General features: G+C 37.6%; 5 protein-coding genes across 8 annotated transcripts; 3 read left to right on the forward strand and 2 right to left on the reverse strand.

Moving 5' to 3' along the window:
* The first annotated feature begins 24,668 nt into the window (after nucleotides 1-24,668).
* LOC110891561 lies at nucleotides 24,669-25,871 on the forward strand. The gene has a single exon (XM_022139265.1). It carries the CDS (start codon nucleotides 24,669-24,671, stop codon nucleotides 25,869-25,871), a length of 1,203 nt encoding a protein of 400 aa, XP_021994957.1.
* Nucleotides 25,872-28,711: 2,840 nt separating this feature from the next.
* Nucleotides 28,712-29,155, forward strand: LOC110891562. The gene has a single exon (XM_022139266.1). It carries the CDS (start codon nucleotides 28,712-28,714, stop codon nucleotides 29,153-29,155), a length of 444 nt encoding a protein of 147 aa, XP_021994958.1.
* Nucleotides 29,156-47,214: 18,059 nt separating this feature from the next.
* On the reverse strand, nucleotides 47,215-51,797 carry LOC110891589. Of its 2 annotated transcripts, none has more exons than XM_035974648.1 (7): nucleotides 51,750-51,797; nucleotides 50,514-51,055; nucleotides 50,299-50,425; nucleotides 49,913-50,211; nucleotides 49,589-49,804; nucleotides 49,245-49,412; nucleotides 47,215-47,471 (listed from the first exon to the last, which is right to left on the reverse strand). In XM_035974648.1, exons 5-7 carry the CDS (start codon nucleotides 49,766-49,768, stop codon nucleotides 47,286-47,288), a joined length of 534 nt encoding a protein of 177 aa, XP_035830541.1. In that variant the 5' UTR covers nucleotides 49,769-49,804; nucleotides 49,913-50,211; nucleotides 50,299-50,425; nucleotides 50,514-51,055; nucleotides 51,750-51,797; the 3' UTR covers nucleotides 47,215-47,285. The 2 variants fall into 2 exon arrangements, with proteins under 2 accessions (XP_035830541.1, XP_035830540.1); XM_035974647.1 differs by having other exon boundaries at nucleotides 51,161-51,790.
* A 2,036-nt stretch (nucleotides 51,798-53,833) lies between these two features.
* Nucleotides 53,834-54,938, forward strand: LOC110889111 (dormancy-associated protein homolog 3). 3 transcript variants are annotated; one of them, XM_022136615.2, is made up of 3 exons: nucleotides 53,834-54,028; nucleotides 54,392-54,526; nucleotides 54,612-54,938. In XM_022136615.2, exons 1-3 carry the CDS (start codon nucleotides 53,911-53,913, stop codon nucleotides 54,716-54,718), a joined length of 360 nt encoding a protein of 119 aa, XP_021992307.1. In that variant the 5' UTR covers nucleotides 53,834-53,910; the 3' UTR covers nucleotides 54,719-54,938. The 3 variants fall into 3 exon arrangements, with proteins under 3 accessions (XP_021992307.1, XP_021992308.1, XP_021992306.1); XM_022136616.2 differs by having other exon boundaries at nucleotides 54,392-54,510; nucleotides 54,605-54,938; XM_022136614.2 differs by having other exon boundaries at nucleotides 53,835-54,028; nucleotides 54,605-54,938.
* An 8,963-nt stretch (nucleotides 54,939-63,901) lies between these two features.
* On the reverse strand, nucleotides 63,902-65,453 carry LOC110889113 (retrovirus-related Pol polyprotein from transposon RE1). The gene is made up of 3 exons (XM_022136617.2): nucleotides 64,696-65,453; nucleotides 64,385-64,629; nucleotides 63,902-64,187 (listed from the first exon to the last, which is right to left on the reverse strand). The coding sequence occupies exons 1-3, from the start codon at nucleotides 65,370-65,372 to the stop codon at nucleotides 64,048-64,050; spliced, it is 1,062 nt and encodes a 353-aa protein (XP_021992309.1). The 5' UTR covers nucleotides 65,373-65,453; the 3' UTR covers nucleotides 63,902-64,047.
* Nucleotides 65,454-71,461: the final 6,008 nt, after the last annotated feature.

A 71,461-nucleotide genomic window follows, 5' to 3' on the forward strand; every position in this document is an offset into this window, starting at 1 on the left:
AAACAATTAGTACCGAAAGAAGATGGAACTTTATACCATGTGGGTAGAATTTGAGTTCCACACTTTGGCGGCCTTCGAGATGTTATTTTGAGGAAGTACATAGGCCCAAGACTTGAAAGAGCACTATTGGTGGCCTAACCTCAAAAAGGATATCGCGACTTATGTCGGGAAATGCTTGACCTGCGCAATGGTCAAGGTAGAATATCAGAAACCCTCGGGGTTGCTACAACAACCCGAGATTCCTGTCTGGGAATGGGAACAGATATCGATGGACTTCATTACGAAGTTACCCAGGACCTCAAGAGGCCACGACATGATATGGGTAATCGTCGATAGGTTGACGAAGTCCGCACACTTCTTGCCGATTCGGGAGAAGGACAGTACAGAGAAGCTGGCGGAACTCTATCTTAAAGAAATAGTGACCTGTCTTAGAGTGCCTATTCCAATCATTTCAGACCGAGACAGTCCCTTTATTTCATGAATTTGGAAGTCATTCCAACAGACCTTTGGATCTCATTTAAATCTAAGCATGACCTTTCATCCACAAACTGACGGCCAGAGCGAATGGATAATCCAAACACCCAAAGATATGCTTCGTGCGTGTGTTTTGGATTTGGGCGACAACTGGGATACTCATTTACCTTTGGATGAGTTTTCCTACAACAACAACTACCATACAAGTATACCAACTGTACCGTTTGAAGCTCTCTATGGTTGAAAGTACCGCTCTCTGCTATGTTGGGCGGAAGCAGGCAATAAACAACTATGTGGTTCGGAATTAGTCCAAGAGACTATGGATAAAAAATTTCAGATTAGAGACCGTATCAAGACGGCTCGCGATCGATAAAAGAGCTACGCAGACAAGAGACGGAAGGCATAATCTTTCGAGGTCGGAGACAAAGTCTTATTGAAAGTCTCGACTTGGAAGGGCGTAGCAAGGTTCGGTAAGCGTGGAAAGCTTAACCCATGATATGTAGGACCATTTGAAATCTTAGAGAAGATTGGCACTGTTTCCTACAAACTGAAGTTACTAGAAGAAATAAGTAGTGTACACGACACATTTCATGTGTCTAATCTTAAGAAGAGTCCGACACAAGAAACGGTTATCATCTCAGAGAATGAGATTCACATTGATGACAAACTCCAATTCACAAAACACCTGTTAAGGTCATGGATCGGAAGGTCCAGAAGTCGTAACATATTAGTAAAAATTCGTTTGAACTCTCAACACAGACCCGAATATACTTGGGAACGTGCAGATCAAACCAAAACCAAATAACCCCGCCTGTTTGAGAATACTCCTGCAAAGGATGACTCAGCTTGAATTTCGGGACGAAATTCTCAATAACAGGGGGAGAATGTGACAACTGCCACTTTTCGGTAACTTTCTTACAGTTAAAGTACTCATTTTAGCTACATTTTTATGCATTTTGAACAATCGAATTGCGTATTTCGTGACATACACTTAGAATACTCATGGAATACTTACTTAGGATGCATATGATTCATTTTTATTAAGTACATTTGAAACAGTTTAAACAATGCATCGAAACTACTAGAAAAGCATCTAGTAAACTAGTATTCTGACGAAAACGCAGGATCCGCAGAAATCATCTAAACAACATCTTTAGGACACAGACGAAAGTCCAACATCTAATATATATTAAACCCTAACTAGGAATGCAAGGTTTTGATTTAAAACCTTTCCGAAGTCCAATAACACTAAAAATTGCCCGAAAAGCACTAAAAGCGACGATTTCAACACTTTTCCGGTAAAAATTCTGTATAAATCAACTTTATAATATTTTACGACATGTAAAAATGCTATTTAACATAGAATTCATATGAGAATACATTCGGGTATCATCCGAACCAATAACTACATCAATTCATACAAGTTACACAACTTAGCGTTCAAATAACGTCTAACGGAAACAATTCGAAACGAATATCCGAACGATATCAAATCTTTTTTTTAATGGTCATCTAGTGTTAATTGGATCATTATGGTCTAGTAATGGTCACTTTACACCTTCTAAACACTTAAGAACTTGAACATCTAAAGCTTTCCTAAACAACACCTAATAAAAACTAACACATTTTTACTAAGAAAACAAGCTTTCCTAACATTTCACCTAATAAAAACTAACCCTTGTGGGACCCACTTCTTTTTTTTACCATTGTTTCCATAAATATCTTGATATTTTACCATGGTTACAAGTTGTTTAACCAAGTGGCCAAGTGGTGAAGTTAGTGAAAGGCTTTAACAACTAGTTACCATAATCTTCCAAGCATTTCATCTCATTTTTCATGTTCACTTTCACATAGTTAAGAAATCCTCTCAATATTCATATTCTAGCCAAGAACACCCACCAAAATCTTTCACCATTTTAACACTTTTTGATGATCAAGATGGAGCTTGAAGATACTTAAGGTAATCTAAAGCAACAACAAGAAGAAGCAAGCCTTTCCATCCATTCAAAAGCTTTCAAAACACCAAGATCAACACTTTTCTTTTCTTTAATCATCATCAAGATCATCCCTAGCCATTAGTGCTAGAAGTAAGCTTCTAAAATCTCTTTTTCATACTTATTTATGTATTATTTGGTTAAAGAACATGTAATAAACTAAATAATCATACAAAATAATATGAAAATACAAAGAAGCAAAATAATAATCATGATATAAAAGTGTGTTTATGTTGTGATTTAAGGATGAATACTTGCATATTTGATCTAGTTTTGATGATTAGCATATGAATAACTTGTTAGATGATGTTTAAAAACATAATCTAACAAGTATACAAGTTAATGTTTAAGGGTTTTGTTAAACATAAATGTTTAGATGGATAATCATAATCTTGGATTTTGTTAAAGTACAAGAGTTTTTCACTAAAAATAATACTTTTACAAAGTTATGAAAAGAAACATACAAGATGGGTTTTTATAAAAAGTTTGTTAAAACTAGAAGTAAATCATGGATTTTGAACTAGTTAACTTATGTTATGATCATACCAAAACCCTACATGTTATTGATTTCATCTGGTTAAAAATTTTGATATAAATCTCATAGGTTTTTGTAAGAATGATATGAGAACTTGTTGGTGATTTTTATAAAGAAAAAGATATGTTTTTTTTTTAAACATGGCAAAGTATATATTTCAATGGAAATATGGCCATTTTTCTTAAAAATCATAAGTTATAAAAACTATTATTTTTGACAAAATCTTTATGAGATTAAAAAGATTTTAAAGAATAGTTTTTATAAAAGCAAAGTTTGTTATAAATATATATTTTTGAGAAAATATATATTTAGTTAACTTAACAACTTATGTGCTATGTGTTATTTGTTTGTATTAGTTATATGTATGTTAACTAGGAACTTGAATACAATGGTACAAATAAACACAATGTACATCTCGACTAAAGTCTTACAAGACTACACGTAAACACGTCTTAAAAACAACTTACGGACATTCCGAGCTTTCAGACACAACTTATGGTCAAAACGGACGACGGGCGAATCTATAAACATATCGCCAATCCAAGGACTTACTACGACGTATAGGCGATCTTTCGACGCGGACACAAAATTTACGTTAACATTAACAAAATTCGGACATTTATAAAAACTATTATGTTTTTATTAACTAAAAAGGATACTTAGTTATTTTTATAAAAATGTTTTTATAAAAATGAAAGACTTATATTTTCAAATGGGCTTACACTTCTTAATGGGCTAGTTTATACAAATGGGCTATCTTTTACAAATGGGCTATTATTTATAAATGGGCTTAACTTCATAATGGGCTTATCAAACATATGGGCCAAGGCCCAATAACATTAGGCCCAATACTATTGAGGCCCAACACTATTTAGGCCCAACACTATTGAGGCCCAACACTATTGAGGCCCAACACTATTGAGGCCCAACACTATTGAGGCCCAACACTATTGAGGCCCAACACTATTTAAGCCCAACACTATTGAGGCCCAACACTATTTAAGCCCAATAACATGAATTCTTGGATTAAGCCCAATGACTTATAATTGATAAAAACACAATTATACAATTTACTTATATGAGACACGAAATCAAGAAGACAAGACCTGATGATACAACTCACAAGATACAAGATTACATATATATATATTTGGTGAAATGTATATATGACAATTTAACAATTCATACATCTAATACACAAATCAATGAACAACAAAGACATACAAGTCTTACACATATTTAAGACACGAGACTTGTACTCAAGTCATCTATAAAGACCGAAGTGTCTAACAAATCTAAGAACATTTGTAGGTTGCAACACTATTCAGGACGACCGCACGTGAGATCATAATTAGTTACTATTCACGGACGCAATTCTGTGAGTTCATGTCCCCTATTCATTTAAATGTTTTACAACTTTACAACTATCGGGGAAAATACATGTTCAACGTATGTTAAAGTTAGGGAATGAAACACCTTAGATCATGTGCGAATTAGGGTTATACATCTAAGCACCATTAATCCAGTTTGGACCTAGGTACAAGTGGTTAGATCTAATGGGTTTTGGCGAGCCCCACTCTTGGTCGTGAACCCATACAGAAGAGTGCGTTTGTGTCCCAGTCGATAGTAGTCGACACGAAAATCGTCTAGGTTTGGATTGCTTCCTAATTCGTCACACATATTAATGTCCTCGCGAAACATTAATGATCAACGATTTCATTGACGCTTTACATACTACATCATTACATACAGATACATTTTATACAACTCACATTTTATGGATACATTTTATACAACTCACATTTTATGGATACATTTTATACAACTCACATTTTACAGATACATCTCATCCAACTAAACTGCATGAACTCGCCAACTTTTGTTGATGTTTTCAAACTTAACATGTATTTCAGGGAATTAGTGGACCATGCAGACATTTCAGTCAAGGAAAGCAAGTATCAAGACTCCATGCCACCATTTAAAGGGTTTGCCCGTTATATACCGCCTCTTTGCGGTGATATAGTGGTCAAAGCCTTGACATTTTAAGACTTACATTTCGAAGTATAAAACAATGACAACTTATTTTCATTTGATGGTTTGTAACCAATACATTTAACTTATTTGCGTTCTTTTGAAACGATTATGACAATGGCATTGGAGCTTGTTTTTATTCATTTAGTATGTTCACTTATATTGTTATGCAATGAGAACCGATCAGATCACACCTCGCGCTTCCGCTATGAGTGGGTGTGACAAATACAATACCATTGCTTTTTACCATCTATAATACAATATTATTACCAATATTTCACTTTATTGTATGTACATCAACACCCTTTATACCATTCAAACAACATATTACATCATAAAGTGACAAATATAATCAAACCATCAACCACTAGATATAACTAACCAAAACACATGTATATGGGCCTACTTCATCATTTAAAATCACAAACTTTTTGTACCAAAACACCTTATTTCATGTTGATACATATAGATACACATGTGTATTTCTAATATTGGTAATGTAAAAAGTAGTGTATTACATATGGTAGTGTAAATGAAAGTGCATTTTTCTACTACTGTTAATATATTATGGAATTTGTCCAAGAAATGATACATATGCACATGTGCATCCATAACTGTTACTCGAAAAAAAACATTTTTTTGTAACAAAATATAACGTTTTTTATTAGAAAAATATTAAAAAAAATTTGTGGTTTTTTTGGATTTTTTAGGTATTTTTTTGTGTTCATATTGGTTCTTGCGATTCTCGCAATAAGGGTGGTTCTCAAATGAACCTTACCCTATATATATATATATGGGGTTCAGGAGTGAACACTAGTGTATTTGTGAACTTAGTGAACAAATCCTGGCTATTGATTTACATCATCAAATCGTAAAATATACTAGTATATTTTCATCATCAAATCTTGGCCATTGATTTACACTTGTGTATTGATAATCAAGGGCTAGGATTAATTTACACAGTTCACTATCAAGGGGTTTGTTCACAAATGAACATAACCCTATATATATATATATATATATATATATATATATATATAGGTAAAGTATAGCATGAAAACTTACTTGAATTGAAAGAAAATCAAGAAAACTCTATGTAACATTTTTATTTTTCTAAAAAAAACCAGGGAATGTAACATGCATATGTATGAACATTTTTATAAAAAAAAAATATAAAAAGCACTGACTAGTTTAAAAAAAATGTTCAAAATCTGTATGTTACATTTTTTTGGAAATATAAATTATGTAACATGGAATTTTAAACATTAAAAAAAAACTACTCGACATTTTTTTTATTTTACAAAAATGTTCAAATATATGTATGTTACATTCCCTATTTTTTTAGAAAAAAAAATAAAAATGTTAGATAGGGTTTTATAAGGATTTCTTGAATTTTTTTTAAATTAAGTGAGTTTTCATTTTATCCTTGTCCTATTGTGTCAAATGTTAATAATGGAGTGGAAAAAATCATCACAAGTCATCACTAAATAGCGTCGAAGGTTCGGATGAAGATATTAATCGCCCTTCGACTAATTCAACAAAACTCACTTGCATTTGTTCTCATAAATTAAAGATTCTTACAAAAGAAGTTAAAAGTATTTGTAAAACATGTTAAAGGAAATCTAAGGGGTGATCAATGATCATTATCTTGTTGCTAAGATGGTTGTTGTTTCCTATCTATTTACCATTACCTTCTTAACAAAAATTTCCTTCAACAGTCATTACAACCCTACACAGATATAAACGTGATATTATTGGAGGGGGGGGGGGGTTAGTGCACGGACCTCCCGGCCGCCGGAGTATTTCAACTCACGCAAGCTAGCTCAGCTCCATAGCTGCCTGGCGGTGATTATCCCACCCGGAATTCAATACTTGGGGTTGCCAAGGCTCGAACCCGGGGCTCTACTGAAAGAAGGGATGAGGCTGGCCAACTGGGACACCCCAGTTGGTTAAACGTGATATTATTAGTCGATTATAAATACCAATTATGTTAAGGTTTGTACAAATTTTATAAATAAAAGGTGTTTTTTTTTATAATTTTATGTCCATTATGAAGGACCCAGCCGTCATCCGTGATTGAACTCTACCATCATTTGATACAGCAACCATTACACAAGGGTATTTTTTGGAGTGAAGTTTGAGTGGATATTCAATTATTCATTCCATTCAATAAACAAAAAAGGATGGGGCTTGGGCGTGACCATCATCATGGTGTTCTTGGGTGGCCCTATACCCACCAATCAATACATGTAAGTTCGTTTATTAAACTGATATAAAAATCATCCATCAATTTAAATTCACAAAAATATATAATATAATGAATAATTTTATGGAATCACATGAGGGAGACGTAGTGTAATTTTCGAAAGTAACCGTACGTGTCAACATTCTTGAGACTAGGGGTGTTCAGAATTCGATTCGAATTCGAAAAATTCGAAATTCGACTCGATTCGAATTAAATTAAAAAGGTTCGAATTCGAGTTGATTCGTATTCGAGTCCAGTAATCAAATTAGAATCGAATAGTCCATGCTACTTATTTCTAAATTTTTAGCTAACTTAAATCGCTACCGTTAGCCTACCTATCTTCTAATTTTTGGTGTTTTAAGATATTGATAGTTAATTATTTTTGCAGATTATTATATTTTATGTTGAATATAATTAGTTTGTAGTATTTTAAAAAATGAAAGTTAAATCATTTATTGTTTAGGGTGAATTTGAATTAAATAGAATTCACTTCAAATTCGAATTCGAGTTTAAAATATTAGTTAAATCGAATCGAATACGAATTCAGATAAAAATAATAAAAAATTAAAAAATTCAAATAATACAAAAATTATTCGACTGCCAAATCACCATCCCATCTTTGTAATTTCTGCACAGATCCAAGGGTAATTATAAAGCTACCTAAATTCCATCAAACTGTAGGGCGCACGTGACTTATTTAACCTCTAGGAATAGGCCCATCACGTGTCAACCTCATTTATATTTTACTTTGAAGTTTGATCTTATCTTTGAGTTTTTTCTCATTGGATAATTCTAATAATTTAAATAACTATTAATTTAATCATGATATTATGTCTCTCACCTAACTTATTTTCTTTAAGAATTTTAAAAAAGCCTATTTTTTTTATATATCAATTTTGTTAACTTTTTTTTATTGTACAAAGTTACCCTTTTTTTAAATTAAGTTTTAAGGTTTGAGTTACGCAATATTTATCCCCTCTATTAAAATAAGATAAATAAAAGTTACAGTTTAAGGTAAATAAAAATGCTTTTCTTTATTTTTATTTTTTTCTTTACAATGAAACAGTTAATTAATATTTTTTCTCATGTCGATGTGTTAACCATCCCACTAATATGGATGTGGACAGGGGCGGATGTACCTCTTGATAAGGGGTAACCTACGTTGCCTTTTGACACTCCGACGGTAGTATAAATTTAGTTTAAATTTTGTAAAATTTTGACGTTTTTTCGATTGTGTTACCCATTTTCTTTGAAACGTTACCCCTATAAGAGTTTTCTAGATTCGCTACTGGATGAGGATACCTATATGTCGTAACTTGACAAAAAAATAATGCAACAAAATTAATGGGTTGTATAGAAGAAAAAAAACACGAATAATATTCTGAAAATGAATTTTTAAAGTGTTTTTTATACAAATCAATCATATCAACTAAAGTTCTTATATAATATTCAGTTTTTTTATTAATTGTATAATTAGGAGGGTATAATTGTGCATAGATAAAGTTCTTAAGATCACACGAAGGTCTTTTTTATATATATATAAGTAGGTTTGATAAAGAAAAAAAAGCTTTTTAAGATTTAAAAAACAAATAAGTTTAGGGAGAGACACAATATCATGATTAAATTAATAGGAGTAAATTACAAGTTTTGTCCTTTATGTTTACACCAAATTGCAGGCGGTGTCCTCTGTCTTTAAAATTGACGGGTTTTGTACTTAATGTTTCAATATCTTGCACGGTATGTCCTTTGAGCCTAACCCAGTTTATTTTTTTGGTTAAATTTGGTCATGTGCCTTGCACATGAGGGCATTCTTGTCATTTCATCTTTCCAGAGACTAGTGTGTAAATAATTAATATTAAAGGACTATTTTGTGTTGATGCAGATTTTGTGTCCGATGCTTGTCGAATAGATTAGTTATTATTGTACGCTGAATTTGTAATAGTTAGTGAAACGGTCAAACAAACGTGTATAGACCCGCTCGTTTGAAGTGGTCAAACGAGAGGGTTATTTGGTTGACCGTGTGGGTTTTGCTAGACAAATTATGGTTGTATAATGTTTGGTGTCGAAGGATAAGGCATCGAAGGATTGTGTATATCCTTCGATGAGCTCGAAAGATATCCATCGATAGATGAAGATGGACCTCGAAGGATATGTCATCCTTCGAGGTATATGTGTATCTTTCGATAACTGGATGATCGACAGATGATCTATCGATCGGTCAGTTTGATCCTTCGACCATACAACCTGTGTTGGGTATAAATACCAACACCTTGTCATTTGCAAACTAAAGAGAGAAGGGGAGCTCATTTGAGAGTTCCCTGTGAGCTTCAGTGTGTCTGGGAGAGATCACCACTTGATCTCTCCCCGAATGTATACTCCTTTGGTATTAGTTCGGTTATCATGTAATCGGGCCGACTTGTAATGTTTTATTACCGGATTAATACAAAGTTGTTTGTTTATCATCTCTTATCTCTTCCGTCTTTGAACATAATCATGAAAATCACGGTTTCGATCCCGAAACCCGGACCTACAATTGGTATCAGAGCCATGGTGCCCGATTTAGTAAATCTAACCGTTTACTAAGTCACATGTGCTCTAGATCTGTGATTTTTGTGCTTTTTGTTCAAGATGTAAAAATGGTGAAAATGAGAAAAACTCAGATCTGGACCCGAATATTCAGATCTGTGCTGAAACGAGTGTTGAGTTTTATGTTTTTCACCTAAATGTTCAAGTAATCATCATCAAAAATTATATACAAAGTGTTTTCATCAATCTGCAAATTTACACAGCCTCCTGTGTTCTTGATGTTCTTATCATCTTCATGTTTCGAGAGATGTAAAAGTATGCTCGAAAGATTAAACTGATCTCGAAAGATCAATCACAACCTCGAAGGATCAAAACAGTACTTCGAAGGATCATTTATCTTTTCGAAGGGTCATCTCACAAGACTTCGAAGGATCAACATCAACAACTTCGAAGGATCTTCTTGCCCCTCAACAACTTCGACAGATCACTTGTACCCCTAAATAACTTCGAAAGATCACCTTGTTGTGTATCGAAGGATCATCATCTGGATAGAACAGAATCGGAAGATCAGTTTCGAATTTCGAAGGATCATCATTTTGTTCATCGCAGAAAGAGAGAAAGAAGAATGGGGGCTGTACATGAGTGATGTCGGCTGGTGATGTTTTTTTTTTAAAAAAAAAAATTAGGGTTGTTGACCTTTGGGTGGAGGCTGTACATATGTCGACATAATCAGGTGGATGGCAGACTAGGTCTTTCTGATTGGACCCACTTAGTGTGATCAAATTGATATATTGATCTAGACTTTAGTTGTTCATAGACAACTCTTAGTGGGGGCCCAGTGTAAAACGGGTGGAATATCAGTCTTTTAACCTTATCTCCTTTTAAAACAAAGGTATGTTGGCGGCTGCTAGGTGGGCCTCATGCATGTGATCAAGTTGGTGGGATGCTAGGTGGGCTCATTAGTCAACGAAGAAAGTTACTGGACGAATACTCAAGCCCAACTTGAAGATCCACTAACTTTTTGTTCAATTGAAAATTAAACAAAGACTAAAAGTGGGACCAACAGTCTTCATGGCACTACAATTTCTCTTTAATTGGGTCGGGTGTTCGTGAAGTTGTTTTGAACCCGTCTAAATGTCGACGCCAAATCCGTACGGGTTTTGGGAGCGCGTGGGATGATGCGGCATGATGAAAACAAGAGATGATGAAAACTTGATTTCTGAAAAGTGTGGGGTAGTCCCGGTTACCGATGCAAATGGCAAAAATGGTAACGCGACTATTATGGGCCAAAAACAACACGGTATGTTCACTTCCGCGCGTCAATATTTATGATTGTTACCGGTTATTCGGAAATGTTCGAAAGCATTTTGTTTATTGTCATATTCTCGCATTTGAAAACGAACGTATGAACCTGGAACGTCTATACCGGTCCAAACGAGTTCACAAAGTCTTTGGAGGGATACAAGTCGGATCCTACGGGGTACTAGGCGAAATTTCTTTATCAACTAGAATATGCAACGAAGAAATCTTTTTGTTTATTGTCATATTCTCGCATTTGGTAACGAATGAATGAACCTAGAATGTCAATACCGGTCCTAACGAGTTCACAAATTCTTTGGGGGGATACAAGTCAGATCCTACGGGGTACCAGGGGACGCTCTTATTCAACTAGAATATGCAAAGAAGAAAGTCGTTTTCGTGATTTTTCGGAACTGAGAACATTCAATGAAGATTGACGATAGTTCCGCTCAGTGGAGGGAATTGGTGAACATTTGACGACAGTTTCTTTGAAGTGGAAAGAATCTGTTAAGGTTTAGAGATTTTACCAAAGAAATGGGGGGATAAAAATTTTCATATGTTGAATTTCTTCGGTAAATTTCTAAACGCAATCACAGGTGGTAGAGTTTGTGTTTTTTCTGGTGATACAAACGGTTCTGCGTGGAATGTTTTGCACAGACACATAATTGAGGATTTTAATTAATTCTCCAGCTAGCGTGAAGAGTTTTGCACGGAAACATACAGGTATCTAAAATCGACAGTAGTTTCAAAGCGCTGTTTATTGAAGACCTGGGGGAATCCTTATGGAAGTTGATAGTTCAAGGCTGAAGACCTGCTGGATTCGGTTTTGGGTTTGATGTTTCTTTGGGATTTTACAGGGATCTGGGGGTAACTCAATTCGTTGAGTTTGCAAACGATGTACTTGGTCAAGCTGACTTCCTGAGTACTGATGCTGAAGATCCGTAGTGCATTACGTGGTCAACTTCACAAAGGCGAGACAATGAGATCTGGATGTAGTTCAACTAAGCGTGCCGTTTGGTTGAGCTTGCAAGGGATACACTTGGTCTAGCTGACTTTCCTGAGTGTTGATGCTGAAGATTAAAGTGCATTACTTGGTCGATTCCACAAAGACGGTTTACAGAAGACAGTTCACCAGAAATCTCTATCAATGTAGTATGCTTGAAGATCAAGACTTGATGCAGTTGTGAAAGAATGGAACCCTTATCAAATGCCGGTTGGAGTATTGGAAGATCAGCGGAAGATCGGTCAATTGAGCCTTTTGAGGAAATTGCACAACACCCAACACGGATACGCGTACTTTGAGGGGGAAATATTATACAAGGAGCATCAAGATACTACTTACCTGGATCATCGGTCAAGGGGGAATTTGCTAACACAGAGAAGATGAATACTTGACTGAAGATCGATTGCAGTTGCATTTTCAGCATTCGACAGCAACGGACAAGGGGGAATTTGTTGATGCAGATTTTGTGTCCGATGCTTGTCGAATAGATTAGTTATTATTGTACGCTGAATTTGTAATAGTTAGTGAAACGGTCAAACAAACGTGTATAGACCCGCTCGTTTGAAGTGGTCAAACGAGAGGGTTATTTGGTTGACCGTGTGGGTTTTGCTAGACAAATTATGGTTGTATAATGTTTGGTGTCGAAGGATAAGGCATCGAAGGATTGTGTATATCCTTCGATGAGCTCGAAAGATATCCATCGATAGATGAAGATGGACCTCGAAGGATATGTCATCCTTCGAGGTATATGTGTATCTTTCGATAACTGGATGATCGACAGATGATCTATCGATCGGTCAGTTTGATCCTTCGACCATACAACCTGTGTTGGGTATAAATACCAACACCTTGTCATTTGCAAACTAAAGAGAGAAGGGGAGCTCATTTGAGAGTTCCCTGTGAGCTTCAGTGTGTCTGGGAGAGATCACCACTTGATCTCTCCCCGAATGTATACTCCTTTGGTATTAGTTCGGTTATCATGTAATCGGGCCGACTTGTAATGTTTTATTACCGGATTAATACAAAGTTGTTTGTTTATCATCTCTTATCTCTTCCGTCTTTGAACATAATCATGAAAATCACGGTTTCGATCCCGAAACCCGGACCTACATTTTGTTAAAAAGAAACAAAAAACATATAAATAAAAAAATATAAAAAAAACTTTGCCTTTTCTCTCTCTACCCTCTCTCCTCTCTCTCTTCATCATCATCATCATCATCAGTTCATCACCATATCATCTTTCCAGGGTTTCTCATAAATTCAAATAAATTGTATTACCGGAGCATGACATATAGTTGGGTCGCATCCGTGATTTTGGGACCCGGTTTGTAGCAAAACCCATATATTCAAATCATCTTCCTAGGGGTGATGATGATAGTTGAGTCGCCGGAAAATCTATATATTTGGGTCGCCAAAAAATCGATGCAAAGGAATGAAGAATAAGTGGTGTGACAACCCTCACCAAATCAGGTATCCGTACGAATTAATTAATATTTAATTACTGCTTAATTACTGTGCTTGCTTACAATTCTGGATAAACTGCTACTTGACTTCTGATAAATACACATACTTGCATCAAACTTTATTAACTGTCACTCCATTTGCTTACACAAAACCTTAGTGACAAACTTGATGCACAAAAGCACAGTAGTACAATGAACGGATAACCCATTAAACGTGCCGACATAGCCAGCACCAGGCAGACACTGCCTCTAAGGCCTGTATAAGCCAGAGATAGTTTACTACACCTGTAGAGAGTGTAGGGAAATGAGGGTTGTAGAACTGCGTCACTAGGTGATAGTTATAGTGACCGGATGTGCCTAAAACATATTCTAAACACAAAATCCTGCACTTTAATATAAAATTCAGCATTTTAGCAAACTGGTAAAGTGCAAAAACATGGGAAAATAATACTAGACACTTTCCAAAGTGTCGGGAATTCTTTGTGTCACTAAAAATAATAATAAAGACACTTTAAATGTTTATTAAGCACTTTAACGGATCAATATCCAACCAAACAACCGGACTTTACCCGGAACATAAAAATATTGTCAATAACATTGCTTTTCTTTTTCTGAGCCAGTTAGGATCCCCAAATACCCTAACACCCGCTATAAAGCGCCACACATTAGAATCTAGCTTAAACTCCTAATTAAACTAACTAGTTACTAACATCTAACTAACTAGTTAAGATCTAACCAAAAAAAAAAAAAAAACCCCAACTGTCATTCCCCCTAAGGGGACACACCCCATTCACCTTTGATTTTTTTATTTTTCCATATCTAATATCACAAGGACATTTTATACAAAGGATAAAAGTGAATGATGGATTATAAAAAGGCTTAGGGGTTAGCCACATTCAATCACCAAAACACTTCACAACAAAAATTTCTCTTCCTTTCCCCTTGACTCATGGCCGAGAGCTTTCACATCCATCCATCCACTTTCAAAGTTTAATCTTGCATTTCCAAGTTTACTCAAGGGTGAAGGATCACGTGTAAGGAAGCTCGGTGCTTACAGATTGCCAAGGACCTCACCACAACGCTATTAACCACCCATTTTTCGTCTAGTTTCTTCCCTAGCCTCGAGCTAGTAGTAAGTGACTCTAAACACCCTATTGATCTTCTTTAAAGTGGTTAATAAGAAATTTATCGGATAAAAATTATGAACATATAAGATCAAAGTTTAAAAGTCTACTAAAAGTAATGAACAAGGTGGTCAAAGGATGAATATTGGTGTAAAACTTGTTAAACTTGTTTTGTTATGATTATTTTGTGTTGTTAGTTGCTAGTAGTAGTTCGGATCGTCATCTAACCCGGCTAAGTCATGTTCATAGAACATGAACTAGTGTATGTTAAAGTGTGAAAGTGGTTAGATGAAGAACACTACTACTTATAATCATGAACTTTTGTAAAAGTGATTTTTCTTATGAAATAAAGTTCTAAACTAGTAGATCTAAGGATCTACAAGTGGTATTTTCGAAGAACCAAGTGTAAGATGAAATCATATTTTTAAGCCGGATCTTTCATAAACTAAAGGTGATTTTGTGAATACACAAGTGTGTAGACACTTGTGTAACGAAAGGTTTTAACAAAGAATTATCTTTGTAATATTTGACTAGAAGTTGTATAAATACACCTCCTTTAAAAATAAAGCTTTCGAGAAACCCATTTTATTTACAAAGATAGAAAGATCTACTAAAATTATTGGAAGGTTACTACACACTTTTACATAACCCACAAGTTCATGTATTTGTGATTTACGTATATTTGAACTAGTAGATGTTGAAATATTGTTTGTTGATGTTGGGAACATTGTTGATTGAGTTTTGAAAAGAAAATGATACGCTTGTAAGCGTGGCCACCTCCAGTTACAGAGGAAACTCTGGCGAAATTTTTCCAGAAATATAACACTTGGAAATATTTTTACAACAAGTGTTATGAATATCTTTTTAACTTGTTTTCCCAAATAAATTTCGCCACGATTTTTATTACAAAAAATAACCAACTGTCGGAGGTGGGATTTTCACAAATAAAACTTGCTAAAATATATATTTTCATAACAACACTTGTGTAAATTTTTATGATTATTTTGTGAACTACGTAAATATTATTTTTAGGGTAAAAATAATATTACTGAATATTAACGACTCCAAAATAATTCTAACGCCCTCACAATGAATATTTAAGTTACAAGGGTATTATTATTACCACCCGATCTTTATCCGTAACTTACGTATTTTCAGAAAATACTCTTAAACGCGTATTTTGACAAAAGTATTATTTTGGGAAAATTATATGTAATAGAATATAATATTTTTGGGAAAAATATATTTTGGAGAAAGAATTAAAATATATTTTAAGTGTGACTTAATAATATATTTTCGGAATTACAAGAAAACGCACATGTATTAAAGCCCCAATCCTTGGGAAGGAATATATTTACCAAATAATTACAAAGTGTAAACACGAAATAATTGTCTAACTATTTCCCAAAAACATAAACCTTAAGCTAAGGCACGGCCTTCCGTCTAATAGAAGTTAGTACGTGTAGGTCGTCGCACAGCAGATTGACCAGGAGATTTTCTTGTTAGAGACGCACTACTATGAGTTCATGTCCCCCTTTTTTCTTAACTGTTTTCAGTTTTTCTAAACTGCGGGGGTGAAATACATGTTACTATGATTACAAGTACTTTTACACATGGTATGATTAGCGTCAGGAGGGTTACTACTTAGATCATGTGAGTGGGTTGGCGGGAACTGAAGGCCATTAGTCCTCATTGTAGGACCGAGGGACAGTAGCGGTAGATCTTTCTGGGTGTAGCGAGCCCAGCCCCAGGCCCATCAGAATAGACCTCGGGGTGACTTTGTACCCAAGGCAAAATCTGCTAGGTTTGAGACTTCCTACTGCACATCACACATATCAATGGCCTTGCAAACCATTGGTGATCTCTTTATTTCCTTATTTGCTACATACCAGGGTTTTTATACATACAAAGGTTTTACTTACTCACTACACATGAACTCGCTCAACAATTTTTGTTGATTTTTCCAACTTACATGTATTTCAGGGAACTTAGGATTCTGGCACGATATGATTCGTTTTCACGCTGCAATAGAGTTACGGGATCATCCACGATTAGGGATTGCGACTTTTACCTGGACGAGTCGCAAGTCTTAAACGGTGTTTATTTTATGTTGTGGTTTTGTCTTAAGAACAATGTTTTTATTTTGTGGTATTGTAAACTCGATGCATGTGTCTGCATTTCAAAACAATGTTGTGGTATTTTGTTTTTAAGACTTCAATTAATGGATGATCTGCATGGTTTTAAATTCATATAGCTTTGTTGTGATTAAGCTATGGTATTAAGAAGTCACACCAAATTAACCCACGCTTCCGCAAAGCCAGGGTGTGACAGCTTGGTATCAGAGCTCTGATCATAGCGAACTAGGATTCCTTCTCGAGTCTAGACTATGATCACTAGGGCTCTCACGAAAACCATTTTTACATTGCATACCACTTAAGTCCAGATCCAGGTCTCAAAACGTTTTTACAAACAAAAGTTGAGCACATTTTATTTGTTAGTTATGGCTCAGTCTGGGAGGCTGAGGCCCGGTCTGGGAGGCTGAGGCTCGCTCTGGGAGGCTGAGGAAGTTGTCTAGTGGGACTAGGGAGTCAGTCTGGGAGGCTGGGAGAGTTGTCTAGTGGGACTAGGGAGTCAGTCTGGGAGGCTGGGAAAATTGTCTAGTGGGACTAGGGAGTCAGTCTGGGAGGCTGGGAGAGTTGACTAGTGGGACTAGGGAGTCAGTCAGGGAGGCTAGGAGGCTAGTGGGACTAGGAGAACTATTTGGTTGCTTATTGGTGACTAATGTGCTTATTTGACTATATGATTGATTATTTGTGCATATGTGTGTTTGTGTTACAGACGATATGCCTTCATCCGGCACAAGAGAGTCGGACGCCACTGACCCTATGCCCATAGTGTCGGACGACAGAGAGTCATCAGAGCACGAGGTGCACACTTCGGACACCACCATCACGGATGATGGTGATTTTCAGCCATTCGTGCTGCCCGATGTCATTGCTGAGCCCGCCGATGGCCCTATTGCCGGGGATTTGCCGCTCGTGGTGATCCCTGCCCCTATACCTCTTGCCTCTTACCCTGTTCTTGATATGCTCCTTGACGTAGTCGCTGACGACGACGTCGACTTGTTTGACGAGGATCCACTAGAGGATGATTTTGAGGGCGAGGCCCATATAGCTGCTGGCGATCTCTTACTTCTCGCGGATGCTCCTGCTGAGGAGTCACCTGTTCATTCACCCGTCCCAGACTCCTTTGAGTCTGTGGCATCTGCACCATCACATGCGCATGGCGCGCAACACTATTCACATGATACAGACCCTGATAGAGCATCATCTGCTGCACCTGCCCCTGCCCCGAGTTTTGCGATTGATCATGACATTGATGATGATTCAGACCCCGTCTTTCCACCTGGTTTTGATCCAGACCAGGAGATTGAGTTTATTCACCTAGATCAGCCCATGGAGGACCCTGTTGACCCTGTTGACCCTATGTTTGCTGATCCTGCAGATCTTGAGATGGAGTTCGACGATCCGGAGCCTGCTGTGGCCCCCGAGCCAGTAGTTGCTCCAGACCCCGCATTCGAGCATGACCCTATTCATGCTGATGTACCCGTTGTTGATCCTTTGATTGCTGATATACTGGTCGATGATCATCCTGTTGTGGCTCTACAGGTGGTGGATGATCATGTTGCTATTGATGCTCATATTGATGCTCCTCATGTCGCTGATATACCCGCTGATCCTGTTATTGCTCCTATTCCTGACCCAGTGCCTATAGAGCCTGATCAAGCACTTTTTGCGACCCATGTTGACCCTCGATATGCGCACACCCGAAATGGGTGGATATATGATGATGATGACTACCCGCCTTTTGTGGTACCCGTTACACTTGCTTCAGCACCCGCTTCAGTTCCTGTTGGTGCACCTTTGTTTCCTGCACACACCGCTGATGCGCATCGCGCAGACCTGCCTATCACATTTCTCCAGGACATACCTCCACCACGTCCTGGGGAGGGGTCATCTCATCAGCCTTTTGGCCATGCACCTTTTCTGACTGGAGGAGACCAGTTTGTACCGCAGATCCCTCATCATACTGCTGTCCCCCCTGTAGCACCGTTTGCTGTGCCATCCTTCGCTCCATCTAGCGAGCCTTTTCTCTGGACTTCACCACCCATCATGCCACCATCTGATCCTTATCATCCTTATCACATGGGTTATTCTGTAGAGGATATTCTCAGGTCATTCATGATCCAGCAGGAGGCACTGACACGTCGCGTGTGGGAGCTCGAGAGAGCACAGTGACCACCATGCCAGTGCCAGGGCCAGACTCACCCTACGATATCACGCCCTCCTCGTCCGTTATCTCCCGATTCTGCTGCTCGTTTTTGGACTCAGGAGCAGCAGCTAGCATATCTTTTGTGTTCTCATCGAGCCATGGAGGAGGATTGGCTTCACTTACGACGCTTGTTCTTTTCCCGTTTTCCCCCTCCTCCACCACCATCAGTGTAGGGCTATTTTGTACGACACGGGCGGACTTTTGTTGAGAAGACGGAGATTGCACAGACTGCACAGCTTTTGGGAGATTGCATTTTGATCATGATTTTTGTTGTTATGTATATTGGATGTATTGACACTGACTTGATATTTTGGACTGGGGTGATGTAGTCCTTAGTCATTGATGTTGTATGATACAGTATGTACTTGTAAACTTCACAGTCTTGATTTATGGCGATGCAATCGCAGTATTCTCATCATATGTGATGTTTTGATTGATTGTTTATAATTTATAACATGAGATGTTATGTGTATGATTTATAACATGAGATGTTATGTGTTTGATTTATTTATAACATGAGATGTTATGTGATGATATTTTTACTATATACGTACACTTTACTTACTATGACCTGACCTACGTAAACCATCTTTTAGAAGATGCCACCGAGACGCCAAGCACGCATGCCTACCAATGAGGCAGAACTTCAGCAGGTCATCGCTGCCGCCATTGCGCAGTACGCAGCCTCACAAGGAGGAACTAGCGGAAGTAATTCTGGCAACAACGGCAATAACAATCCGCCTCATGGTAACACTGAGTCATTAAGGCATACCATGATACAATTGGATATCTCTAGCAAGTTTGCTAATACCATTCATATATTGTAATGTATGTGCAGGGTGCACCTACAAGCAGTTCCTAGACTGCAAGCCTGTCAACTTTGACGGCACCGGAGGTGCTGTTGCTTTTGTTCGATGGGCCGAGAAGACAGAATCTGTTATCCGAATGAGCAAGTGCGCTCCAGACCAATAAGTGACTTACATTTCTGGGCTATTCTTGGACGGAGCCCTGTCCTGGTGGAACTTACAAGTTCAAACCCTTGGTGAAGCCGCAGCCTACGCAATGACATGGAATGAGCTGAAAGAGCTCATGCGAAGAAAGTATTGCTCTCGCGCTGAAATTCAAAGGTTGGAAACTGAGTTTTGGCATTTGAAGATGGAAGGATCCAAGATCGCGGAATATATTCAGAGGTTTCACGACCTATCTCATGTGGTTCCTTATATGGTCACACCAGAATTCAAGCGAATCGAGCGCTTCATTTGGGGTTTAGCTCCTCAAATCATAAGTATGGTGACCTCTTCAAAGCCGGCAACAATTACTGAGGCAATTGATCTGAGCGTGGCTCTTACTGAGGAGGCTATCCGCCTAAACAAGTTTTCTGATTCTGAGCAAAAGAAGAAGGAGACTCACGTAGAGTCATCCGGGGGTAACAAAAGGAAGTTCACGAACTTCAAACAAGGCACAAGCAGTGATGGCAAGAAAGGAGAACCAAGCGTACCAGTCCAAGCTACAACTGGTACTGGGAAGAAAGGAAAGGGATATATGGGTACACATCCCAAGTGTAGCACCTGCCAGCATCATCATTCTGGCCGGTGTGGGTCAAAAGTATGTGAAGCATGTGGAAAGGTTGGTCACTCGAAGGATACTTGTTGGGCCACTGTTGGCCGGGGAGGCCAAGGAGGTTTTGGAAATAGAAACAACAACCGGGGTGGAAATGGAAATCGAGCACAAGGAAATAATGGAGGGAATGAAAATCGAGGCAACAACGCGAATCAAGCTGGTGCTGTGAATCGTAACCAAAACAACAATCAAGCTGGGAATGGAGCAGGAAACGGACAAAGACCAGGTTGTTTTCACTGTGGTGACATTGGGCACTATAAGAGGAACTGCCCAGAATTGAACCAAACACGGGGAAGGGTTTTCAACATCGAAGCGAGGGAAGCGCGCCAGGATCCCAATGTTGTTACTGGTACGTTCCCTATAAACTGTGACACCTCGTATTTTCAATCTTTCCATTTTTGGCAAGTCTACTTGTACTTTCTATTTTTTGTAATTTGTACCTTTGTGGTATTTGGTTTCATTCCCAAATTGTACTCGAGACTTGAAATCATAATGAAAGTGCATTATTTTATTCATATTTGTGTTTGAATACTATGTATTGTCAAAACAATTAAAAACATGTCAAACTATGTTAAACTCGTAAAAACAGTGAAAATACATATTAATCTCAGCTCTCAAATTCATCATTGCCAAGAGATTACCCTAAACCGTACAAAAACCGGGAATTTATACGTTAATTCGGTAAAAATATCAAAATTGGGTTAAAATAATTTTTATATTATTTTGTTAATATTTTAAATAAGTAAACTAATAATTAAAATTAAATAAATAAATATTTTAAACTGAATTTTAAATGATTTTTGATTATTTTGGTTAGTTAAACTAACCTGGTTAGCTAAATCCTGGTTAAATCAGCTAACCAGGTTAATTTTATCAAAGGACAGCACTAACTGAGTTAGAAAACTCAGTTAGTGACTAACCCAGTTAGTTAAAAAAAAGTAGTAAAAAGGGGGGGGGGTCTCCTGGGTGAGAACCGGCCTCCCTTGGGATCGAACTCGCGTCGCTTCGCTCACAAACACACGCACTTACCACTCGGCCGGGCATGCCTCATCCGACAGATATCGTAATTTAATTGCATTTAACAACTAATTAAGTTCGCTGAAATTAAATAAAAAAAAAACAAACCGCCAAACCTGATCGTCTTCTCCGACTTTGAATTAATGACCGGAAAGCTTGTGACCTTTCCTGTTCGTAACCTACGGCCTACATCCCCTTTATAAAATGATCAAACCTCAAACATAATCGTTCCTTTCACTCTCGACCCCCCAAGCAAACCGAAACCGACTCGCACTTTCGTTCACACCTTCGCCGGAAGAACTACACCACCACCGGAGCCACCACCTTCGCCGGAGTTCACCGTTAATCGCCACCGCGTGTTCGCTGTCCGTCACTGTCGATTCCGGTACCGATTTCGTTTCCGTTTTCCTATTCTTTTACGTTGTAGTTCTGTATTATTATTATTATTGTTATTATTATTATTATTAATATTATTATTATTTATTATTATTATTAGATTATTAATATTATTATTATAATCTTTATTTACTTATCTATATTAATAATAATCAGATTTATTTAATGATATTAAACAAATATATTATTACTACAATATTATTAAAATAATTCAGAATAATTATTATTATTTATGTTTAACAGATTTATTAATATAATCAGAATTTTTATGAATTTATTAATATTAATATCAGAATATACATTTATCAGATTTATTTATATAAATATAAAATCAGAATTTTTATTTTATAATTAATCAGAATTATTATCAGATTTATTATTTTATTTAAATCAGAATTATTATTTTATATAATAATCAGATTTATTTTTAGATTTTCAGAATTATTATATAAAATCAGAATTATTAAATAACAGAATTATTATTTAAATAATCCGAAATATTATTTTATAGTAATCAGAATTATTATTATTCTACATATATCAGAATTATTATTTTGAATATATATTAATCAGAAATTATTATCTATATAATCCAGAATTTTAGTAATAATATTTATAATATGTTGGTAAAATCAGAAACATTATATACAAATCAGTATTATTATATTCACTTATTTATAAAATAAATTTGACATTATTAAATACAAACTATAAAAAAAAATGAGACATATGATTATTATTTTAGAAATGTTAATATTATTCTATAAATGCCTTGTTATTTAAATAATCTCTAAATTCCCAATAATTAACAAATCCTCAAAATTAATAGGGTAAATCTCTTATGCACATCCTCTTGGACAATCCCTTGATTCTTAGTCTTTTCCAAGAAAAACGCAATGCAACCTAAGGTGAGTATACATGACCCATTTTCTATTTTATCACATTTTGGGTGCTGTATGCATTTCTATATCAAACACACTATGTTAAACATTTTTGCACCCTCAATCCACATTTCATGTGAATCTATTTGACTCATGTTAATCACGTTATGCTACTGTTAAACATTTATGACTGTGTGTTCATTAACTTTGCAAGCCTCCCCTAACAATGGCAGCGCTGTAGGTTGAGAAACGCCCCTCCCATAATATTATGGGTATTGTTAGGTTTATTCTATGTTACTCATTTACCACCCTTCTAGGGTTAGGCTATGTTAATTGCGTTAAACTTTGGTTTGAACACATAGATATCATCGTTACGAGTATAACTGTTAATATGAAATCATGTAGTCACGTGGATTTGAGCATGTTAATCTATTTCAATCATATTATACTATTATCAAACTTGTATACTCGCCAACATGTTTTGTTGACTTTATTTTAAATGCATACTGCAGGATGAGGAAGTCAAGATTTGAAGAAATGAATAGGATGGCCTAGAAACCCACTTTTGAAATAAACTATGTTTAATGTTTGTTATTTCCTTTTATGACAATGTATGAAACTTTGCAATTTTACTAAATGAAATTTAATTATATTGTCACATGTAGTGTTATGATGTTTTGAGCAATTTGTTCGTCTCATCCCGATGTTTCCACCATCGGTTGGGGTGTGACAGATTGGTATCAGAGCCATAACTATAGGGAATTAGGAAAAGTAGGAATGCTTTGCCTAGTCTATAGTTTAGGAGCTTTTCTCACTATGTGCTATTTAAAACTATTTCCCTTCAATCTCAATTTGCTTCTCTCTATTCTTTTGGTCTCTTAAAACATACAAGCCTTTCCTAAGGCTAACACAATACACACTTGGAGGCTTGAAGACACTCTTATAACACAATCGAAACGACTCATCAAAACAGGGGTGATTCCCACATTTGATGATGACTTTCACTCAGCTATACTTTGTATTTTGCACGAAATATACCCTCAAGTTAGGAGTGATATCCAAACCTTGATGGGAAATTTCCATTTCATACTCTGGTGGACCTTATCTTTTGATAAATACTAACCACGTTAGGGTACGATGTTATTGAGTTAGAGGTGAAACTCATACCTTAATAACTAGTCCCACTCCTCGATTTTTGATCTCGCCAAAGTTTCGATTTTCCCAATCGATTGAGGACGTGTAGTAACTGGAAGGACAAACATCGTTAGTCGCTCCTCGATGAGAGTGTTTGTCTATTAGGCCAAAGCACGTTTCCTTAGTTCGAAAAGGACTTCGATTTACTTTGGAATAGTCTTATGTTACGTTCCGTGACAATCCATATTTTTATGATAAATTTCTTTTTATGTTATCTCAATTATCATGTGATTTACATTTGAGTGTTATCTTCATTTCAAGTTTGGGAACACGAATCACGTTATTATCGCAATCTAAAACAATTAATAATTACTCCTTCGTGAACAAACTAAATTTATCTTGCTTTCATATTACATGATATTCTATGTGTAACATTATGTTATTCTATGTGCAATACTATGTCATTCTTTGTGAAACTATTTGACAATTTATGTGAAAAACAATGTGCTATGTGATGCATACGTGAAATCAATTTTTCCTAAACAAAAACATTATGATTAAAAGTCTCATCCATTCCTTGTTTTGAATTTCTAGATGTCGTCATCTCGTCAGTACTCTCACTCTCCCAGAAAATCCAAGGCTAACTCCAAAAAGAAAATGCTGACGTTCATGGCAAATCAGATTGCCAGAATCGTGCCAAAGATAGTGTCTGAGATTCAAGCCTCCAGCACTCCCAATCATTCTGGCGATTCTCACGTAGTACAGCCTAAACCAGTCTCGTTCAACTACAAACACTTCACTGCCTGTAACCCTAAAACTTTCACTGGGAAGGATGGAGTGACAGCTATGTTGGAATGGTTTGACAGCATGGAAGTCACGTTCATAAATAGTGAATGTCCAGAGGAACTCAAGGTGCGAAGTGCCACTGGTGTTTTCCAAGCCAGGGCACTAGACTGGTGGACTAACGAGAGAAACATTCGATCCAATGAGCTAGCATACGCGTTGTCTTGGGAAGAGCTCAGACAGCATATGATGGAGGAATTCTGCCCTCCTCATGAGCAGCAGAAGTTAGAAGAAGAGTTCTGGACCCTCAAACAAGTTGGGGATGAAAACCTTGCATACACTACCCGATTCAAGCAGTTGTGTTTTATCGTGCCTCATTTGGTGTTGACCACAGAACGCACCATTCGAAAATATATTAATGGGTTGCCTCCTATGATGCGTGATACCATCGAGGCGGCTAGGTTGGATAATATTGAGGACGTGTACCGCCTCGCGGCAAGTTTGAATAATAATCGAGTTCGTGATAAACAAGTCGCAGCAGCATCTAAACCTACATCCTCCTCAAAACCCGCTCATCAAATCACCCACAACAATAGGGGAAAGAAGCGTGCTCACCAATCCTCAGTTTGCAACGCTGTCACACCAGTTGAAAATCCAAAACCTAACCCAGCAAACCCAGAAAAGAAGCAATACACAGGAACAAACCCTAAGTGCACCACTTGCCACTTTCATCACCCAACTACGAGCCCATGTAGACACTGTACCTCCTGCAATCGTTATGGGCATTTGGCAGCATACTGTCGCAATAACCCAACGACAGCCCAAAACTCAAAGCCAGCAAATGTGGTCAGGGCATGTTTCAAATGTGGGGATCCAACTCACCTACGACCTCAGTGTCCTCAATTGAGGCAAGATTTACAGCAGAAGGCACCACAAGGCCGTGCATTTGTTATCAATGCTCAGCAAGCGCGCAACGACAATGAGGTCGTGAACGGTACGTTCCTCGTTAAATAATTTGTATGCTTCTATTTTATTTGATACTGGTGCAGATAAATGTTTTGTATCTGTAGAATTTGAACCATTGTTAAAATGCACACGCTCAAAACTACCTAAGTCATTCCCAGTAGAAGTTGCCAATGGCAAGTCTATTCGTGTCGATTCTGTTCTTCGTAATTGTACTCTCACTTTGAATGATCATGCCTTTTCAATTGACCTCATACCCATGGAGTTAGGTAGTTTCGATATCATAGTAGGCATGGATTGGCTTCGAAAGAACCATGCTGAAATTGCCTGTTTCGAAAAATACGTTCGTTTGCCTCTTCCATCAGGCGATACCCTACATGTTTATGGGGATCGACCTTCCAATGGTCTAAAGCTAATGTCATGCACCCAAGCGAACAGATACTTACGTAAAAAGTACTTTGCCTTTTTAGCCCACGTAGTGGAAGAAAAGGGCAAGGAAAAATGCGTAAGCGATGTTCCAGTGGTGTGTGATTTCCCAGAAGTTTTCCCTGAGGATTTACCTGGTCCTCCTCCTCCTCGGTCAGTTGACTTTCGTATCGACCTTGTGCCTGGTGCAACTCCTGTTGCACGAGCTCCCTATCGCCTTGCACCATCTGAGATGCAAGAGCTTTCCAGCCAACTCCAGGAGCTTCTTGACAAGGGTTTCATTCGACCCAGTACCTCTCCTTGGGGTGCTCCTGTTCTATTCGTTAAAAAGAAAGATGGTTCATTTCGAATGTGTATCGATTATAGAGAGCTCAATAAGCTCACTATCAAAAATCGATATCCACTACCTCGCATTGACGACCTCTTTGATCAACTCCAAGGTGCAAGTTATTTCTCTAAGATCGATCTTCGATCTGGCTATCATCAACTTCGTGTCCTCGAAGAGGATATCCCAAAAACCGCATTTCGAACACGCTATGGACACTACGAGTTTGTAGTCATGCCTTTTGGTCTGACTAACGCGCCCGCCGTGTTCATGGATTTGATGAATCGTGTTTGCAAACCTTATCTAGATCGATTCGTGATTGTCTTCATTGATGACATTCTAATTTATTCTAAATCTCGAGTCGATCATGAGCGTCATTTACGTCTCATACTCGAACTTTTGCGAAGTGAACGTTTATACGCAAAGTTCTCAAAGTGTGAATTCTGGATCAAGGAAGTCCAATTCCTTGGACATGTCGTTAGCGGAAAAGGTATTCATGTCGACCCTGCTAAAATTGAAGCAGTCAAAAGTTGGATGGCACCTAAAAACCCATCAGAGATTCGTTCATTCCTAGGATTGGCGGGTTACTACCATCGATTCATCTCGAATTTTTCTAAGATAGCTGTTCCTCTCACTATGTTGACCCAAAAGGAAAAACCTTTTGTTTGGAGTCACGAGCAGGAAGAAGCTTTTCAAACCCTCAAGGACATGCTTTGCAATGCTCCTATTTTAACCCTACCTGACGGAAATGATGACTTCGTAGTATATTGCGATGCATCAAATCGTGGTCTTGGTTGCGTCCTTATGCAACGAGGCAAGGTCATTGCATACGCTTCTCGCCAATTAAAGATTCATGAGAGAAATTACACTACTCACGATCTTGAACTTGGTGCTGTCGTCTTCGCATTAAAAATATGGCGTCACTATCTATATGGTACGAAATGTGTTGTATACACTGATCACAAAAGTCTACAACATATCTTCAATCAAAGAGAATTAAATATGCGTCAACGTCGTTGGGTGGAATTACTTAACGACTATGACTGCGAGATTCGCTACCATCCTGGAAAGGCGAATGTCGTAGCTGATGCCCTGAGTCGTAAGGCTCATTCCTATCGTATGCGTTGTTTTCAAGTGTCAAGTGATCTTCACAATTGTATTCGTGAGGCACAGTTTGCGTCAGCTAACGAAGGAAGTCTGCTCGTCGAAATCAGTGGTGCCTCTATGGAAACTTGTGACGAAGCCAGACGGACTTCAATATTATCTTAATTGCATTTGGGTACCAAATCGCGACAATCTTCGTGAATTTATCATGAACGAGGCTCATAAGTCTAAATACTCAATACATCCTGGTGCTGATAAGATGTATCATGATCTTCGAACATCTTATTGGTGGCCTGGTATGAAGAATGATATAGCCTTGTATGTCTCAAAATGTCTTATATGCTCGAAGGTTAAAGCAGAGCATCAGCGTCCCTCTGGTTTGCTCGAACAACCAAAAATTCCTGTTTGGAAGTGGGATAGTATTGCAATGGACTTTATAACTAAACTTCCTCGAACCTCATCTGGTAATGATAGTATTTGGGTCATTGTTGATCGTTTGACCAAGTCAGCCCATTTCTTACCTATTCGGGAAGACTTCAAAGTTGAAAAACTTGCTCGAGTCTATACTGATGAAATCATCTGTCGTCATGGCATACCTCGTGACATCATTTCAGACCGTGATGGTCGTTTCACGTCTCGCCTATGGCAAACTTTTCAATCAGCCATGGGTACTCATTTAAATCTTAGTACAGCCTTCCATCCTCAAACAGATGGACAGACTGAGCGTACCATTCAAACTCTCGAAGATATGCTTCGATCCTGTGTCATTGACTTTGGTGGTAGTTGGGATGTGCATTTGCCTCTGGTCGAATTCTCGTACAATAACAGCTATCACTGCAGCATTCAAATGGCCCCATTCGAAGCGCTATATGGGCGAAAATGTCGATCACCAATCAGTTGGCACGAAATTGGTGATAAGCAATTTACTGGTCCTGAGCTTATTCAAGAAACCACGGACAAGATTCTTCAAATCCGTGACAATTTACTCAAGGCCAGGAATCGACAAAAGAGTTACGCAGATAAAGGGCGCAAACCCATGGAATTCAATGTTGGGGATCAAGTATTACTTAAAGTATCTCCATGGAAAGGGGTTGTTCGATTCGGTAAAAAGGGTAAACTTGCCCCTCGTTACGTTGGACCTTTCAAAATCCTCGAACGAGTTGGCAAGGTAGCGTATTTGCTGGATCTACCGCAGGAACTGAGTAACGTTCATCCGACATTTCACGTTTCAAATCTCAAGAAATGTCTAGCTGTTAAAGGACTTCATGGCCCAGTCGACGACTTGCAAGTCAACGATACGCTTCCTTTCGTGGAAAGCCCAGTTGAAATTGTGGATCAAGGTACCAAGCAGCTCAGACGCAGCAAAATTCGCATTGTAAAAGTGCGATGGGAAGGCAAGCGTGGTGCTGAGTTTACTTGGGAACTCAAAAGTGACATGATGGCAAAGTATCCACATCTCTTCGATCAGTCTTCTTCTTAAGATTTCGAGGACGAAATCTCCTAAAGTAGGGGAGACTGTGACACCTCATATTTTCAATCTTTCCATTTTTGGCAAGTCTACTTGTACTTTCTATTTTTTGTAATTTGTACCTTTGTGGTATTTGGTTTCATTCCCAAATTGTACTCGAGACTTGAAATCATAATGAAAGTGCATTATTTTATTCATATTTGTGTTTGAATACTATGTATTGTCAAAACAATTAAAAACATGTCAAACTATGTTAAACTCGTAAAAACAGTGAAAATACATATTAATCTCAGCTCTCAAATTCATCATTGCCAAGAGATTACCCTAAACCGTACAAAAACCGGGAATTTATACGTTAATTCGGTAAAAATATCAAAATTGGGTTAAAATAATTTTTATATTATTTTGTTAATATTTTAAATAAGTAAACTAATAATTAAAATTAAATAAATAAATATTTTAAACTGAATTTTTAATGATTTTTGATTATTTTGGTTAGTTAAACTAACCTGGTTAGCTAAATCCTGGTTAAATCAGCTAACCAGGTTAATTTTATCAAAGGACAGCACTAACTGAGTTAGAAAACTCAGTTAGTGACTAACCCAGTTAGTTAAAAAAATGTAGTAAAAAGGGGGGGGGGGTCTCCTGGGTGAAAACCGGCCTCCCTTGGGATCGAACTCGCGTCGCTTCGCTCACAAACACACGCACTTACCACTCGGCCGGGCATGCCTCATCCGACAGATATCGTAATTTAATTGCATTTAACAACTAATTAAGTTCGCTGAAATTAAATAAAAAAAACAAACCGCCAAACCTGATCGTCTTCTCCGACTTTGAATTAATGACCGGAAAGCTTGTGACCTTTCCTGTTCGTAACCTACGGCCTACATCCCCTTTATAAAACGATCAAACCTCAAACATAATCGTTCCTTTCACTCTCGACCCCCCAAGCAAACCGAAACCGACTCGCACTTTCGTTCACACCTTCGCCGGAAGAACTACACCACCACCGGAGCCACCACCTTCGCCGAAGTTCACCGTTAATCGCCACCGCGTGTTCGCTGTCCGTCACTGTCGATTCCGGTACCGATTTCGTTTCCGTTTTCCAATTCTTTTACGTTGTAGTTCTGTATTATTATTATTGTTATTATTATTATTATTAATATTATTATTATTTATTATTATTATTAGATTATTAATATTATTATTATAATCTTTATTTATTTATCTATATTAATAATAATCAGATTTATTTAATGATATTAAACAAATATATTATTACTACAATATTATTAAAATAATTCAGAATAATTATTATTATTTATGTTTAACAGATTTATTAATATAATCAGAATTTTTATGAATTTATTAATATTAATATCAGAATATACATTTATCAGATTTATTTATATAAATATAAAATCAGAATTTTTATTTTATAATTAATCAGAATTATTATCAGATTTATTATTTTATTTAAATCAGAATTATTATTTTATATAATAATCAGATTTATTTTTAGATTTTCAGAATTATTATATAAAATCAGAATTATTAAATAACAGAATTATTATTTAAATAATCCGAATTATTATTTTATAGTAATCAGAATTATTATTATTCTACATATATCAGAATTATTATTTTGAATATATATTAATCAGAAATTATTATCTATATAATCCTGAATTTTAGTAATAATATTTATAATATATTGGTAAAATCAGAAACATTATATACAAATCAGTATTATTATATTCACTTATTTATAAAATAAATTTGACATTATTAAATACAAACTATAAAAAAAATGAGACATATGATTATTATTTTAGAAATGTTAATATTATTCTATAAATGCCTTGTTATTTAAATAATCTCTAAATTCCCAATAATTAACAAATCCTCAAAATTAATAGGGTAAATCTCTTGTGCACATCCTCTTGGACAATCTCTTGATTCTTAATCTTTTCCAAGAAAAACGCAACGCAACCTAAGGTGAGTATACATGACCCATTTTTTATTTTATCACATTTTGGGTGCTGTATGCATTTCTATATCAAACACACTATGTTAAACATTTTTGCACCCTCAATCCACATTTCATGTGAATCTATTTGACTCATGTTAATCACGTTATGCTACTGTTAAACATTTATGACTGTGTGTTCATTAACTTTGCAAGCCTCCCCTAACAATGGCAGCGCTGTAGGTTGAGAAACGCCCCTCCCATAATATTATGGGTACTGTTAGGTTTATTCTATGTTACTCATTTACCACCCTTCTAGGGTTAGGCTATGTTAATTGCGTTAAACTTTGGTTTGAACACATAGATATAATCGTTACGAGTATAACTGTTAATATGAAATCATGTAGTCACGTGGATTTGAGCATGTTAATCTATTTCAATCATATTATACTATTATCAAACTTGTATACTCGCCAACATGTTTTGTTGACTTTATTTTAAATGCATACTACAGGATGAGGAAGTCAAGATTTGAAGAAATGAATAGGGTGGCCTAGAAACCCACTTTTGAAATAAACTATGTTTAATGTTTGTTATTTCCTTTTATGACAATGTATGAAACTTTGCAATTTTAATAAATGAAATTTAATTATATTGTCACATGTAGTGTTATGATGTTTTGAGCAATTTGTTCGTCTCATCCGATGGTTCCGCCATCGGTTGGGGTGTGATATAAACCAATGCTTTGCATCCGTTTTATTTGATACTAGTGCCGATTATAGCTTCGTGTTGTTAGAGTTTAAGAATATGCTTGGGTTAGCCGCTAGTAAATTAGATATTCCCTACTCAATTGAATTGGCTAATGGAAAGTTAGTAGAAGCCAATGAAGTGGTCAGAGATTGTGTGATCGAGTTGGGAGAGCGTGAGTTTGCTTTGGATCTACTACCAGTCCAGCTGGGAAGCTTCGACGTGGTAGTAGGAATGGATTGGTTATCTAGCAACAAGCCAGAAATTGTTTGTCACGAAAAGGTCGTACGCATCCCAACAGAAGACGGTGAAACGATAGTAGTTCATGGAGAAAAGCGTGATACACCTTTAAGAATAATCAGCTGCCTGAAAGCCCGTAAGTGTTTACAGAAGGGATGTGCTGCCTTCCTGGCACACATTGTGGATAAGAAAGCTGCTGAACCAAAGATCGAAGACATATCCGGAAGTCTTCCCAGAGGACTTGCCGGGATTACCACCCCTGAGGCAAGTGGAGTTCCGCATCGACTTACTTCCGGGCACCGCGCATGTGGCAAAGGCACCCTACAGACTTGCACCCTCAGAAATGCAAGAATTGTCGACACAACTTCAAGAGTTGCTAGACAAAGGATTTATCCGACCAAGCTTCTCACCTTGGGGAGCTCCGGTCCTGTTTGTCAAAAAGAAGGATGGTAGTTTTCGTATGTGTATTGACTACCTGGAATTAAACAAGTTGACGATCAAGAATAGGTATCCTCTGCCAAGGATCGATGATCTATTCGACCAACTGCAAGGTTCAAGCTTTTACTCTAAGATCGATCTTCGATCTGGATACCATAAGTTAAGGATACAAGAGGAAAGTATCCCGAAGACAGCCTTTAGGACTCGTTATGGACACTACGAGTTCCTAGTTATGCCGTTTGGGTTGACAAACGCACCTGCAGTTTTCATGGATTTGATGAACAGAGTTTGCAAGCCGTATCTCGATAAGTTCGTGATTGTGTTTATCGATGATATTTTGATTTATTCAAAGACGAAGGCTGAACACGAACAACATTTAAGAGCCATTCTAGAGTTGCTGAAGAATGAACAACTGTACGCCAAATTCTCTAAGTGCGAGTTTTGGCTACGCGAAGTCCAATTCCTTGGACATGTGGTGAATGGAGATGGGATTCATGTGGACCCCACAAAGATCGAAGCGATCAAAAATTGGGAGACCCCAAAGACGCCAACCGAGATTCGTCAGTTCCTAGGTTTGGCTGGCTACTATCGAAGGTTCATTGAGGATTTTTCAAAAATCGCCCAACCACTAACGCTCCTCACGCAGAAAGATAAGAAGTTTGATTGGGGAATCAAACAGGAAGAAGCGTTTCAGCTGTTAAAAGACAAGCTCTGCAATGCGCCAATCTTAGCACTACCAGAGGGTACAGATGATTTTGTGGTATATTGTGACGCTTTGCGTCAAGGTTTGGGTTACGTGTTGATGCAACGCTAGAAGGTTATAGCCTACGCATCACGCCAGCTGAAGGTACACGAAAAGAATTATACCACACGTGATTTGGAACTTGGCGCAGTGATATTTGCGTTAAAGATCTGGAGACACTACCTATATGGTACGAAATGTACAATCTTCACAGATCATAAAAGTCTGCAGCACATATTCGACCAGAAAGAGCTGAACATGAGACAAAGGCGTTGGGTCGAGTTGCTAAACGATTACGACTGCGAGATAAAGTATCATTCAGGGAAGGCGAATGTGGTCGCCGATGCCCTAAGTCGAAAAGAAAGGATCAAGCCCATAAGGGTTAGGGCTTTAGAAATGATTATCCAAACAGATCTTTCTCTGCGCATTCGTGTCGCGCAAAAAGAGGCTCTAAAAAAAGAAACATTGAAGAAGAATATCTCCGTGGGATGGAGAAGCAGTTAATGCCAAACGAGGAAGGAACGTTATGTTTTATGAAAAGGATTTGGGTTCCTCTGTTTGGTGGTTTGAGAAAAGTTATTTTTGATGAAGCTCACAAATCGCGGTACTCTATCCATCCAGGAGCGGATAAGATGTACCAGGACCTTAAAGATTACTATTGGTGGCCTAGGATGAAAGGCGACGTTGCTGTTTACGTGAGCAAGTGTTTAACGTGCGCTAAGGTGAAAGCTGAATACCAGAAGCCTTCAGTACTTCCACAACAACCTGAGATTCCCAAGTGGCAATGGGAACAAATCTCAATGGATTTTATAACGAAGTTGCCAAGAACGCCAAGAGGTCACGACACTATTTGGGTGTGGACCGATTAACGAAATCTGCACACTTCTTACCTATCAGAGAGAAGGATAACACGAGTAAGTTGGCTGAAATTTACATGAGAGAAATCGTTGCACGTCATGGAGTGCCTCTCTCGATCATCTCTGATAGAGACGGAAGGTTTGTGTCAAGAATCTGGCAGTCCTTCCAAGAAGCTTTTGGCTCACAATTGAATCTAAGCACTGCATTTCACCCACAGACCGATGGGCAAAGCGAACGAACGATACAGACTTTGGAAGATATGCTGAGAGCATGTGTTATGGATTTGGGCGGTAGCTGGGATAAACATTTACCATTGGTCGAATTTTCATACAACAACAGCTACCACACCAGTATTGGTGTCGCGCCATTTGAAGCTTTATATGGCCGCAAGTGCAGATCACCGCTTTGTTGGTCCGATGCAGGTGATAAACAATTGGTTGGTCCTGATGTGGTCCAGGAAACCACAGATAAGATTGCACAGATCCGGGATCGCATCAAGGCGGCCCGCGATCGTCAGAAATGTTATGCGGACCGAAGAAGGAAACCTCTAGAATTTGAGGTAGGTGATATGGTTTTGTTGAAAGTATCACCCTGGAAGGGTGTGGCACACTTCGAGAAGCGTGGAAAGTTGAACCCGCGATATATTGGTCCATTCAAGATTCTGGAAAGGATTGGGTTAGTAGCATACAAGTTGGATTTACCTGCCGAGCTGAACGGTGTTCAGGATACATTTCATGTATCAAATTTGAAGAAAAGTCCAACGCAAGATACTATTGTTATTCCTGCAGACGAGATCCATATTGACGACACGCTCCATTTTGTTGAAGAACCCGTTGAGGTTACAGATTGGAAGGTGAACAAAACCCGCCGGAGCAGTGTCAAACTCGTCAAGGTTCGTTGGAACGCAAGACACGGTCCAGAATACACCTGGGAGCGTGAGGGCCGAATGAAAGAAAAGTACCCCCACTTATTTCCCAAGACCCCTGCAACTAGAATCAGAACCTAAAATTTCGGGACGAAATTTTTCTAACGGGGGGAGAATGTGACAACCCTCACCAAATCAGGTATCTGTACGAATTAATTAATATTTAATTACTGCTTAATTACTGTGCTTGCTTACAATTCTGGATAAACTGCTACTTGACTTCTGATAAATACACATACTTGCATCAAACTTTATTAACTGTCACTCCATTTGCTTACACAAAACCTTAGTGACAAACTTGATGCACAAAAGCACAGTAGCACAATGAACGGATAACCCATTAAACGTGCCGACATAGCCAGCACCAGGCAGACACTGCCTCTAAGGCCTGTATAAGCCAGAGATAGTTTACTACAGCTGTAGAGAGTGTTGGGAAATAAGGGTTGTAGAACTGCGTCACTAGGTGATAGTTATAGTGACCGGATGTGCCTAAAACATATTCTAAACACAAAATCCTGCACTTTAATATAAAATTCAGCATTTTAGCAAACTAGTAAAGTGCAAAAACATGGGAAAATAATACTAGACACTTTCCAAAGTGTCGGGAATTCTTTGTGTCACAAAAAATAATAATAAAGACACTTTAAATGTTTATTAAGCACTTTAACGGATCAATATCCAACCAAACAACCGGACTATACCCGGAACATAAAAATATTGTCAATAACATTGCTTTTCTTTTTCTGAGCCAGTTAGGGTCCCCGAATACCCTAACACCCGCTATAAAGCGCCACACACTAGAATCTAGCTTAAACTCCGAATTAAACTAACTAGTTACTAACATCTAACTAACTAGTTAAGATCTAACAAAAAAAAAAAACCCCAACTATCGTTCCCCCTAAGAGGACACACCCCATTCACCTTTGATTTTTTTTTATTTTTCCATGTCTAATATCACAAGGACATTTTATACAAAGGATAAAAGTGAATGATGGATTATAAAAAGGCTTAGGGGTTAGCCACATTCAATCACCAAAACACTTCACAACAAAAATTTCTCTTCCTTTCCCCTTGACTCACGGCCGAGAGCTTTCACATCCATCCATCCACTTTCAAAGTTTTATCTTGCATTTCCATGTTTACTCAAGGGTGAAGGATCACGTGTAAGGAAGCTCGGTGCTTACGGATTGCCAAGGACCTCACCACAACGCTATTAACCACCCATTTTTCGTCTACTTTCTTCCCTAGACTCGAGCTAGTAGTAAGTGACTCTAAACACCCTATTGATCTTGTTTAAAGTGGTTAATAAGAAATTTATCGGATAAAAATTATGAACATATAAGATCAAAGTTTAAAAGTCTACTAAAAGTGATGAACAAGGTGGTCAAAGGATGAATATTGGTGTAAAACTTGTTAAACTTGTTTTGTTATGATTATTTTGTGTTGTTAGTTGCTAGTAGTAGTTCGGATCGTCATCTAACCCGGCTAAGTCATGTTCATAGAACATGAACTAGTGTATGTTAAAGTGTGAAAGTGGTTAGATGAAGAACACTACTACTTATAATCATGAACTTGTGTAAAAGTGATTTTTCTTATGAAATAAAGTTCTAAACTAGTAGATCTAAGGATCTACAAGTGGTATTTTCGAAGAACCAAGTGTAAGATGAAATCATATTTTTAAGCCGGATCTTTCATAAACTAAATGTGATTTTGTGAACACACAAGTGTGTAGACACTTGTGTAACGAAAGGTTTTAACAAAGAATTATCTTTGTAATATTTGACTAGAAGTTGTATAAATACACCTCCTTTAGAAATAAATCTTTCGAGAAACCGATTTTATTTACAAAGATAGAAAGATCTACTAAAATTATTGGAAGGTTACTACACACTTTTACATAACCCACAAGTTCATGTATTTGCGATTTACGTATATTTAAACTAGTAGATGTTGAAATATTGTTTGTTGATGTTGGGAACATTGTTGATTGAGTTTTTGAAAAGAAAATGATACGCTTGTAAGCGTGGCCACCTCCAGTTACATAGGAAACTCTGGCGAAATTTTTCCAGAAATATAACACTTGGAAATATTTTTACAACAAGTGTTATGAATATCTTTTTAACTTGTTTTCCCAAATAAATTTCGCCACGATTTTTATTACAAAAAAATAACCAAGTGTCGGAGGTGGGATTTTCACAAATAAAACTTGCTAAAATATATATTTAGAATATATATTTTCATAACACTTGTGTAAATTTTTATGATTATTTTGTGAACTACGTAAATATTATTTTTAGGGTAAAAATAATATTACTGAATATTAACGACTCCAAAATAATTCTAACGCCCTCACAATAAATATTTAAGTTACAACGGTATTATTATTACCACCTGATCTTTATCCGTAACTTACGTATTTTCAGAAAATACTCTTAAACGCGTATTTTGACAAAAGTATTATTTTGGGGAAATTATATGTAATAGAATATAATATTTTTGGGAAAATATTTATATTTTGGAGAAAGAATTAAAATACATTTTAAGTGTGACTTAATAATATATTTTCGGAATTACAAGAAAATGCACATGTATTAAAGCCCCAATCCTTGGGAAGGAATATATTTACCAAATAATTACGAAGTGTAAACACGAAATAGTTGTCTAACTATTTCCCAAAAACTTAAACCTAAAGCTAAGGCACAGCCGTCCGTCTAATAGAAGTTAGTACGTGTAGGTCATCGCACAGCAGATTGACCAGGAGTTTTTCTTGTTAGAGACGCACCACTGTGAGTTCATGTCCCCCTTTTCTCTTAATTGTTTTCAGTTTTTCTAAACTGCGGGGGTGAAATACATGTTACTATGATTACAAGTACTTTTACACATGGTATGATTAGCGTCAGGAGGGTTACTACTTAGATCATGTGAGTGGGTAGGCGGGAACTGAAGGCCATTAGTCCTCATTGTAGGACCGAGGGACAGTAGCAGTAGATCTATCTGGGTGTAGCGAGCCCAGCCCCAGGCCCATCAGAACGGACCTCGGGGTGACTTTGTACCCAACGCAAAATCTGCTAGGTTTGAGTCTTCCTACTGCACATCACACATATCAATGGCCTTGCAAACCATTGGTGATCTCTTTATTTCCTTATTTGCTACATACCAGGGTTTTTATACATACAAATGTTTTACTTACTCACTACACATGAACTCGCTCAACAATTTTTGTTGATTTTTCCAACTTACATGTATTTCAGGGAACTAAGAATTCTGGCACAGTATGCTTCGTTTTCACGCTGCAATAGAGTTACAGGATCATCCACGTTTAGGGATTGCGACTTTTACCTGGACGAGTCGCAAGTCTTAAACGGTGTTTATTTTATGTTGTGGTTTGTGTCTTAAGAACAATGTTTTTATTTTGTGGAATTGTAAACTCGATGCATGTGTCTGCATTTCAAAACAATGTTGTGGTATTTTGTTTTTAAGACTTCAATTAATGGATGATCTGCATGGTTTTAAATTCATATAGCTTTGTTGTGATTAAGTTATGGTATTAAGAAATCACACCAAATTAACCCACGCTTCCGCAAAGCCAGGGTGTGACAAGTGGGGGTGATCATGATAGTTTTTCGCGATCCACCCCGTTTATCATCTTTCCAAATTAAACCTTAAAAACCCTTACCAAAGAAATAATAACATTTAAATTTTATGAAATGAAGGCTAAAAACCTCTGCTAAAACTATATCAAAGTAATAATCGCATTCAAATTTTATGAAATTAATATAAATAATATGTACTGATATTTCCATTTCAGTATTAAACTGATGGCTACCAAACACCCACACCACCACAAATTGACGTCAAAAGGATGAAATCTTCAACGCAGTTCTTTGACCACGTAAATCAACTTTTAAACAAAAAGATGAAAATTGAAAACTTCTCGTTCGATATAGCATATCCCATCGTCTTTTTCACTTCGCACCCACTGTCCGAATCTATAACCCAAACAAGTTAAGGAGGTGTGGGTGTGGTTCAAGATCTGTCCAGATCTGGGTTTGCCGGTGGTGTTAGAGACGGAGGAGAGAGTTGCCGGAGAACTTGTGTTCGCCGGTGGTGAGAAAGGAGTAGGGGGATTTGTTGACATGAGATGGCAGCAATGGCGGTTGTCTAGTGCCGGAGTGGTGTTGATGGCAGGTGGTTGGGGTGGGTGTTAGAGAGAGAGTGTGGGAGATATTATATATATAATAATATTTCTTTAAAATAGTTTGTTTTATTTTTTAGATAATATTAAATAAAAATGGGTAAAAAGACTAAAATACCCTTTTGTAATCATATTTAACTAAAAAATCTAACTGGGTTTGGACTAAAGGACACAACGTGCAAGATTTTGAAACATTAAGTACAAAATCCATCAATTTTAAAGGTAAAGGACAGCGCCTGCAATTTGGTGTAAACATAAAGGACAAAACTTGTAATTTACTCAATTAATAGTTATTCAAATTATTATAATTATCCAATGAGATTAGGAGTGATAAACAAATGAATCCTCAAAAACACTATTTTGGTAAATACTTTTGCAACACCACTATTTTGGTAAATAGTTTACCCACAAACACCATTATGGGAAAAAACTCTCTTATCTTTACGTGTCCAATTAGACTTTTTATTAGGTTATGTGTTATGAGTTCCAAATCGGTTGCAAACTATGTCATCTTAGGGGGTGGGGACATTCATGTGATACATCACGCTAGTGATGGTGTGATACCCTGTGATAAACGGGGTGTATCGTGTGGTGATGATGGTCTTGGTCGTGATGTAGTGGCGGATTTAGGAACTTTTGTTAGGGGTGTAGAATATTTTTAAAGATTTTAGGCCCCTAGCTATATAAAAAATCGGTTCATAGTGGGTCAGATCGGATCGGGACATGTAAGACAAGAACATCAAACTAAAATTTATATCATCATCAAAAATATGTCAAACGTCATTACAAACGTATTTAAAATTGGCCCTACAGGTTTTCATTTTTTGAAATATATACAAAATATCATCTAGAGATACTAAACACTCCATAAGTTCATTACATTCTTACTCATGGTTCCTATCACATATAAATCGCTCCATAAGTTCATAAAACAACACTAAACACTTAAACAAAATAAACAATCATGTTTAACTATAGTCCATAATTTTCAATTTTTTTTTCAAACATTCAAGCCCTAGTATTAAATATTGATTACTTGTAACTAATCATTTAAACAAACAAAGTTATAAATAAAACAACAAAATCATTTAACTACAAGTTTAGAACAACCAAAAAAACATAAAAAATCAAACCCTTACACGTCTATATTTTCTCCAAATCATCACATAAAAAAATCAATAAAGAAACCATATTGGTTCTATATGAAATTCTGGCGTAATATGGGTCGGTTTTACCGGAATTTTGGTTTTTCCGGCAAACAAAAAAAAGTCGTCTGGTCGTGAGCAGTGGCATCAAGTCGCTAGGAGTTTTTTTTGGGTGAGATTTGGAATCGGAATGGGTGGATAGGTTTGGGTTATTTTATTTAGTTCAAATTTCTTTGCCTTGGGTTAATAAAAATAGATTGTAGGTTAGGCTTTGAATGGGTCAAGTAATTAAGCGAATAAGTGGTTAAAGAATAACTATATAAATTGTGTTATATACTTATATATAAATAATAATCAATGTTTAATTTTTTTTATAAATTCATAATACTTTTTTTCTAAGTGGGGTGGTTGAAAATTTTCAAGGGGTGCAGATCAAAATTTAAGGGGTGCGGTTGAAATTTCCGACGAAAAATAACACTAAAAATTATTTTATCATGGGGTGCGCCCGCCCACCCATGGCTTGGGGTGGGTACGCCCTTGCCGTGATGTGTGCAGGTTTGACTTTGATGTTGATAAATGAATGAGGTGTTAAGTTGTAAGTGAGTGTGATATATATTTTGGAATTTAATGAGTGTTGTAAATGTGATGAGTAAAATGTGATAGAATTAGGTGTCAAATGGTGAGTGACTCTGATGGAATTTTTGTTTGATGTTAATTTTTGTTTAATGTTAGTGATGGGTTCCCATTCCCCTTAGCAGGGTATGGAGCATCAGGGGGCACATGGCAGAGGCTTGGCTGGATTCGCGGGCAAGATGAGTTTGCTAAGTTTTTTTATTAATTAATATATAAACAATTCATTTAAAGTCACCTTAACTCAATAATATGTTTCACATAAGCCCAATAAAGCCCACTACACACCTTAACGTAAAAATGGCATGCAATTATACAAGTCAATCCTCTGATTATCGCAAATATAAAACACTTAACATGACCACAAGACTACGGGCGGTGTGTTACTCCTATAGCGCTATACATGTTAAGGGGAGACTCGTAAGAAGTTAATGACAAGATTATCACATAAGAATGTTCAAGAAACACGAATCAAGTATAACATATTAGCATGCATGTTTGGAATGTTTGTGTGATTGCATAAAATGTAAGTGTAACTGTGTAGGTTAATAAGTAAACATATTGTACCCAAAAGTGTAAAATGGGAAAAGGGCGTTCGAGTATACTCATGGTTTTGCTAATCTTCGTTAGTTAATTCTCGCGAGTTGTTGAGTAGAGGAAGAGAGCGTTGGAACACCGAAGTTACCCTACAGGTGGGTAAACGAAGGTGTGAGTGTTGAAGTTTGGATGGAGGATTCAGATCCAGAATGTAAAATACATAAGTATAATAGTACGCAAGTATAACTTAAATAGAAAATATATTTTGTCTAGGCACACATTAAGACACTGAATTCTTGTGATTTTACGGGTCCTGATTTGCCCGTCAGAATTAGTAACGAGGAACGTGGAACCGAAATAAGTGGAAACTGGACATCACAATTCCGTTTGGGCGACTGGACAGTTCGCACGAATGGCAAGCGCCCTTCGCGCGAATGGGGGTTACCCTTCGTGCGAATGGAGTCTGTTTGGTGTGAACCGAACTTCGTTTGAACGTTTTAACTATTAATCAGTTACGTCGTGAGTTTAGTTATGTTATTTTAATTATATTATGTAGTATAATAACAGTCCTACTGTAATAGAATTAACAGAGGTCATGTATGGAGGTGATAACCTCATTATATGATTCACCATAACTGAAATTTGTTAACTTAGTTAACAAAACGGTTGGTCATGAATAACAAAAAGGAAATACAGAATGTAAAATACCAAACAACCGAACAAGGACAACCCGGGTGTGTCGTCTCAACATGGAAGGTATGAACCAAGTGTTGGAGGCTGGACGGGGTTAATTTTCTAGGTCTAGGAGATTGTTTGGGTGTTCGCTCGCAAGTTCAAGTGAGGTCGTGGAACTAGGTTGGGAGCCAAGGCTTCCACGGTTCACACTATGTTATCTCAAAATCGTCCATATTAAAAATAGAGATCTGATTAACATTCAACACTCGGAAAAATGCCAGAACGGTATGAAAACAGACCCTCCGCGTGAATGGGTGTCTATTCGTACGAATGGCTCTGTTTTGGAGACGAACAGTTCGGTTTTGTTTAAACAGTTCATCTTCTTGGCTGGAATTGACCTAAACACTAACCCACAGCTATGGACTTAGCTTATGAGCTAGGTGGGTTCATGATTCTACCAATTGGTAAAATTAGAAAGTTGTTTTAAAGGTTTTGAACAAAGAACTTCAATCTCTAACTTTGTTATTTATCCTTTTCAGCTCGTCAACAGACTGCCAAGGCGAGTCTGTGAATTCAAGTGTAAAGATATGAAGAAAAGTATAAGAGAAAGTAGAAGAAATGTAAAAGAAACAAGTTAAAATGTAAATTTTAATGAGTTGAACTCACTTCGAACGATTCTGGAAGTAGCTCAGCTTGAATGCTCGATTTCAGTAAGTTGGGAAAGAAATTCGGAGTGTTGAAGGTGAGAAATGAGGGTGAGGGTGCGCATTTATAGGTTTAGATGGAGCTTGGGACGATTGGGTTTTCGGGCGAAAGGGGCCCTTCGTGCGAATGGGGATCCCTTCGCACGAAAGGGACTGTTCCCTTTGCTCGAAGATTCAAGTTCGCCGTTTTTTCGTGTTTTGCCAGTTTTAAGTGTGCAAGTGCATTGCATAAGCGTAATGTATGAATAAAGGCATATATAAAATGAATTTGTATGAATAACAAGTATGTATTTACGTATAAATGTATCAAGTTTGCACGTATAATGAATGTATAACAAGTATGTACGAAATATGTATAACACAATGTATAAAAAGATCGAGTTTTTTATGATTCAAGTCTCAAATTACAATGCTTAGAAAGGAAAAACGAATACAAGAGAATTACAAGTTTCTATAAATAGAAATACAAACAAGCTTTCTAATTAAGGAAAGTTCCAAAAAGCGAGGCGCTACAGTCTCCCCTCCTTTAGGAAATTTCCTCCCGAAATTTATTCAACAGGAAGGTGCTACAAACAGGTGCGGATACTTAGTCTTCATTTCTCTTTCGAGTTCCCAAGTAAACTCAACGCCACATTTTCCTACCCATCGTACCTTAACTATGGGAATTTGACTGCCCTCAATTGCTTGACTCCTCGATCCATGATCTCGACAGCTTTCTCCACGAAGTGTAGAGTCTCGTTGATTTGAAGATCTTCGAGTGGAACTTGAAGTCCTTCTTCAGCTAGACATTTCTTCAAGTTTGAGATGTGAAAAGTTGGATGGACATTGTTGAGTTCTTGAGGTAGGTCCAGTCGATACGCTACCTTGTCGAGAATCTTGAAAGGACCTACATAGCGAGGAACGAGTTTTCCTTTCTTACCAAATCGAACTACACCCTTCCAAGGGGATACCTTAAGAAGTACAAGTCACCAACGTTGAATTCCAGAGGCTTTCGTTGCTTGTTGGCATAACTCTTTTGTCGGCTTCTTGCTTTGAGCAAGTTGTCTCATATTAAACAGTTCCCTCATCAAGAACACCCTATTACCGGCAGACGGCTTCTCATACATATTTGATAAAGCTGTTAACATGGAGTAGTTGTTTCTTTCATGATATTAATAGCAATGCTCCTCATCAAAGCCAATGTAATTTTACCTTGTGCCTTTTTGTCCTTTGAGTCCCAAATTGCTTCAGCAGCATTCTCCATTCCAGCAGGTTTTTCTTCCAATACCACATCCAAATCGCCTTCACCAAGCAACGCCTCTATTTGCATTCTCCACCATGCAAAATCAGTACCATTGAACTTCTCGATTCGGAACTTCCCGTCTTTAGCCATAGCAAATGAGAAAACTAGAAAAAACCACAAGGAACCAAGCAACCGAAACCCGAGCAACCTTAACCAGAAACCCGAAGTGCCCAAACTAGCAACTTATCCTGCAAACCCAAGCGTAAAATTAGCAGGGTTCAAGAACCGAAACCCTAATCACCGAACACCCCAAAATCACCTGATCTACAACAGCAAACATACGGCACAAACCCTAGACCTTACGAGCCGTAACCAGAGAATAGGTACGGGCCGTAAACAAGCCAGCGGCGACGACAGCAACAGCAGAGCAAGATCTCTCGTCCAGCTCTCTCCCTCTCCTGCGATAACCGTGTGAACCATGTATTTAACTGAACCTTTAGCTCTGATACCACTTGTTAGGGTATCGGATCAGAGTAGACTCGAGCGAAAGCGGAACAAACACATACACACACACTAGCAGAAAATAAAGAACACAAGAATTTACGTGGTTCGGTCAAGGTGACCAATGTCCACAGGTTGCAACTAGGGTTTCACTTTTATTAGATGCTCACAACTGTTTTCAGAATGACACAGACTACAATTACATCAAAGGTATTTATAGAACAAGATTAGGGTTTCCTACTTGGTCAACAAGTTAACTAAGTGGCCTAATAACTTGGGTCGGCTAACCCTAATTAGGGCCGGCTACCCTAAAGCCTACGAACCCAACAAGATTTACAGAACATCATTTAAATAAAAAGCGATCCCATGCAAGGGATATTCTGATTGATCTATTGTTTAGCCAAACAAAAGCATCTTCTTTAATTAGCTCAACCATATTATGGTGGGGGGTTTTTGCAGCCATTAAACTCTTTCTCATTCCTGCTCACCCAGAGCCTCCAAACTATGGCTAAAACGACCGAGTATACAATCTTTTTCCAGATTCTGGAATCCGGTTGCTCCAAAAAGAAGTTGATCCTCTCGCTAACCAAATGGGATTCTGATGGCACTCCAATTTTGAGCCAAACACTAACTTGCCACCACGCGTATCTGGCTGTCATGCACTTCACGAATAGATGGTCAGTGTCTTCCAGGTTGAGGCCACATCTACTACACAACGGGTTTTGAATCCTAACCCCCCGGCGAATAAGTACTGACTTGGTAGCTAAGCAATCTTCCATCACCCGCCACCAATATAGTTTGCTTTCAGCGGCACCCAACTATTCCACTTATACACCCTATTACTTGCATTACCTGCTTCCTCCACATTGAGTTTTATACGTACGCATCTGGTAGAAAAATTGGTCCCAAGCGTATTTTCCCACACCCATCTGTCTGGCCTCCCCTTTGGTTTAACCTGTTGAATCATGTTCATAAGGTCTTCTAGCTGATATCTTTCCTCCTGCGATCTTAGGTTTCTATACCACTCCCAGTTCCATTCAGTAATGTTTCCAACAGTAGAGTTATTCGAGTCCACATGAATATTATTTTTAGTGAGTCGATATAACTCTAGGAACGACATCGCTAAGGGCTCGTCTCCAACCCAGCGATCCTTCCAGAAAAGCATTTTGGCCCCGTCCCCCAATTCCACCGAAAGGTCATCATACATACTGATCTCGTTTTTTCTCGAGCTCCCCTTCTACCGATCAGATATCCTTCCAAAGACCTGTGATAGAGTTTTTGACCGGAATGAAGGATTTCGAATGAGTAGTAGTGTGCACCGCATCAATGACTTTAGCCCACAACTGGTCTGGGTTCTGCTTAAACCTCCAACTCCATTTGGCCATCATGGAAAGGTTAAACTCTTTGATCCCGCCCACTCCAAGGCCGCCAACCCGTTTGGGCCTAAGAACCTTCCCCCAATGAATCCACCGAATCTTATGACCTGATCCTGAATTACCCCACACGAAGGACCTCCAAATCCCTTCTAAGGTATTAATAACTTTCTTAGGAGCTTTAAACAACGATAGGTAGTGAGACGGGACACTACCCGATACCGATTTAGCCAAGGTGACCCGCCCGACGAAAGATAAACTTCTACCTTTCCAAGATGAAATCTTGGCGTTGAACTTATCCACCACCAATTTCCAATGCTTGACTCATTTCATATTCGCACCAGTTGGTAACCCAAGGTAAACGAATGGGAAATCCCCTTTCTCGCATCTAAGAAGCCTAGCCATCCTTTCCACTTCGTCATCATGAACCCCCACACCAAATAACCGACTTTTCTTAAGATTAACTTTAAGGCCTAAGACCAAAAAGAAGAACCTGAGAAGGCGGTTAATAAAAATGACATTCTCATTAGACCACTCACCCATCAACATGACATCATCCGCATAAAGCAAATGAGACACTACCGGACCTTTATTAGGAAGTTTGACCCCGTGAATCAGACCCAATTCCACTGCCTTGTTGATGAACATATGAAGTGCTTCAAGTGCCAAGATAAACAAAAACGGGGACATTGGATCCCCTTGGAGAAGACCTCTTTTAAACCGGAATTCATTCGTGGGGGACCCGTCAACAAGAACCGGGCCCTTTCACTACTAGAAAATTGGGTATTTGCGACTGCATTTACGGTCGCAAAACGGTCACAATTGCCTTGTTGCGACTGGTTTGCGATTGTAAATGTGGTTGGAAAAACACTTGTCGCAATTGCCTAATTGCGATCGTTTTGCAACCGCAAGTGTAACTTGCGACTGAGGTTTGCGACCATAAGATCGGTCGCAAATATTGCGATCGCTTTTGATTTGTGTGACTTTTATGTTGCGAACGTCATGCGACTGCCTGCTTTTTACAAACTTGCGACCGCTTATCTTGCGTCTATTTTGCAACCGCTTGCTTTGCGACTGTTTAGCCATTTTCAATTGTACCTTCTTATAATATCATATTTATTAAAATTTAAGCATTCATCGAATTTTCAAAGTTATATAAAACATCCGACTTAAAACATCAAATATGGTTATCCCAACAAAATACATACTCAAAATAAAGTCTTTATAAGCTAACTCGATGATTAGATCTTTTGAAACCTAAGTTTTAGCATTGATTCAATGTTCGTCATCCTTTCATTCATAGCCTCTTTCTCCGCCTTATCTTTTTCTTTTTCCATCACCAACCCCGCAATAATTCCGTTCAACCTTTCTTTCTCTTCTTCTTTTTCTTTCACTATCTCTTGGATGATCACGTTCAACCTTTCGATCTAAAACACAACCAATGCAATGTTTTAAGATTCAAAATATATAAAAAATTAGATCTAACACTACACCAGTGCCGGCTCTAGCCTAATTCAAGTAAAGCTGCTGCTTTGGGCCACAAATCCTAAAGGGCCTCATTTTTTAATTTTTTTACTGGGTTAAGTTTAGGCATGTGGATTAAAAAAGTTTAACTAGGACAGAAAGGTTGTGGATTAAAAAGTTTAACTAGGGAAGAAAAAAGTATATGGCTGCTAGAAAGAGAATTGTGGCCATTCTTGTCCACTGTGTAATCAAAATCAAAAGTTGGTCTTCCAAAGTGGAGCTATGGAGATGTTTTGGATTCAGACTAAGTAGCTATTCGAATCCCTGTTATGCCTAAGAATGTTTTTTTTTATCTCGTCTATTTAGATTTATGAGTTTTTTGATGTTATATAATTCTTTTGAAGGTGTGTTGTTGATTTGATATGAGTTATTGATTTTTAGACCTATACCTTTGAGACTTAACTTAGGTTTGATTTTGAACTCTATATTTCTTTTTATGTTCTTGTTGTAATCCACATCTTAGACTTCGGATAACAAGCTTGAGCCATAGATGGAATAAGTTAGAGAAGATATTATCAAATTGCATAAGGTATATTGTGATTCCTATATATAATCAAGTTGCATTTAATTATATGAAAGCCATGCTTAATTGAACACTTTCATGTTATTTACTCTCGTAGATAAAACAAGCAAAAATTTGTAGTGTTGACTGTTGTGGACAATTATTTTTTTAAAGGCCTCATTTTTCGAGTTTGCTTTAGGCCTCAACGAAGGTTGAGCCGGCCCTGCACTACACACACGCGCACTGTAGGCAAACTTCTAGCTATAACCTTACATCATACTAACTAAAATAATGTTCAAGACTGGGGATGAACTGAACTCAAAATCGATGGTCCGGTTACCGGTTGAATTCCACATATTAAAAGGATTTTGAATTCTTTTTAACTAAGCTTGTTAATTTTCATACTTTACCTGTTAAATAAACTACAACCAAATCGAGCTATTTTATGACCTGTTATTAGCCTCTACATCCCCGCCATTAGTTACTTTACATTTTTACGTACAATTGTCAACCAAAATGTAAGTTTTCTTTCACCAGTACTCATTTGCAGGGTTAAAATAGTCATTTGTCACCCTGAACACTTATCAAAAGGTATTGTTTATTCAGGACCCGATGAAAAACAGTTAATTGGGTTCTACTTTAGATGTGACAATTTTGATCAATTTACTTACTGGTTGGTCGATTTAGGTTGTGCAATATCAAATGGGTAAATTAAGAAATTTAGCTGAAAAGGGAATGTGTACAACCTCTTAGCGTCTTTTTATTTCAGACCGCTTAAATATGGGTCAATGGGTCAAAAAGTTGTCCAAATGGTATTGTTTTGTGCATACAACTTCTTTGTTATGCCGGGGTAAAAGAGATGTTACATTGTGATTCATAGTATGTTGCGGTTTACCAGTAGTTTAAATAGACAATATACGAAATCCTAGTCCTAAGCAGTTAATATCGCTGATATATCGGTTATCGGTCTCCTGGTAAACTTCGGTGCAAAATATTGGGTAAAAGAGATGTTACATTGTGTCTTCGTCATTACCATTCTAGCCTACGCTCCAGCCTACCAAACTTTCTGTTTTATTTCTAGCTTACGGTCTGGGGTACGGATCTGTTGTGTAGCCTACGGGTCTGACCCAAATTGTGTGGGTTTACCAGAATCCTGAAGGAAAAATAAACATACCTCCTGGTCTTCTCTGTCACGTACATATGGGTCACTAAAATTACTTAACCCATACACTTTGCCCTTTTTCTTTCCCCCGGCTGCTCGGAACCATAAGCCTTGGTCAAATATTGATTGCTGGATACAATCCTCCCCATACTTCTCCATAAGATATCCCTCGTATTTCTCCTATTAGAATGAAAATGTAATTGTGAGTCAAAAATAATATTAAATACTTTGCTAACTACAGCTAAGGTCTCTATATATCATTATTTTAAGTTTAGACAATTAATAAAATTATCATATATTTTTCAAGCTAAAGACAATTTTAAGGGGTTAAGGAAGTTCCTGAATATGGAGCTTACCAAAGTCTCTTGTGCCCGATCGTCAACCCACGCCAATTTCTTTTCTTGTAAATTCCCTTCTAATTCATTGTCCTCCAAATCAACGTCCTCCAAATCAACGTTCTCAACTATCGAACTTCTACAATCGAGATCTTTATCAAACGGCCTATTTCCTTTTCTGAGATGTGTTTGTTTCCACATCTCAGAGTGTGATGGTTCACGACCAATTGTCTTAGCCTACAAAGGTAGTATATACATATATATAAGTTAACGAATAATTGTATATATTACCAGTTAAAGATGATGAGTAACTTCTTTTAACACTTTTTTTTGGCAGTCACATACTTTTGTGACCCAAGGGTGTGTTTGCCCCCTTTTGATTCGCTTCTAATGTTTTTGTTTCTTTGAGACTTTGCTTTCCATTCGGGCGTATTCTAGATTTCAATCATTTGTTTACATGTCTCCGTTTTGATCCATGGTGGTTTAAAATCAACAAGACCAGACATATCGACTTCAACTTGTACACCTTTTCTTGCTGCTATTGCTTTGGTAGCATCTCGTACCCTACTCAACATATTAGGGATTTTACCAGCAATACACCGCTCCCAGCACATATAAATTTCAACATTCCATTTCTCCTCCCACTGGAAATAATAGTACAAAAAAGATAATTGTTTAATAAAGGTACAAAATGGTTTAATAGGTTATATATGATTTGTCTAAATACACACTTGGAATCGTTCAAACAACCGCTTTTTGTCCTCATTAGGAATATCTTTCTAGCTTTCCCGTGGACCATTCCACATACTCTTTAGATTTACTCCAATAACTCGGGTAGATCTTGTTTGATTACTAAATCTACAAAATGGAAGCAATGAATGAAAACTACATTAGTAACATTTATTATATGTACATAAAGAAACGATATTAATGTATATGTACTTACTCTCCATCTTAAACATAGATCCACTCACGGTTCTTTGGTTCGGGTATTTGAAGTTGGGAAGCGCTTCCCCGCTTCGTAGAAGTAACATGAACTGAAGACACATCATCACCATCACCATCACCATCCTCAATGTGAGAAGACATCAAAGTATGCCGTGGTGCATCAGATTGTAGTCCAATACTATCACTAGATCCACTTGAACATAGATCCACTCACGGTTCTTTCGTTCGGGTATTTGAAGTTGGGAAGCGCTTCCCCACTTCGTAGAAGTAACATGAACTGAAGACACATCATCACCATCACCATCACCATCACCATCCTCAATGTGAGAAGACATCAAAGTATGCCGTGGTGCATCAGATTGTAGTCCAATACTATCACTACTACCTAGAACACTTCCTTGATTAACACCTTGACCACGACCTTGCTCACCACTATTTCGATCAACACATCGACCATGACTTCTTCCAACCCCTGCCACGACACCTTGACCCTACTTTGATCAACTCTCACTACACCTTGGCCACGACCCCTCCTAACTCCTGCATCGAAACCAACTATTGTAATATTCAAACCAAGTAATTGCATTTGTATCCCAGCCCTAAAAAGAGATTGACATGTGTCAATTAAAGAAAAACTCTATGTACATGTCACTACTTGTTGCTGCATAGTTCTCTTATTGCTGCCCTGATCACTTGTTGCTGACCTATTATCTTCGGTGGCGGTCTTAGGAACAAAACTAACTCCTTCAAATTGTTTTTTCTCTTTAATGGCAGGCTTAGCATTGCTTCTATCAATATATCTCTTATCAAAACTGCTTCCATATTGATTCGTGACTATGCAATGTTGAAAACAAGCACCATTAATTATATAAATGAATGTGATTATCACCTGTTCTCTTAGGCTTTTCTATTTTATAAGAAATAGGTAAAATGCCATTTTGGTTGCTATTTTTTTTTTTTTTTGATTTCCTAAAAAAAATCTTTGTGATTTTGATTTAGGAATTCATGACTTAGTAAACCATTTAAATTAACATTTGTAATTTAGTTTACATTTTTTATACATCAGCTGTTTATTAAACAAACCAAACTAGCAAATAAAACAGCCAATGTAACCTCTATTCATTATACTTTCCATTACTTATATAAAAAAAAAACTACCGATTTTCAAAAGAAAAACAACCTACAAGTTACATTGCCAATGATCTTTTGAGGAAGTAAAAGTAATCAGAATAACCTGCCACAAAACCACGACCCCTGCCAACATTTGATGTACCACGTCCCATGATACCTAAAAAATGACATGATTAATAATTAAACAAACGATCACATAAAAATACTAGTTAGAATTACCTATATAATAATTATATATAACAAACAAACCCTTCACTCTAAATCTTCATCGTCAAAATTAAGCATCGAAAGAAATTATTATAAAATCGATTGCCTATGAAAAACAAACTGATTTGAATCTAAACAGCACGAATTCGTAATCGATTAATTAAAAATGAAACAATTACTTAAATCTGAGTCTTTTAAACAAACAAAAATGAGAAAACACATGTAAATGATAACTCAAACAAAACAATGGAAGTCAATACAAGATCTACTGCTTACAGTCAACATATCGATTACGATCAACATACACGTACATATACACATATGCAAACCTAAAACAGATTCATCTGAGAGAAAAACAGGTCTAAAACACTAAATTACAAACATATCTACTAAAATAGAGATAAATTACAGACTATATCGACTAAAACTGTTAAGCAAGAGGTGTAGAATGTGACTGGCCTTAACAAATATCTGCAGACGGATTCTCTAGTAGATGATCACCGGAATTAGATCGCCGGAAACGCGGATCTGTTTTGACTTAATTGCCGGAGTCGCAGTTTAGGCGGATCTGTTTTGACAGAAGAGATGAACGATTTTATCATCAATCTTCCGGTGGTCAATTTTACTTCGTAAAGTTGAAAAAGTTAACAAAAACCCTAGATTTTATCTGAGACTGAAAATGAGAATTGTAGAAGAGAACTGACCGGTGAATGATGATTGGCTGATATAGGTGCGACGAGTCAGTGACCGGAGTCGGAGTTGAAGTTCTCCGGTGATCGCCGGTTCTGCTGTTCGAAGACGAGTGCACGATTCTGCGGTTCTACTGGTTTTAATTGAACAAATGATTATTGTCATTTATAACCCATAACTTATGACTGATGCTGCTTTTTACCCTGAACATATTAATTTAATGTTTTTTTAATTTACGGGTAAAAATGGTAATAGATTTTCCTAAAAAATTCCTCATTTTATTTATATGTGTTATTATCTTATTTTATAAAAAATGGCAATAGATTTTCCTAAAAAATTCCTCACTAGAAATCCACGAACTAAGTGTAAATGGGTTATTATATATTTCTTGTATTTGCGACCGCTTTAAACGGTCGCAACTTTTCCTCTCTTCTATTCTTCTCGTATTTGCGACCGGTTTAAAAGGTCGCAACTTTTGTTTTTCTTATTTTTCTTCTATTTGCAACCGTTTTCCGACCACTATTGAACTGATTTGTAACCCGTAAAATGCGGTCGCAAAATTTGCGACTGCTTTGCGACCGAATCTTGGGTGGTCTTCAATTTTGCAATGGTTTTGGTTTTCATCGCAAATTAGTCGCTAATTTTGCGACCGTCTTATTTTGGTCTCAAATTTTGGTCGCAATTGCCTAGTTAGAACTAGTAGTGTTTCCTGAAGAGACACATCCCGACACCCACTTTCTCCAAAGATCCGGAAAACCCATGTACTCCAACACCGTACCCAAGAATTTCCAATTAAGCGTGTCGTAGGCTTTTTCAAAATCCACCTTAAAAATCATAATTTTACGTTTGCCCTTCCTAGCCCATGACACGATTTCGCTGAAAATAAGGGGTCCATCTAGAATGTTTCGGCCTCCAACAAAAATGCAGATTGTGGCTCGGAAACAAGCAACCCGATAACACACTTAAGCCGGTTCGAGAGCACCTTAGTAACAATTTTACAAATGGTACCCACTAGAGAGTTTGGTCTGAAGTCGCCAACATGTTATGGGTCTTTGATTTTAGGGACTAGAGCAAATTGAGTTTCTAATGAAAATTAATTACCTAAATTTGGTTTAACTTTAACAAACAATTTGGTTGGTTTTTAAAGTATTAGGTTCTCTTCTCGACTTAATGGGTTTGAAACTCAATACTAGATACCCTACACACGAGATCCTAAATCAACGATCACGATTAAATACTAGCATAACAACTTCGACTTTCAAGCCCCCATTCGTCCATAAATACCTCCAAGACCACTCTCTTAAATCACTCCCATATCTTCTGTTAGATCATCCCCTATCTCCTACTCTCTCTTTCTTTCTCCAACTATGAGCTTACTTGATCAGCTATGGGACGAAACACTCGCCGGACCTCGCCCAGATAAAGGCCTCGGAAAACTGCGAAAACAATCTACTTTTACCTTCCGCTCATCCGATTCCAGCAAGGGTACGCAGTTTTTTTAACGGCAAATGTTACTTTTACTCCATCCTACACAAATTATTCTAAAATATTCTTATTTTGAAACTATACCTCCTCTTGAAGAGCACATAAGGGAAACTGTTTTGTTTTTTTTTTTTTTTTTACTACAAATGTTACTTGAGTTACTTCTACTTTGTTTTACACTAATTATTTTTATACTAGTCTCGTTGGCGCGAGTTTTACTGTGTTTTGATTAAATTTTAGTGATTGATCATGTGATTATTTTTGTATGTTAAATCGTTGAAAATTTGAACCTGATTTGTTTAGAATTGGTTGAGGAAAAGATGATAAATTGTAATGAAACTAAACGATGTCGTTTGATCTGTGCAGCGGAATCGCAGGCGGTGGAGGATCCGGCTATGAGAGTGACACGGAGTATAATGATTGGAAAACCTGTAGGAAATGAGAGCCAAACGCCGCCAGCGTCTCCGGCTGGATCGACACCTCCGGTATCTCCTTTTCCTGGTAAGCTTATTCAGTTTCAAAGTTTATGTCTTTATATTGATTTATGTGTTGATGTTTAATAATATGGTGAATGGTCAGGGGGCAGATCGGAGGCATATAGGTTTCGTAGGAAGTCTACTTCCGAGTATTACGAGAGGGCAACCGGGATCGGATACAGGAGCCCTCGTGCTCCTTACGACCTGTGAGATGTGATCTTGATCATTAAGCGTAGCAAGTTTGGTTTTGACGATCTACTTGTTCTCATGCCATAAGGGATGTATGTTAGTCAATGTAAATATATGTATGTGTAATACATGGTATGGAGTCTGGTGAAGTACGTTGTTTTAGGTTTTTGTTACTCGAAACTCTTGTATGCTTGTAGGGGTTATTTGCCTTTTCTAATGAACTTGGTTTCAAGGTTAAACACCCAAAATAAGTGCTTTTATGATTTGAACTTCAATACATGTAACATTAAATGTAACACTATTACACAAATGATTAAAGTAGAAACTCTATAAAATAATACACTTGGGACCACTAAAATTTATTAATTAATCGATAAATTAATAATCATTAATTTATATAGAGACGAGAAGAAAATGTAGTTGCACAGTTGTTGACTGATGAAAAAATTATTGAAAGCGTTATTGGAATTAATAAAGATGATATCGATGAAGAAGATGATGAAAGTTCTACAATGGAGCCCCCTTCGCGAAACGAAGCTATTAAAGCGGCAATCACATTGAACAATTTCTTGTTGAGCTATGAGAAAACAACACCAGAAGTTCTTACCATGCTAAGGAAAATTAGAGACGAGATTCAAGGGGAAATTGATTTCAACAAAAAACAAAAGACAATTGAGTCATTTTTCAAGAAACCTTCATAAATCATTCATGTAATATGCTATATATAAGGAATTATTAATTTATATTTTATATGGGGTCTAAAAAAATTATCAAAAATGTATTATCTTATAATTTTAGCGAATTATTAATTTAGCACCCTATCCCCGAGTCAGGACCGGCAAAAAATATTATCTTAGAGAGTTTATTAAATAATAGAGTATTAATTTATCGAGTTTCTACTGTATTACTCTCACGAATCTGCAATGGAATTCAGTGAAACGAAAATAAATAAAAAAATGTAAAAGTTAAATAAAAGAAACCATTGGTGATCCGTTACAATTAGCGACGGGTACCATACCCCGTGAAAACCAAGTATCATCCGGCCTCCCGTACTACCATATTTTCCGCTTTACCCTCGATATGTTGCCCACCCAAGAACTCGTGGATTCGTTTTTTGTTGCCTTGGTAGTAACTTCACTTAAGGTCACCCATGCTAGTACTACTTCCATCTAAGCACACTTAACTATAGAGTTTTGTCATCTGCTATGAACAATTATAAGAGTGGCTCTGATATCATTTATAACATCCTCTCATATACCAATATTTACCAATATTGTTCGATGAGAAAAATGCCCGGATAGTCCCTGTGGTTTCGCATTTTTTCACCTATAGTCCCCAACTTTCTAAAACTACCTGAATAGTCCCCAACTTTTCATTTTTTGTTCCCGGATAGTCCCTGGGTCTAACTTCAGTTTGTTTTCTCTGTTAAGTGGGTGTGAAATGACCAATTTACCCTTTCCTTTAAAAGTCCAAACCACAGGGACTATCCGGGCATTTTTCTGCTACTGCTTTCAGACTCATCTTCTGCACAAACCCTCTTCTCAACCGAATCAAGATCATATTTTTTCATTGAGTTAGGATTTAAAACTGGAACCCAGTTGAGATTTTGATCTGGGTGTGCAGAAAGATTGAAGAAAATAGTAGAAATTAGAGGGATTTCATTTGGGATTTTGCAAATGGTTATGTGATTGGGGGATTTTTTATAGTGAGTGCAATTAATGAGAGGGTGGTGATTGAATGTTGGCCATGGCATCTCACCTACAAAACGGAATTGTAAGTGTGCAGGTCAAAGCAGCAAGAATTAATATAAAACTAAACAATTGAAGTAAAGTCCATTTGCTATACCTTAACTGTTTATACTCATCCGGTAAATCCTCATCCAAATTTTGACCAAACAGACAAACGCTCTTCTTACCATCATATACATACATACACACCCTCTGTTCCCCTCCATCTTCACCGTACCTAAAAACGTCAAAAATGTTACACTGTCACATTTTCCGGCAACCATTTACACTCTTCTAACCCTCATCCTCACCATCTCCCCCACAACCCAACAACAACTCACCACCACCGATCTCAATGCACTCCACCAACTCATGTACTCACTCACCGACGTCAAAACCGACGGTTTCTTCTCCACCTGGGACTTCTCCTCGCCGGAAAACGCGTGTTCTTCATTCGCCGGAGTTAATTGCGCCGATGTTAATAACAACTTTCGAGTTGTGTCTCTGTATCTCGGTACCGGACTCTCCGACTCACCTGGACTCGCCGGAACGATTTCCGACACTGTGATGGTGGAGGGTGGAGGAGGGTGATGGTGGGTGGAGGTTGAAGATAAAGTGTGGTTGTAGGGTTTTATAAATAAAAATGAAGATGATGCCCGGATAGTCCCTGTGGTTTGGCCTTTTTAAGAAAAGGGTATTTTTGTCATTTCACACCCTCTTAACAGAGAAAATAAACTCAAGTTAGAACCAGGGACTATCCGGGAACAAAAAATGAAAAGTTGGGGACTATTCAGGTAGTTTTAGAAAGTTGGGGACTATAGGTGAAAAAAGGCGAAACCACAGGGACTATCCGGGCATTTTTCTCTTGTTCGATTTACCCCCAATTGGTTGCCAATCCATAAGCGCTATGTTTTTAAAATTGTGGATCAACGACGACGAGTGTTGCCGGGGGTTCCGCCTATCTTGGGTTGATTGTATAATTGATGTTGGATGTGGATGGTCCAATAATGAGAGCCTAGTTCATATGTTTTTTTTTTTTTTTTTTTTTAACGGTATCTTGAGGTTTTTGTGAAAAACAGTTTTTTTTTTTACACGGTTTTCTTTCTCCATTTGGTTTTAATTAAACTCTGATGGTTTAAAAATTATATTAAAACAACCACTAACGGTTGAAAACAGACGGTTGACAACAGACGAGACTACAAGTACATTCAGAAAACGACGTCTAGCCAATCATGGCCCGCAGGCGTACATTCATTGACAACAACTCTCTTCTAATCCTTCTCCAACCCTTCGGTTATAAATACTACACTTCTCCAAAGATGAAATCGTTCTATTCCATTTACTCTACTCCCACTCTCACTCTCAACTTATACTTTCTCTTTAGAAAGAAAAGTACTTATTTTCACGCTGAGTGAAGAACTTATATAGAGTTTTTATGATCAACTCAATGGACATAAATTAAAACAAAACTTAATGAACACTAAATGTTGATTTATTTCATTACATAATTGAGTCGACACTTGATATTCCCGCATCACGAGAAGAACCTTTCACCTCTCCTTCTAATAACAAGTTCATGGTGTTGTTAGTTTTACAGATTCGAACAAGGGATAGAGCTTGTGAAGATAAGAATACTCTCCATTTCGGTTAAGCATCAGGTTAACCCCCGCGATTTAGACATGTGCTTCTTCATTTGCGCCATCCAATTAAAAAAAGGTTTTGGCTCACCTTCACACAGTGGCGCAGGTTAGAAGGGGCCAGGGGGAGGGGGCGCCCGACCCCCCGAACTTTTCGCTCAATAGTGTTATATATCTAGCTTTCGTATAGAAATTTTTGAGTATATACGTTTTCGACCCCCCGGTTCCAGTGTTGCAGAAGGTGGTCTAGGCGGTCGATTAATCGGCGCCTAGGCGCTAATCGGTGGGTCATCACCTAAATATGAGCAAATCGGTCAAAAAATCGGTCCAGGTCAAAATCGGTCCTAGTCGGTTAAAAGTCGGCATAGTTGGACAAAAGTCGGCCTAGTCGGACTAATCGGACCCGGGTTTTTTTACTCAATAAACCCAAATTTTAGACCTGACCCATGGTTTCAAAGGGCTATTAACCTTCTACATCCCAAATTGCTTATGTTTGAACAATACTATTTGTATTTACGTGAATTTTGAAGTGTTATTTTTATATTATTGTGTGTGTGTGTGTATATATATATATATATATATATAAATTTGAAAAATTACATATAAAAATTCCCATTCCGATTAATCCATAGGCGGTACCTCACCGCCCGACTAGCGTCTTCTACAACATTGCCCGGTTCTATAGAAATTTTTGGGTATACACGTTTTCACTCCTCTCGTCGGAAATCTCAAGCTTCTCCACTGCCCTCACAAATCCTTTCCACTTTGGTTCGAAACAAACGACCACACAAAAGGTGTAATGTTTTACCGACGTGAAAATTAATCCACCTTGGAGGACGGCAAGAGGAAGAATTCCCACACCACATAGTCTAAACAAAACCTTTCGAAAGTGTGCCCCTTCCGCATGGGTTTTTTCCAACTTTTAACACGTTTTGTTAAAAACATTATTAAATTCTATTACGCCAGGGGGTGTGGTTTAACGCCACCCCGCCAACTAAACAACTATAGCACACCGCCACAATTAAAGGGGGGGCGCCATCCTCCTTCCACTAGCACGTTAACGAGGACAATTTGAGTTGATCGATGGAGAATGGTAAAAATGACCGTTGGTGCAAACTGTAACATTAAAAAAAATAATTTTAAACTTTATATTTCACCTATAAATACCCAACTTTTTTCCATAATTTTCATCCCTTCTACCTCTACTCTTTATACCAAATCTCTACAATTTTTTTTAAACAATCACACAATGTTTCCCAACAACCAAAACGTGTGGGATCCGAACCATCCGTTTTGGAAAGTGCACCAAACAATCCCAACAACGAGCAAGAAGAACGTTATCGAAGAGACCCGCGGACGTGTGAGCTTGGATATTATACGATGCCACCTAGCACCCTAATTTCTCCTCATCCGACCACTCCATCGATTCTCTGTTTTTGCGGATATTATTCCCAACCTCCATTTTTCCCCAAAACATACCCCAAACCCAAAACAGACCCGAAACCGAATCCGTACACGAAACCCAAGCCGAACCCACTTCCTCAAAAGGTGGACGATCGAGAAGGCATCGTAAGAAGGGTGATACCGAAACACGTGCTCCTAAGATGAGATTGTGGATGCCTGAGGAAGAATTTGCTTTGGCACAAGTATGGCTCGACGTATCGGAAGGAAGATGATATTGTTGGTAAATTTTCTCTCCATAAACTATTTTTACATATTTTATAAATATACTTTTTTAAATATATTTTTATAATTAAACTTTTTTATAGGAAACGACCAAGATATAATAGTATTTTGGAGGCGTATACGTGAGAAGTTTTTCGCCGCAATGGGTCGTAGTGAATATCGTACGGCCGACTCATTTTCGGGAAAGTGGAGCGCTATGCGGACCAAGATTAGCAATTTCAACAATATACATAATAATCTCGTCAACAATCATAAAAAAAGAAGCGGTTCGAGCGACGTGGACGTTTTGACCCAAGCCCACAACGACTATAGATTGCATCATGGGCATCCGTTTACAATTCAAGTGAAATATACGTAGTTTTCTTTTCTGGTACTTTATATTTTAACTTTGCATTTTTAGGGCTTTGTAATGTTTTCTTTTATTTTAATGAAACTATTTTTTTTATATTTTCTAGTTATTAAAATTGGCATTTAATTTAAAAAAAATAAAAAGTATAAATAAAAAAATAATTAGGTAATGACGATGGGGGCTTTATACCACACCCTGCAAGTTAAAGAAAGGGGCTATAAAGCCCCCTGTATGACGTGGCGTTGACATGGCGCTGAGGTAGCCTGATAAAGCCCCTAGGGTTTTATACCACACCCTCCGGCCTTAGTATATGTTAATAAGTTTTGTACATTTTAAATAATAATAACAATCCCTGTAATTACCTTCTGAGACTATCTTTTGATACTAAGTAAATTTTTATCAAACTCTAATCCTTTTAGTTCTTTCTTTTTTCTTATAAAAATTTGTCCATTTTGTTCTATAAACTTTAAAAACCTTTCAATTTAGTGTACGTTTTCCAAAGATAATTACAAATAAATGACTCTCAACAATAATTGCTTTGTGATAGAGACCTAAAAGGCTAAGATCCATATACTAAGTCTTCAATGATCTGTCGATCTTTTAAGAAAATTTGTGTGTGGTAATGGGAGGCCTTGTAGTAGGTTAGATTGATTTGTGGTCAAGGTGAGAGGTGATTTGTGGGAGGAAGCAACAAAGGGGCCACAATTGTGGTGCCGGTGACTTTTGTGCATGGATACTGAGTTGTCGAGGATACTTTTCATGATGATTTCTTTAAGGATCTAAATCTGTATTCCCGATGGACTGATAATATATACTGTCATTAAAGCCTAATAATATGCGGCTTATAATAAGAAAACCCTACATGCTATTCTTTGAGAGATTCTGTGAAGGTATTTGTCTCAATTGAATAATTCTCATTTACAAGGATTACAAGGAGAAATATATACAGCAAATAAAAGCAGAAATTAAGGAGGGAAATACTCCTTTACATACATAAAACATTGACTAGAAAATATATATAAAGAATGCATAATTATCGGCTGTTACCCCCCTTCAAGCGAAGGGGTGGAGGCCCGACACGAAGCATGGTGCGGAAGCGTTCACAATGGTCTGGGAAGGCTTTTTGTAAAGATGTCGGCCACCTGAAGCTTGGTAGGAATAAACTTAGTTGACAAATGACCAGCTGCTACTAATTCACGAACAAAGTGGTAATCGATATCTATGTGTTTGGCTCGTTTGTGTGCAACCGGATTTTGACTGAGAAACAGAGCACTTTTGTTATCACAAAGAAGAATCGGTCGATCTTGTGGTGAAGCATGCAACTCGCGAAGTAAGTTAGTTAACCATACGATTTCAGCCGCGGTGTTCGTCATTGCCCGATACTCCGATTCGCAGCTGGAACGAGAGACTATAGGTTGCTTCTTGGCGCTCCAAGACACTAAATGTCCACCTAGGTAGATAGAGTAGCCATATGTTGACCTTCTTGTCTCTAAGCATCGCGCCCAATCTGCATTCGAGTAACCTAGAAGAGTAGTTTTAGTGGGACAATCAAAAGTAATACCATGAGACAAAGTTCCTTTCACATAGCGGAGGATACGTTTGACAAGTTGAAAGTGTTGAGTGGAAGGATTTTGAAGGAATTGGCTAGCTTGGTTGACAGCATAGGAAAGGTCGGGACGTGTTATGGTGAGGTATTGGAGCGCTCCAACAAGAGAGCGATGGAATGTCGGATCATGGAATGGTGTGCCGGTTGCGGTAAAAACATCCGTGGATGTTAGAGGTGTAGATACAGATTTGCAGTCAAGGAGGCCAACACGGGAAAGAATGTCATAAGCATACTTGGCATGACTTAAGAACAAACCCGAAGTAGTATGAATAACCTCGAGACCAAGGAAGTAGCTTAATTTACCAAGATCTTTGAGTTTAAACTCAGTGTGCAAGCGAGTGGTGAAGTCATTGATCACTTTGTCATTGTTCCCTGTGATAATAACGTCATCTACATAAACAAGTAAGTAGATAATGGAGGCGTCTTTTTTGTAAACAAACAAAGATGGATCCGAACGACTACAAGTAAATCCAAGAGTGAGGAGGAAGGCACTTAGGCGTTGAAACCAGGCTCGTGGGGCTTGTTTAAGACCGTATAGAGCACGATTCAGCTTGCACACGTGGTTTGGAAAGTTTGGGTTTGCAAAACCCGGGGGTTGTTCCATGTAAACAGTCTCAGTCAAATGACCACTTAGGAATGTATTATTAACGTCGAGTTGATGTAGGTTCCATTTGTGAATGGTTGCAAGGCTGAGGACAACCCAAATCATGGCGGATTTTACCACGGGGCTGAAGGTATGTGAAAAATCAAGCCCCGGGATTTGAGTGAAACCTTGGGCAACGAGTCTAGCTTTGTACCGGTCGAGAGATCCATCAGCTTTATACTTGATCCGATAAATCCACTTAGAGCCAATGACATTTGAATGTTGTGGTCGAGGCACTAAATCCCAAGTATGATTGTTACTTAGTGCAGTAAGTTCGGTACGCATAGCATCGACCCATTTGGAGTTTTTGGCTGTTGTGTAACCTTTCGGAGTGTGATTAACAAAGAGAGCATGATGAAGAGTATGTGAGGAGTAGTGGGCAAGGTCAGCAAAATGCTTAGGTTTGAAGATACCCAATTTTGACCTGGTGGTCATTTTTGGATGTGTGGAGGATGGTTGGGCAACGGGAGGAGGTTTAGATTCGGTGGAGGAGGGGATGGAGTGAGGTGAAAGTGGAGCTGAATCGGGTGTGGGCTGAACTGAGGGGGCGGGCTGATTATTGGACTAAGGGGAGTTCGGTTAGGATGAGGAGTGGGTCGAAGACGGTGGCGTGGGTGGTTGGTCCGTATGGGCCGAAGGTGGTGGAGTGGGTGGTTGGTCTGTATGGTCCGAATGGTTAGGAGTGGGAATGGGTATGTCAAGACAGTGGGGTATAGGTGATGTGTATGGTGGAATGGTTTGATAAGATGACTGTGGTGATGGAGAGGAGGTCAAAGGAATGGATGGCTCAGGGAGTGTGTCATCAAAATTAGAGATCAAAAGTTTGGTATCATCAATTTTTGAGACAACTCCTGTGAACGGAAAACTATCCTCGTCATATTTCGCATGACGAGTAGTGTAAATCCTTGAAGTAGTGGGATCGAGACATCGATATCCTTTGTACCTTGGACTATATCCAATGAATATACAAGGCGTACTTCTTGGAAGGAGTTTGTGTTTTGTGTAGTCACGAAGGTAGGGGAAGACACGACACCCAAAAACCCGGAAATTTGTGTAAGAGGGTGGTTGGTTATAGAGGAGCTCAAAAGGAGATTTGTTGGCAAGCAGCGGGGTGGGAAGGCAGTATATGATATAAGTGGCTGAGGCGAAGGCATCAACCCATAGATTAACCGGAGCATTGGCATTAAACATCATTGCTAAACCTGTTTCAGTAACGTGAGTAACGTGCTGATGTTTGCGTTCGGCTCCACCATTTTGTTGTGGTGTATGTGGATAAGAAAGATGATGTATCCCTCGTTGGTTAAAGAATTGTTGGACTTGATTATTTGTAAACTCCGTTCCACCATCACTTTGAAAAGTTTTGATGGTACTAGAAAATTGGTTTTGAACAAAATTTGTAAACACCACAAGTGTGTTGAAAAAATCGGATTTAGTTTTTAATGGATAGAACCAAGTAAATCTTGAAAAATCATCCACAAAAATTACATAATAACGATAGCCATCGGTTGACATAACGGGAGCGGGTCCCCAAAGATCACAATGAATTAGATCAAGAACATGTAATGCACGTTTATTGTTTTCAATAAATGGTAAACATTGTGCCTTTGAGAGTGCACAAGAAGAACATAAGCCCGGTTTAGGTAACAAAAAAGTAAGCAAAACATGTCCAAGTTTATTTAACAAAGAAATAGTATCAAACGAGACATGTCCTAGACGACTATGCCATTTATCAAAGGATGCACGGAGATGAGATGCAGATAGAGCGGCAACGAGAGACTTGTGACCTTGGGAGAGCACATAAAAACCGTTTTCACAGGTGCCTCTAGCGAGGACCTTCGGTTTTTCGATCCTGAATGTAAAAAAAGGTGTTAGAAAACAGAACATCAACCGAAGAATCGTTTGTTAATCGACTAATTGATAGTAGATTACGAGTAAGGTTTGGGACAACTAGAACATTTTTAAGTGGAATAACGATGTGAAGTGTTGTATGGCCAATTTTAGAAACCGATAAAGACTTTCCATTACTGAAGGTTACACGAGTATTACCCGTATCTGGATATGTTTCATCTAACCCATTTTGGGTTGGAAGCATGTGGGCAGTAGCTCCGGTGTCCGCAGTCCAATCTGGGATGTTGCATTGAGCCTGGAATGCGTGAGCCAGATGTGCATCTAGAGGAGTGGTCCCAACTCTTTGCACATAACCAACAAGGTCCATACCTGCCGACGCATAGTGCCCTTCCTTCCTGCAAAGTTGACAGGTTGGAGGGCGTCTAGTGTAGGTAGAACGTCCTCTGTTTGAGGAGGAACCCTTAGACCGAGAGGATTGACGTCAATTGTACCGAGAGGAATTGTTGTACCTGGAGGGTTGGGCTGCAAAGGCAGCCTGAGAAGGCTGAGAACCGTGTAAGCGTTGAATGAAGATTTCCTGGTTTTCAGCGTGAGCCAGGAGATCACGGAACAGGGGAGCCGGTTGCACGGTGCATTGTGCGATGGAGAAATTTTCGTAAGCGGAACCCAGCCCGCAGAGGAACCAGTGACGTTTGTCCTCTTTGGTAACAGGGCGTCCAATGGCAGTTAACTGGTCACACAAAGCTTTAAACTTGCGACCATATTTGGAGACCGAGGAAGAACCCTTCTGAAGTTGACGGAGGGAGTCCCGAAGAGTATGCATCCGCTCAATGGAGTGGTTGCTGTAGGCATGTTCCAGCGCTGTCCAGATCTGAGAGGCTGTGGAATGGCCGATGGTTTCAGACATCGCCTCTTCGGTGAGTGACGAGTGGAGAAGGAGTACAACCTTCTGATCGGCGCTCTTCCATTCAGCAAATTTAGGGTTGGGGATGGGTTTGTTGTCATCAGAAATGGATTCAGGGGGTGGAACTAGGGTTCCATCGATGTGACTCGTAAGGTTGAGGTACGAGAGAACAGGAAGGATCCGGTGTCTCCGTGGAAGACAATTAGTTGAGGAAAGCTTGATAGTGATGAGATTGCATAGAGAGTGGAGGGAGATGTTTGAGTAATCGGTGGGGTTGGCCATGGATGATGAAGAAGACAGAGAATAGCAGAGGAAGAAGAAGATTAGAAGGGGATCGATGGTTTGGCTGATACCATGTGAAGGTATTTGTCTCAATTGAATAATTCTCATTTACAAGGAGAAATATAACGGCACTCGGTATATCAACCTTAAGATGAAACCCAAAAAATAAAGTCATGATATGTTCAAAATGATATCGACACGCTTTTTACAACGGTCGAAAACCAAAACAACGAATATGAGTAACCATAATGATAGTACCGATATCGGTATGGATGTTGTTTGGTCAAAATCGACAGGGCAGTGATGTTGCTAGTACGGTATTAGTTTTGTTCTTTACAATACCAGTACAATATTGACACTCGCTATATCTTTCAATATACAAAATATACTTTATACCACTACCGAAGTTATTAAGACGATATTGGTTCGATTCGTCACAACAAATAACAACATAATCAATTATATTAAACATTATAACTTAAAAGTTATAATAGAAAAACAAAATAAACTTACAATAAACTAATTTCATAAATAAAAAAAGTTCTAAAATTTAGAATATATAAATCATTGTCACTCAATTTTAATAATATAATATAATATAATATTCAATAACTACAATTCCAAGGGAAAAGAAGATACTACTTAACTTGAGAGACACGGTGAACCACACATTGAAATCGAGCACAAAGTATTAATGAAGGTTGAATGAGCCAGCATATTGCTAGACATGCTCTATAAAAACTATAAACTACTTTTAATCTATTCAATCTATGACTCACATCATCTAATTAACTCATAGAAAATATTTTTCAAGCAAATGCTTAGTATTAGTATTAGGAATAATTTGGTGTAACAAAAAATGCTTGGTAGAAACCAGAGTATTTTAATTCTCTAGATTTATTTGGATTTGACACAAAAACTGTAGTATGGTTGCTATTTTGAATAAAAATGCATTTTCTAACTCCTTTGAATTTGTACAAAATAGACAAGTTTAGAATCCGACATTTAATTACATTTATGTGGTTGTATGTGCTCTATTTAAAAACATATCTCCCGTTAGACCATGTCTAGTCATGAAGCCCCTTAGGAAGCGTTATGCGACAAGTGACGAAATGCGTAGAAGGGGGTTTTATATCACAAGAGGGTGTAGTCATAAAGCCCCATACCCATCATTATTTAATTATTAATTTTCTATTTTTTTAATCTCCATTTTATTTAAAAAAAGTTATTAAATCAAAAAAAAATTACAATATTTAATAAAAACATTATGACAAAAAAATACATTTAATCTTCGTCTTCATCGTCATTCTCTCCTTCTTTCTCTTTGTTTTCTCCATCATCTAAATGGGCTTGACTCGCGAGGGCCCATGCACTAGTAACCGCTTCTTCCTTCTCCGTGATTTCTAAGGGTGAAAAAATCTTCGTAACAAATCTTCCGATGACGAGCCCATTATTTTTATAAGAAAGTGGGAGTATTATTTTGATAAGAATGTGGGATTATTGAGTGTTTTGAGGTTTGGTTAAGTGTAATGTTTTGAGGTTTAGTGAATATATATATATATATATTGTAAGGTTAACATACAAAAAGCCTTATCATACATCACGTAGGAGACAATGGTAACCGTTGGATCAGGGGTATAATCACGCATGGGACCACATAATCACGCATGGGACCACATAATCACGCATGGGACTATAATCACGTATGTTCTATGATAATAACGCACGTTATATTTTTTGCCATGTATGTTAATGTATGTTAAGCCTTGAAGTACATTATACTTTCTATATATATATATATATATATAGAGAGAGAGAGAGAGAGAGAGAGAGATTTTAGGAATTTTTTTATTACATATGACCGTTGCAACGGTCATTTTTTGAAAACCATCAACTTTAACGCCGCTATGCTCTTCGCGAGAAAACAGAATCACCAGCCCATAGCACCGCGCCCCATAATGCCGGTCTTAGCGGCGTGACGCGGCGCTATGGAGCGCTATGCTTGGTTTTGTCGCGATATACCACCTCACTATGGGTGGCCTTATAAATGCAAGAATTACTTTCATCAGAATTGTCAAATTCGAGTCTAAAAAGTAACACCTCAACCTGACTAAAACTGTTTTGAATTGATTTTTACAATATACATATATATATATATATATATATATATATATATATATATAGAATTGCGCTAACATGAAAACCACCCCGAGTTGTAAGAACCGCGAGAACCACACCATCCGGGTCGCCGTTTACCACGATTTTTTTTACAACTAGATGTGTGTATTATAAACACATCCGTAAAAAAAAAAAATTAAACGCCACGCCCGAGGGGGTAGTTTTTTACACCACAATTTTAGTGTAAAAAAAAAAGAAAAAAAAATAAAAACACCAAACTTGTGGTGTAAAAAACTACCCCCTCGGGCGCGGCGTTTAATTTTTTTTTTTTTTACGGATGTGTTTATAATACACACATCTAGTTGTAAAAAAATCGTGGTAAACGGCGACCCGGATGGTGTGGTTCTCGCGGTTCTTACAACTCGGGGTGGTTCTCATTCTAGCGGTCCTATATATATATATATATATATATATATATATATATATTATAGGGGTAGGGATATGGTAAAAAGTGTCTAAAGTGTAAGAAGTCTAAGAAGTGTTTTAAACCATTGGATTTTTGATCAAATGGTTGAGATCAATAGGGTATTAAATTGTAAATTGTGTTTTAATTAGAAGGGCCTGATGTAAAATTGAAGGGCAATAGTGTCTTTTCCATTCTTTCAAATATGGTAACCGTATCCTACACAACCAAAACCCCCTATCAATCTCCTAAAAACAAGCGACGTTCCCGTCAAAGCAATAGTTTTATACTTTCCGGATATTTTCCGTCTAACAAACTACATTGCAAGAAGCATAGAAGGGTTTTATAGGTAAACGGAGAAGGGCTCGTCGTCAAAATCCAGTTGAACGTAAAGTGTTTTATTTTTCACTAATCAGATGACAATGGTGTTCTATTAACAGGAGAATCAAGGATCAACGAGTGTTCTATGGACCAACAAAAAGGAACTATGAAGCCAGCAGGTTTGAAGAGGAAGCGAGAATTATCCGTATCGAAACCAGGTTAGTGTTTTATTAGCGATTTGATGTTCGGTAAATGGCATGGTTGTCAAATGGTGTTTATTGAAGTGTTTGATGTTGGTAAAAAACGGTTTAGTACTTTAGGGTTTTATAAAGGATTTATTGGGTGTAATATGTTATGTAAATGAGTTAATAGTGTAGTATAATCAGTAGACTTCAGTTTGTTTTAAAAGTGGTCGAATTGTAAATCGGTCTGTTCTGTGGCTTCTCTGTTTTGATTACTGCAGGGTGTTTTAAAAATGGGGTTTTAGAAATATAGTGTCCTATGAAAGAATAAAGGGGGTTTTAGTGGATGTCTTCTCTGTTTTGATTACTGCAGGGAGTTTTAAATGGGGGTTTTTATAAATATAGTGTCCTATGAAAGAATAAAGGGGGTTTTAGAAATATAGTGTCTTATGAAAGAAATATAGTGTCATATGAAAGAAATGTAAATCACTACAAGGCTGATTCTGCCATGGTGTTATAACAACATCGCGGTGTCTTCTAATCACTATGTTGCATAAGACACTATATTTCTGATGAAGTTGGTGGCTTTTCATCACTGCATTGTATAAAAACACTTTATTGCATAAAACACTATGAAAGAATAAAGGGGGTTTTAGTGGGTGTCTTCTCTGTTTTGATTACTGCAGGGAGTTTTAAATGGGGGGTTTTTATAAATATAATGTCCTATGAAAGAATAAAGGGGGTTTTAGAAATATAGTGTCTTATGAAAGAAATATAGTGTCATATGAAAGAAATGTAAATCACTACAAGGCTGATTCTGCCATGGTGTTATATCAACATCGCGGTGTCTTCTAATCACTATGTTGCATAAGACACTATATTTCTGATGAAGTTGGTGGCTTTTCATCACTGCATTGTATAAAAACACTTTATTGCATAAAACACTACACTTCTGATGTTAATGAATGCTTTAGTGCATACCTTAGTACAAAAATACACTTAATTTGCATAAAACACTTTAAATGCATAAAACACTACAAGTATGTAAATGGTTGTAGATGATGACAGTATTGCATAACACACTACACTTCTGAATAATTTTTTCCATAAAACACCACAATTCTGTTGTTGGTAGAGTGTTATATGGAAATGATTGTAGATGGTGAGAGTATTGCATAACACACTACACTTCTGAAGTTAATGAATACTTTAGTGCATACTTTAGTGCAAAAATACACTTTATTTGCATAGAACACTTCTGTTTCTGTCACAGTGTTAAAATTAAATGGTGGTTTTGAATAACAATAGTGCATAAAACACGACACCTCTAATGTTGGGACAGGGTTATATGTAGATAGAGTAAGTTGAGTAGTTTATTGCATATAACACCACTAGTCTTATTATTTGTATAGAATAAAACACTACACGTCTGATTGTGAATTCATTTCATATAATTTGAAAATTCCTGGTTCGATAACTAATTGTAAAAAGGATTTAATTTTAGTCCGGAGAAGCGGCCGAATACCAAAAATCAAAATGGGAAAGGGATTCCATAACACAATTGGACAAAGCATCCAGTTGAGCAATTCGGATAATGATAACGAAATGCAAAAAGGTATATGTAAAAAAAAAAATAACTACGCATGTAAAAAACAGTTTGTGTACACTTTACTTTTAATAATTTGTTATGCACTATGACGTTTTGTCAGAATTCTTGCACCAAGTCTGACCAACAAAAATTACGACACTTTAATTTTATTGAATTTGCTGGTTTAAAGTAACAAAATGTGTTCGGATTGCAGCTAGAGCAGCACCCGATGCAAACAGCGATGACGACTTCCAAACGCCGCTTCCGGTACCGTTAGCGGAAGGTAAGAATTTGAATAACTCAAATTAAATGTTGGTGTTTTTCGTATGATATGGATCATAATGTAACATCATCTAACCGTTTTTATTAGTTCCAAATAAACACCATACTGCAGCTGAAAAAACACACCGTGTCACGGTCGAGGACGACGACTTCGTGACGTAACCACCAACGACAGATCAATCAGGTAACTTTGCACACAAAAATTGTAACCAAAAAACACTTTTCGTTTCATTGGGAATATAGTCTAACTGATGAGCTGTATATGGGTTACAGCTGCCAATTCACAGGAAGTCCGCGACAATGTTGACCACCAACATCCATGCGATGGAAAAAGACGTAAGTCAACAGCGACTAGGAGGAAGTCGACGACACCACCAGCATCATTTCCATCGAAAAAATATGAGCCCTTTACCGGGCCAAAAATTAAACTGAAGACGTCTCCGGATAATCTTGTTATATTGGTTAACAGCTTGAATAAACCACAAAAAAAGAAGGTCATAGAAATGGGATTCAGTGCATTGCTGAATTTCAACATACATCATGTGCCGACGCGGCTAGCATATTGGCTGGCAAGCAACTATGACGACGCTGCAGGAGTGTTGAACTTTGGAGATACCCGTTTACGGATCACATCAAAGTTGGTGAATACAATATTCAGAATACCAAACGGGGGTATAAAGATTGTAGAAAAAGAAAGGGCGAGGGACAGCAATCCGGTTGTGAAAGAATGGAGGGATCAGTTCAATGATAACACTAAGGTGTCGCCAGTCGGGCTAAAGGACATGATGGTTACAGACACTTCAAGTGGCCGGGCATTTGAATTGAACTGGTTGGTGTTATATAATACTATACTTGGGGAGATAAGCGCATGCAACACAGTTAACCAGCGATTCTTGGGGTGCGTGGACCCAAATGAAAAAATATCGCGCTTTGATTGGAGCAGCTACATGATAACCTGTTTAGATCGGACGACGAATGCATGGAACCGGAAGAGGAATGACGCTTTTAGAGGCCCGATCGTGTTACTAGCGGTATGTGACTCTACTCTATTGTTTATGATATGAAAGTTAAAACACTACATGCATAAACACCACAAAAAATTTATGTAACAACATAAAATTGGTTACATCAGCTA

This window comes from Helianthus annuus, chromosome 6 (assembly GCF_002127325.2).
Source record: "Helianthus annuus cultivar XRQ/B chromosome 6, HanXRQr2.0-SUNRISE, whole genome shotgun sequence".
Taxonomy (NCBI): domain Eukaryota; kingdom Viridiplantae; phylum Streptophyta; class Magnoliopsida; order Asterales; family Asteraceae; genus Helianthus; species Helianthus annuus.

What these genes read in the sequence shown, in the direction of transcription:
- LOC110889111 (XM_022136615.2), top strand. Translation starts at nt 53,911, where the DNA reads ATGAGCTTACTTGATCAGCTATGGGACGAAACACTCGCCGGACCTCGC. An exon ending in CTCATCCGATTCCAGCAAGG is followed by an intron (nt 54,029 to 54,391) that starts GTACGCAGTTTT and finishes TGATCTGTGCAG; the next exon opens with CGGAATCGCAGGCGGTGGAG. An exon ending in TCCGGTATCTCCTTTTCCTG is followed by an intron (nt 54,527 to 54,611) that starts GTAAGCTTATTC and finishes GTCAGGGGGCAG; the next exon opens with ATCGGAGGCATATAGGTTTC.
- LOC110889113 (XM_022136617.2), bottom strand. Translation starts at nt 65,372, where the DNA reads ATGGCCAACCCCACCGATTACTCAAACATCTCCCTCCACTCTCTATGC. An exon ending in TTTGCAGCCCAACCCTCCAG is followed by an intron (nt 64,630 to 64,695) that starts GTACAACAATTC and finishes CTCCTCAAACAG; the next exon opens with AGGACGTTCTACCTACACTA. An exon ending in TGAAACATATCCAGATACGG is followed by an intron (nt 64,188 to 64,384) that starts GTAATACTCGTG and finishes TTTTACATTCAG; the next exon opens with GATCGAAAAACCGAAGGTCC.
- LOC110891561 (XM_022139265.1), top strand. Translation starts at nt 24,669, where the DNA reads ATGTCGTCATCTCGTCAGTACTCTCACTCTCCCAGAAAATCCAAGGCT.
- LOC110891562 (XM_022139266.1), top strand. Translation starts at nt 28,712, where the DNA reads ATGGAATTCAATGTTGGGGATCAAGTATTACTTAAAGTATCTCCATGG.
- LOC110891589 (XM_035974648.1), bottom strand. Translation starts at nt 49,768, where the DNA reads ATGTGGAAACAAACACATCTCAGAAAAGGAAATAGGCCGTTTGATAAA. An exon ending in ATCGGGCACAAGAGACTTTG is followed by an intron (nt 49,413 to 49,588) that starts GTAAGCTCCATA and finishes TCATTCTAATAG; the next exon opens with GAGAAATACGAGGGATATCT. An exon ending in GTGACAGAGAAGACCAGGAG is followed by an intron (nt 47,472 to 49,244) that starts GTATGTTTATTT and finishes GTTGTGTTTTAG; the next exon opens with ATCGAAAGGTTGAACGTGAT.